A 72,089-nucleotide genomic window follows, 5' to 3' on the forward strand; every position below is an offset into this window, starting at 1 on the left:
CCTGGAAAAGTAATTGATTTTTATTAATAAGTATTATTCCGATGGATGATCAAACTCGATTGATAATGAGCATCCGTCGGGATGTAAATTTTGACTTAGCCAAAATTTCATCCAAAACAGAAAAATCAAATAAATTTCTGGCTACATAATAACTTGCAAAAATACCTGAAATGATTCAAGAATAATTAAGCATATCTAACTCACTTAGCAATCTTGAAAAGGTGGATTAATCAAGTGGCTTGGTAAAGATATCTGCAAGCTGCTTTTCACTTAGAACAAAATCAAGTTCCATAGTACCAATCATCACATGTTCCCTAATGAAGTGGTACTTGATGTCTATGTGCTTTGTCCTTGAATGTTGTACTGGATTTTCAGTGATGGCAATTGCACTTTTGTTATCACAGAAAATGGGAATTCTGTCCACTTGTAGACCATAGTCCAAAAATTGGTTTTTCATCCACAAAATCTGTGCACAACAACTACCAGCAGCAATATATTCAGCTTCAGCTGTAGAAGTAGAAACTGAATTTTGCTTTTTACTGAACCAGGACACAAGCTTGTTCCCTAGAAATTGACAAGTTCCTGTCGTACTTTTTCTGTCTATTTTACAACCTGCATAATCTGCATCTGAATAACCAGTTAGATCAAAACCAGAATCTCTAGGGTACCAAATGTCAAGTTTTGGTGTTCCCTTGAGATATCTGAAAATTCCCTTTATAGCTACTAAGTGAGATTCTCTAGGATCAGCCTGAAATCTAGCACAAGGATAAGTAGCAAACATTATATCTGGCCTACTAGCTGTTAAGTAGAGAAGTGAGCCAACCATGCCCCTATAGCTTGAAATATCCACAGACTTTTCAGTAGTGTTTAATTCAAGTTTAGTTGCAGTGGTCATTAACATTTCTAAAGAATAAAGTTTTATCAACAGTACCTCTTGTGAAGTGATTTTCCAAAAGAAACTTTGATAAAGTGTCATACCAGGCTCTAGGTGCTTTCTAGAGCCATTAACATATATAAAGAATAAAGTTTTATCAACAGTACCTCTCATGAAGTGATTTTCCAAAAGAAACTTTGATAAAGTGTCATACCAGGCTCTAGGTGCTTGCTTCAGTCCATAAAGTGCTTTCAATAGATAGTAGACATATTCCGGAAAATTTAGATCTTTAAAACCAGGAGGTTAACTAACATAGACTTCCTCCTCCAAATCTCTATTCAGAAAGGCACTTTTGACATCCATTTGATAGACCTTGAAATCGGTATGGGCTGCATAGGCTAAGAAAATTCTAATGGCTTCAAGTCTTGCAACATGAGCAAAAGTTTCATCAAAATCTATTCCTTCTTGTTGATAGTAGCCCTAGCAACCAATCTAGCTTTGTTTCTGACCACTATGCCATTTTCATCCATCTTGTTTCTGAATACCCTCTTGGTGTCAATTGGATTCTTTCCTTTAGGTTTGGGTACCAGCTTCCATACTTCGTTCCTTTCAACTTGGTTTAGCTCCTCCTGCATAGCTAAAATCCAATCAGGATCCAACAAAACTTCTTCTACCTTCTTTGGTTCTTCCTTAGAAAGGAAGTTGCTATATAGACATTCTTCTTGAGTTGCTTTCCTTGTTTGAACTCTAGAAGATACATCACCAATGGAACTCAAAAGGGTGATCTCTAGTCCATTTTCTTTGTTGAGGTAGATTAGCTCTAGATGAAGAGGCCTCATTGTTGTCTTGATGTGTGACTGAGTTTTGATTATGAGAAACTCCCCCTGAGTTTGTGAATCTTTGATTTGATAAAGGGGTACTTTATGTAGGTGATCTGTTCTGACTCTCAGCTTCTCTCATTGTTCTGACAGATGATACACTTTGTATCTCGACGGATGAAGCTGATTATCTCCCGACGGATAAGGCAGATTGTCTTCCGACGGATGAAGCATTTTGTAACTCGACAGATGTTGAATTATATGCTTCATTAGTTGTAGATTTTTCTGCATTATCATTAGTCACTGTTTCTTGATCACTTTCATCATCACTTTCATCACTAACCATCTCCACATTGTCAAATTGAGGATCTCATGGTAATCTCCATCTTGTAGTCCTTCAATCTTTTTATCATCAAACACAATATGTAATGATTCCATAACAATGTTGGTTCTTATTAGATTGTAGACTCTATATGCTTTTCCCACAGCATATCCAACAAAAATTCCTTCATCTGCTTTAACATCAAACTTTCCATGTTGATCAGTTTGATTCCTTAAGATGTAACATTTGCAGCCAAAAACATGAAGAAAATTTAGAGTTGGCTTCCTATTCTTGAATAATTGGTAGGGTGTCATGCATTTTACTTGATTAACCAAAGAGATATTTTGAGTGTAGCAGACAGTATTCACAGCTTCAGCACAAAAATATATTGGCAACTTTGATTCTTCAAGCATTATCCTTGCAGCTTCAATAAGAGATCTGTTCTTTCTTTCCACTATCCCATTTTGTTGTGGAGTTCTTGTTGTAGAAAACTCATGCATAATCCCATTCTCTTCACAAAAAGACCTCATCACATAATTCTTGAACTCAGTTCTATTGTCACTCCTGATTCTTCTTACTTTAAAGTCAGGATGATTGTTGACTTGCCTTATGTGATTGATGATGATTTTTACTAGCTTCATCTTTGGACTTTAGGAAATATGTTCAAGAGAACTTTGAGAAATCATCCACAATTACTAGGCAAAATCTTTTTCTTGAGATTGACAACACATTGACTGGTCCAAACAAATCCATGTGCAACAATTGTAAAGGTTCTTCAATTGTTGAATCAAGCTTCTTTCTGAATGATGTTTTGATCTGCCTTCCTTTCTGGAAGGCATCACACAATCCATCCTTAGTAAACTCCACTTGAGGAATACCTCTAACCAGCTCTTTCTTGACAAGTTCATTCATGGTCTTGAAGTTTAGATGTGACATCTTCTTGTGCCATAGCCAACTTTCATCTTGGCTTGCTTTACTGAGAAGATAAGTGACTAATTTAGCATTAGATGAGTTGAAATCAGCTAAGTGCACATTCCCTTTTCTCACTCCAGGGAGAATCACTTCGTTGCTCTTTTTATTTGTCACAACACATGCTTCTGAATTGAAAGTAACTGAATTGCCCTTATCACAAAGTTGGCTGATACTCAACAGATTATGCTTGAGACCATCCACTAGGACAACTTCTTCAATGATGACATTATCTTTTGAAATCAAGCCATATCCCACAGTATAACCTTTGTTGTCATCTCCAAAAGTGATACTTAGGCCAGCTCTTTCCTTGAACTCAGTGAGTAGGGTAGAATCTCCAGTTATGTGCCTTGAGCAACCACTATCCAAATACCAAAGATTCTTTCTGTTTCCCTGCACATATCAAAATCAAATCAAGTTAATTTTGGTACCCAAGTTTCCTTGGGTCCTTCCTTGTTAGCTTTCTTCTTTGGTTTCATAGGTTTGATGTCATTTGACTTGGGAATTTCTGATTCATCCTTAGTCATCTGAGTTACACCTTTGAAACCAGTCATTAAAACAGAATTATCATGCACATTGTGATTAACAGGAAAAGGCATGCTATTTGCAAACATGTTATTCCATTAAGGCATGCTAAATGGAATTTGAGGTATACTAAATGCAGCATAATAAGGATTATGTACAAATGGCATATTAGAAAATTGGGCATTCATATGATGAGCGGACATAACATTCATAGGCATTGTAGGCATGGCAATCATGTTGGGAAAAGAAGAGGGTGCAGACATAGGAGTAGGTATGGCAAGTTTGCAATTAACAGACAAATGATTAACACCACCACACTTAACACGGATTTTTCTTGGTGCATATTTATCAGGTGTGTAGTTGTTATGTTTGTTAATTCCTACTTTCCCATTTCTATTATTTTTCTTTTTAGCTTCTGTTTTAACCTCAATCTTTTCCAATCTGTCATTCAATTGCTTGATAGACAGATGACCAACATTAACTTTCTTTTCCTTCCTGACTTGACTTAATTCTCCTGGAATAAAGTTCTTAGAAACTGATCCATATTTCTCATTCAACTTAGCTAGCTTAGCTTTGCTAACTGGTTTACTCACAGCCGACGGATGTGGCTCTTTGTCACTCGACAGATAATCCTTTTGATTATCTGACGGATGATTTTCATCATCCGTCGAGTCCACATCTGTAAGCAATCCTTCAACCAAATTGGACTCAAACTTCTCTTTACTCTTCTTCCAGGCTGCATCACAAAAGGACTCAATACCTTGAACTTTAGTGATTTGACCATGGACATCTCTAGATAATATCCATGCATTAATCACATCATGTTCTCGTTCAAGCTGCTTCTTTAAAATCTCTTCTTTCTTCAAGGACTCAGTTAATTCATCCTTAGCAATCTTACACTCAATTTTCAATTTCTTAAATTCAATAAACTTAGACCCTAGCACATTATTCCTCTCACTTAAAAATAAATTATTTTCTTTGATTTTAGCTTTTTCCTTAGTGAGGGACTTAAGTGTAACACGCAGGTGATATAATTTTATGGACATGTCATTTATTGCATCATTACACCCAACTTTAGATAAATGTGCTAGGTTAGTGGTGATTACCTGATTGTTTGAAGAACTTGTTTCTGTTTCATCAGATTTGGCCATTATGGCTAGATTGACATAGCTTGTTTCTTCATCTTCATCCAATCCATCTGCAGCCCAATCATTCTCATGCGTGATGAAAGCCTTTTCCTTTTATTTAAGCAACTCAAAGTATTTATTTTTATAATCAACAGGCTAAAACTTCTTTTTGCTGGAATCAGACTTTCTACATTCACTGGAAAAATGACCAGCCAAGCCACATTTGAAACACTTGAGTTTTGACTTATCAACCATGTTTCTGTTTGGCTTAGCTGCTCCAAAATTCTTCTTGAATTTGAGATTGGCAAATCTTCTGGATAAGAATGTTAGATGTTCACCAATATCATCCATGTCATCTTGGCTCAAGTGATCTTCTTTTTCAGCTACCATCCATTTACCCTTGCTTTCACAGACCTTTGATGTAGACTCAACGGTTTCTACCTTCATCTCTTTCTCCTTCTCTAACTCAACAACCAGTGCTATGGACCCTCCTTTCTTCCTTCCTTTCTCCATCCTCTCATCTTGCTCTATTTCAAGCTCATAGGTTTTCAAGATGCCATATAGTCTCTCCAAGGTGAACTCCTTGTAATCTTGTGAATTTCTCAATATGATTGTCATTGGCTTCCACTCTTTTGGAAGAGATCTAAGGAACTTGAGGTTAGAGTCTTTTGTTTTATAGACTCTTCCATGCAATTTCAGAGCATTTAGTAGCTTTTGAAATCTACTAAAAATATCAGTGAGAGACTCACTTTCTTCACAGTGGAAATGCTCATATTACAGAATCAGTAGTTGCATCTTGTTCTCCCTTACTTGCTCAGTACAATTACAAATAATCTGAATTGTGTCCCAAACATCTTTGGCTGTTTTACAGTTAATGATGTTATCAAACATATCACCATCAACTCCATTGAACAATATATTCATGGCCTTCTTATCTTTCCTGACTTGCTCAATATCAGGGTCTGGCCATTCATGCCTAGGTTTTGGAACAGATGGCTCATTGCCAGTTGCATCTCTCATTGGTACATGAGGACCTCTCTCTCTATGCAGTCCACATAGGCCTCATCTTGGGAAAGTAGATGTAGGTGCATCTTCACCTTCCAGTGGTGATAGTTGTCTTTGTCCAGAAATGGAATCTTTACTCCAACATCCTTTTTGTTCATCTTGTTGTTTGTTGTGATCTTTATACTCTTTGTTCTTCAAGAGCTCGCTCTGATACCAATTGTTATTCCCTAACAATATAACAAGAATTACAGAAGGGGGGTTGAATGTAATTCTGGCTACTTTTTCAAATTTAAAGAAAGTTCTAACTTGATAAATATAACAGTGTTTGATTAGCAATGGTGCGGAATAAAAGAGTGATAGAAATCAAAGCACTAAGTAATAAAAATACCAGCTTTTAAAACTTTCTGATGGATTTGAAAGTAACCATCAGATATATATATATATATATCAAATGAGAACTCTGTGAAGTTTTGAATAACTCACAGCTGCTTACAAGTTTGAACAACTAAACTACAGAGAAATGCTTACAGAATACAGCTTAATTTGTTTCTCTGAAAATAGGCTTGCTTAGTTAGTTATTCTACTTGCTACAGTTGGTTTATATATCACCAAGTTTACATGACAATAAGACAAGATAATAAAACAAAATATATCTAGTCTAACTTCATGCTGCTTCACTACTCTATTCCAGCATCTTTGAATATCTTCACAATTGCATGGAAATGGAAATACTTCTTTATTCTCAAATTCCTGCTTAACAGACTGCCACATTCCTTTTGCAAACACCCAACGCATGTGACTGTGTTATCACTGTCAACGGCTATTTTAATTTGATCATCCATCAGGACTATGCTTGTCATCCGTCGGGAGCTTTGTTGATCATCCGTCGGGAGTCTTTGTGAACCATCCGTCGGGAACCTTTTATGTCACTTGAATTCATTTCATTTATACAGAATTACAAGACATCTTATATTTACAATTAGTCACCCTATTCTGTATATCCACTGGTAGTCAACATGACTCATATACTCCTACATAATCTACACAATATTGCTTGTAGAAATGTGCTACAAATCTTATTTGTTACATAAGCTACTCACTCGATGGATGTAAATTTGTCATCCGTCGGGACTATAAAGTTTATCCGTCGTGACTATAAAGTTTATCCGTCGGGACTATATTAGATCATCCTTCGAGTGCTACAAAATACACTAAGTTAAATCTACTAACGTGTTTTTTTAACTTATCATCAAGTTCACAACAAATTCCTAACATAGTGAAATAAAAGAGTGAGCTCATAAAGCTCAGTAAGCATATATCAAACATTTCAACTGAGGTTTATCTAGAACCAGAGTTTCAAATCATCAAATAAAATAAAACAACTTTAAACAAGAGATTTATCAAAAGCTTATCACGATCATCAAAAGTTCATCATAACATAATAGTTCTCACAAGATTAAATCGGAGTATTCAAGCACGATAAGTTCATCAATTCATCAAGTTCATCAAGTTGGGATCCTGGCCAGCCAAACAATTGGTTTAGCTTACTTCCAGAAAGGAAGCATCACCATCAGTTCATCAAGTATCAGTGCAAGAATACTCATTTTTTATCAGTGAATCATCTGTCAAATCAAATCAATCATCATTTAAAATCAAAACATCAACAGTGAAATAGTATAGTATATACTTACAGTGCACCGCTTAATTTATTCTCTATAAATCGCGAACTTTGAATTGATTATACTATAGATCTTTCGTCCACTTGAATCTACAGTGATGTGGTTGCTAAAACTTGATTTTACTTGTTACGAGTTTTGATTTGACTACTTGCATGCTAAAATCAGAGTTCGATAACACATTTGAATCCTCGTTTGATTATGAAGAACACTATGAATATACGTTATTTCTCTGGGTAATTATAAGATTTTATTGTTTGTTTATCATTATCTGAACAAGGTACTGTAAGTCTATTTATAGTTATGAAACGATAAGATAGGATTGCACGTACTACGAAAAGATAAGATAGGATTGCATGTACTACGAAAAGATAAGATAGGATTGCATGTACTGCGAAAAGATAAGATAGGATTGCACGTACTACGAAAAGATAAGATAGAATTGCATGTACTATGAAAAGATAAGATAGGATTTTAATCAAAATATCTCGTATATCAAAAATATATGGTTTATCAGTTTACCAAAACGAAAATAATATCGTAAAATTTGTACCGAAAACCATATGGGTAAAACCGTACTCCGGATTGAAAAAGTCAAAACACCATAAATGCTCGAAATAATCTAATTAATATAGAAATGAGTTTTCCCGAAATTTATGGGTGGTAAAAACGTAAAAATCGTTGAAGTTGAAAGATTCCCGATTATTCAAAATATTTAATATCTAATTTGAAAAATAAGTAATTAAAATCTATAAATAATTTATAGAATCATATAATGACATATAAATTGCTAGAAAAAAATATCAAAATTATCTAATACTTTATTTTAGATATATAAAAATTAAAATTCGTAAATTTTATCGCATGTAAACATCGAACACAGATATCAAGTAACACATCATTAGAATATTTATTCCATTCATTTCATATAATATTTATTTTTAAGTCGGGGATGTTACAAATTATACATGAATTATCAGTAGCATTACAAAAAAGAGACTAAAATAATGAATGTTATGGATCTTCTTATAGTGTCATAGATGCGAATACAAGAAATGAGATGCAGTGATAATGCATGGAGTTCTTTCCTGGACTAGGTTTCTTTATTTTTCTTAAAACATGAAATTGATGTTCCGAATATGAATGGGATTTATGCACCTCCAGGAAGGTGTCGAAGAAGAATGCAAACAGTTTCAAGTATGCATCACTTTATATATGAGTTATACAACAAGGTTATTGATTTGCAATTGCAAGAATTTAATAATTGATTTAATGAGGTGAATACTGAGTTGCTTATTTGTTTGTCATATTTAAATCCATCTCATTGATTTCCTACATTTGACAAAGACAAATTTGTTCACCTTGTTGGATTTTATTCTAGAGAGATTTTGTATTTTTAGTAGAAATTTATATTTATGATGTTCATTCAAAAGATGAATTATGTCATTCTGATGGGATTGATGGTCTTGCTCACAAATTGGTATATACATGATATAGTGAAACTAATCCTTTGTTTATAAACTTCTTAAAGTGACGTTGGTGTTACAAAAAAGAGTGTTATTTGTAACAAGTCTCATGAAAATGAAGTCGTGGAATCATACATGAGATTAATGGATTAATGAATGTTTGATGACGTTTATAGAATCTTGAAATATTGATGATGATGTAATTTTGGGACGGTTTCAATGTATGACTCGAAGAGGTGAATTACCCTGTTATAATTTCATTTTATCATTATGATTTTTAGTTTGGACATTTTACTTTAAATTAGCCATAATGTTATGGTTTACTAGTTGCGCCACTGTAGATGATGGTCCATGGACTTATGATAATCAAGCACGAATGGTTAAGAAATTGGACATGAGAGAGTAATTATCGGATATCAAATTATTCGAACTGTATATTTGAATTTAAATGTACTAACTAATTGAATTTAATAGAGAGTTCATTCTTAAGTCGACAGGAAACTACGTGGGGAAGTTTCTATTGTCGAATCCAAAAAAAAGAACATTTTCTCGCCATTATCTATTGGAATCTAAGCATTATCATCTGATGCATTTGAGATTATCAAACCAGATATTTTCTCTACTGCATTAGTGATTTTAAATGTTACCATGCATGAATTCGATAATCTCTTTATTCAATCTTCAATTTTTTAACAAGCTAAACGAAGTGTAAATAGTCAAACCTATATTTTTAAGATAGTAACACTTCCAAATGGCACTTATAAACGTCACGTCTCACGAACTTCATGACGAACGTATAAATATGGTAATGACCTGATGGGGTTGTTCTTGTTTCATTATAAGGTACATTTTTTAATCTAAGCAAAATTTGAAAGTTTCCAAAAAATTTTGAGAATCTTTTTGAGAAAATAAATAAAAACGTTTTTTAAATTAAAAATATCTTTTTGTTGAAATCTCGGGTCGCAACTTTGTCTGTATTTTTCTGATCATGTTGTGTCTGTATTTTTCTGATCATGCTTAATAAATCCTGTTAATGATATGTTTGTTTACTCCACGAAACATTTGTATATGTTCAGGCGTAGCTTTACAGCTGAATTATTACGGATATGAGGGTCTACTTATGTCATTCTATACACATTCTATTGCTCTAGACTACTGATCACATCTACTTATCATATCTCGACATCTCTTATCATAACAGTATTAGTTACATCATTTTATATATATTAGCTGGTAGATGAGCGTAAATCTCAATTGAGTTCTTTTCTTCATTCAGTATTAGACTTTGATTCTAGTTCATAATGTAGATATTCCATACATTTTTGAAGATTTTGGTTAGCGAAATACACATGTTTTGATTGAATATATGAATCTCAAGATGGTATCAGAGCACAATCTTCCGCATTTTTTGTGACGATCTTCATCATCTTCACAACAGCATCGATTTATAAATGATTTGTAAGTAATTTCTCTGTATTTTTGTGGATCTGATTTCTATGCATCTTCAAATACATTTCAAGTAAATTCAATCCATATATGTGTATCATCATCGATTATATAATATTCATCGTTCATGGATTCTTGATAGTAACTGATTTTATCGCTCGATCTGTTCGCAAATCTACATCACTTAGTTGATTTGTTTGCTTGTAGATTTGTTTCATCGCTTAGTTTCTTGTTGTTATTTTTTGATCTGTCTTCATCGATCTACGTACGTTCCTTAAATGTCATATGCAAACGTTGTGTTAAGAGGAATCAATATGACTCGCAATTCTACAAACACCTCATCTCCTCAAAATTTCACTCATGTTCACGGTCTCAATACTTGTATAAACTCATAATCCTATTCACAACTCATCGATAATAATGCACATCCACTCTATCTGCACAATAACGATCAACCAGGTATGCTTTTGATTTTGAAGAAACTGTTAGGATCTGAGAACTATGCTTCCTGGAAGCGTTCGATGCAGATTGACTTATCTGTTAAAAATAAGTTTGTGATCGCCAATGGTGATTTTACTGCTCCTGCTACTGATTCCCCTCTGTTTGTACATTGGAAGCGTGTAAATGATATGATCATTACCTGAATCTTAAATACTATTTTGGATGACATTAGCAATAGAATGAATTATCTAGACAGTGATTTTACAGTTTGGAGTGAGCTAAATGAACGTTTCTCTACCGTTCGAGGTCATAAGTATTATAAAACTCAGCGGCATCTCTTTAATCTTGAACAAGGCAGTGATTCGACTGAATTCTATTTTCACAAGTTAAAAGGATGTTGGGATGAGATTAAAACTTTGGAACCTACTATAAATTGTACATATGGAGCTAACAAGGAATGGGAATTGCAACTTGAGAAAATGAAGTTGATACAGTTTTTAATGGGGCTACACTCAAGTTATATTGCAGCTAGGGGACAATTGCTTATGATGAGCCCCAGGCCTACTGTCAATCATACCTTTATGTTGCTAAAACAGGAGGAAAGACAGCGTCAATTTCATAACTCTACCTCCTCACCTATTGCAATGATGGTGAATGTCTCTAAACTATAGAATGGTCTTACTGCTTATGTTCAGGATACGTTCAGTGACAGAGCTCATCCTATGCAAGAATGTGCACATTGCCATATTAAAATACACACCAATGAACGTTGTAATAAATTAGTTGGGTATCCATTTGACCATCCATACCATACAAACAATAAAGGCAAACGTCATTTTTCTAACTCAAATGTCAAGGCTGTTGTTGTCAAACCATAAGTTATGCAAGTCTCAGGGACACAGTCTGCATCACCTTATTCTTCTAATGAACAACATTTGACATCTAAAATGGATGCTTTATGGACACAGTTGAACTCAATTATGCAGTGTCTAAGTAAAGGTAGTTCAAATCCCCAAGCCCCTGAACATGAGTTTAGTCTTGCTACTCATCTAGCAGGTACTACTTTTTCACTTTTTTCTTACACGTTTTTGTCACCACATATATGGGTTCTTGACACAGGAGCTACTAATCACATGTGTTGCGATATTTTTTTTATGCATAATATTCACACTATTTTTACTCCTTTGAGTGTAAAGTTTCCAAATGGGGAAAATGCCACAATTACTTACATGAGTTTTGTTTAGCTATATCCTCTGTCCATGTTTATTCCTGAAGTGCTTTTTGTTCCAACTTTTACCTTCAATCTTTTATTTGTTGGCAAACTTTCTACACAACTGCATTCAACCATTTTTCACCTCTTCTGAATTTAATATGCAGGACCAATACCAGAAGAAGGGATAGGTTCTTGGTAATATTATCGGAGGACTCTACCAACTCCTCAACACTCCGGTGAATTCTTCTCTTACTGTGGCTCATTCTGCTTCAGATACTTCAATTTGGCACAAACGTTTGGGAAACATTCAATCCCAGATATTGTCTAAAATTTCCAATTTCAATACTCCTTGTAATGTTTCAAACAATTTTACCCCTTGTAGCATCTGTCATTTGGCAAAGCAATGTAAGCTACCATTTACTTATAATCAGTCACATGCTCAAAATTCTTTCGAGCTTATACATTGTGATGTGTGGGGTTTGTATAGAACTTCTACATATTCAGGTTGCAAGTATTTTTTAACTCTAGTAGATGGTTGTAATAGAGCTCTTTGGACCATTTTATTTCCTACAAAGGAACATGTTGTTCAATCCATAAAGAATTTTTTTGCTTATGTTCGTACTCAATTTAGTACCACTATCAAACGTATTCGTACTGATAACCGGGGGAATTTATCAATAAAGATTTGACTTCTTTTTTATCCACACAAGGGACTGTTCATTATACAACATGCCCTTACACGCCCCAGCAAAATGGGCGTGTAGAGCGTAAACTCAAAAATCTATTGAAAATGTCACGAGTTTTAATATTTCAAGCACGGTTACCCCCTTCTTTTTGGGGTGATTGCATTCTTACATCAACATACCTCATTAATCATATCCCCATTATTGTTCTTGGGTATGCTACTCCTTATGAGAAGCTTCTGAATCGAACTCCTTCCTATGAATATTTACGAGTTTTTGATTGTTTAGCTCATATGACAATACACAACTCTGATAAGTTGTCACCTAGGGCTGTAAGAGTAATTTTTCTTGGATATTCTGTCACACAAAAAGGGTTACAAATTATATGACCCACTCACACGCCAGTTTCATATTTCACAACATGTCACGTTCGTCGAAAACCAATTTACCTTTTGCTACATACTTAAAACAAACTCATACAACCTCGTTATTTGCCCAGCAATTGGCAACTTGCGGATGTTTTTACTAAAGGCATTGGGCGTTGAGAACATTGGAACTTATTACACATATTGAATATCAAACAACCTCTTTATTTAATATGAGGAGGGACTATTACGGTTGTGAGGTTCTACTTATGTCATTTTATACACATTCTATTGATCTAGACTACCGATCACATCTGCTTATCGTATCTCCACATCTCTTATAATAACAGAATTAGTTACATCACTTTGTATATATTAGCCGGTAGATGAGCAGAATTAGTTACATCACTTTGTATATATTAGCCGGTAGATAGATGAGCGTTGGTCTCAACTGAGTTCTTTTCTTCTTTCTGTAACAAAATTTGATTCTAGTTCATAGTGTAGATACTTCATACATTTTGGTTAGCGAAATACACATGTTTTGATTGAATATATGAATCTCAAGATGAATAACTAATCGAAACAAACATAATTTGCTATCTGCTATTAATTGATAGTGTAACTAACAATGATAGAGATTTACAAATTCAAACATAGCCAGAGTATATGCAGGTAAAATCATAATTACATTTCAAGTGAAGGACCTGAACCCAGAACTCTGAAGCACATCTACAAAAGAAAAAGCTCCTTCCTTTTCTATTTGTTGTGTGTTCTCAATAGCTATGTTTAGGCTAGGCATAGAAGCAGAGTAATGAGGAATTGTTCTACATCTATGGCCCAAGAAAATAGAGACATGATAAAGAAGCCAGAAGAGTCGAAAGGTAATTGAAAGGATTACTTTGAGAACAAGTAATCGATTTCAAGATGATAAACAATCAAGAAAACAGGAGGAACAACGCTTCTGTGCCTGCTCCCTGTGTTGCAAATTATCGATTAAAGCAGGCCAGAGGTTGATCATGGGAAACAATGGTGTAATACTTGTAAAAAGATATACACTTACCAAACAAAGAGACTTGACTGATAACTGACCTTACCTACTCAACTTAAACTGACTTGGATATTGCTGTATCATAATGTATAGGGTGAAGGAAAACCGTAATTGTTATCAACTTTTTTAAGGGTAATTTTTGTGGTTTTCTTTTTGACAGCTGTTTGAACTCGATTTTAACATTGGCGGCCTCTACGACAGATAAGAGCACCAGCATTAGAGGTAAGAGTTCCCACCATGGAAGAGGACTTTGCGCCCAAACTTGAGGCCCTGGCATAGCTTGCTGAAGCTCCAGCTCCTGATGGAGTAAAATAAGCTCCATTAAGCATTAGGTCTCCTTCTGATCTCCAATTCCAGTGCCTCCATCTGTGCGTATTGAGATCAACTCTCTTGGTCACCTGGACATTCAAACCAAACAGGTAAAACATTGGCACAATCTGACAATCATAATGGTCCGTATATCTTCTATGAACAGTCTATTTTTGTATTCTTTGATTTATCAACTGACCTCTTTAGCAAAGGGGTTTGATGGGGCAAGATATCTATTTCCCTGGCTGTTTATTGTAGGATCAGCACTGCCTCCAATAGCATACATTTCCCAGTGGGTATAGTCATTGTTCACCACATGAAAGTATCCATGCCTACACCTGCATATCAATAATGATTTCGAATTAGCACTGGTAAAAGATGATTTAATCGCCATCTTTCAAAGTTAAACTTGTCGAGGCCAGATTTAATCTACCTTGGCATTCTCTGAATAAGACCCTCACCAAAATGGTTGTAAGCAATTGTAACCTGCATAACCTTATCTCTTGAGTAGGTGTCGCTATGGCCTAATAGCATCACCTGTCAATAAATACTAGTTAATTACTTAGGCTCCAACGAGGTTAAAAATATTAAGATAATTATGCAAGCTTTGGTTACCTCATTATGGTGAGTGAAGTAATTGTTAGAAATAGTAATTGCAGTCGATCCCATTATAGCATCGATTAGGCCATCAGCACAGTTGGAAAGAGAATTGTGATCAACCCAAATGTGGCTTGATCCGAAAATGGAAATAGCATCACCATCGGCCATTGTCCTCCAGCCATAATGACTTGGTGAGCTTCTAACCATGGCATTGCCAGTTGGTCTACAATCATGGATGTTAAGACCATGAATAATGATATTGGTGACAAATTGGATAGTAATGCAAGCTCCATTTGCAATATGGACATCGTGTCCTCGGGCATCAATAGTTTTAAAGCTGTTCATAATTAGCTCTTGTTTTAGAGTGATCACCATGCTACGCTTAAAAACGATCCATAGAGGCTTGTCTTGGATCACAGCATGACGCAGAGTTCCTGGTCTGGGGTTTACGGGGTCATCATCATTTGGGTCTGTGACCACATAGTACTTGCCATCACGACCACCAATAGCACTGCGTCCGAAGCCAATGGCACAGTTGGCAAGGCGCTTACGGTTACGTGCCCATTTGCGATCACATCGCCAGCAATCATCAATAGGGTTTCCTGTACCACATGAGAAAAATCCTAACTTCCTCCTTTCAGTGCTATTCTTAATTGCCCTGCATATTCATAAGCTTCCGTCAGTTTAGCCATTTCATCATATAATCCAACTTAAATCTTCTTATAGTCTTAGTTAGAATGCAGGGTCATTTATTCATAAATTACAGTCAGATATGTTTTGCATAGATCAGAAGCCATTAATAAGATAGTCCTTGGATACATGGCATTCTGCAAAATAATTGTATTTATTGTTTACCTATTATTGCATGATCTTAGGTACAATCCATTTAGTAATGTTCCCATTTTTGTTCTTAAAGTACAATTGTATATCACAATTCACTTGCAGTAAAATGTATTACTTCTCTTAGTAAACTTGTCTAGAAAAGCAATAGAGAATTTATGATATAACTAGATTAATGTCAAGAACAAGATTCTAGTATTATACTAGTAATATATACTATTGATAAATCAAAATTAAATGCGTGATGTGCGGATCTGGATGTGTATTACAAGGACATGTAAGTACTAACTACAGGTAGTCTGGCAAGAAGAACATGAAACAAATTAAAGGCATGCACCTCCAGTCACCAGTAAAGTACTAGTAAACAATGCCACATCTGAAAATGCATGTGCAATCTCATGTTTAGGTTTCATGTCATTTCAAAAAAGTTGCAGAACTAAATTTGCAAATCAGTTACATGTATCAAATATATACAGTAGAACGATTCTTTTGATCGCGTTAGTATAGTTAAGATTTACTTGCATCTTACTCTCTCGAGGAAGTAGTATAACTTACTATTTCCTTCCTGATTAGTGCACTAGCATATACAATATGAAGAGTTATCAGAGTCCATTTGCAGATCAGTTACATATACCAAATGTATACTGTGATCGTGTTAAGATTTACGTACATCTTACTCTCTCGAGGAAGTAGTAAAACTTACTATGTCCTTATTAGTGCATTAGCATGTACAATATGAAGAGGTATGAGAGCCCATGGTGCTTGAATTGGCATGAAACTAGAATTTGTTTAATTGCAGAGTCCAGATCTCATTTGACCAAAAGTTGAAGCAACAAAATAAAGCCAAAGAATATGGGTTGAAAATTAAAGGAATGAAAACAGAGTAGGTGAGAAAATACTGAACAATATTAAAAATGTTACTACTATGTTCTCCAGTACGACCATGTGATCCACCTAGTTGCATCTTCTCATTTATTGAAAACACATGGACTCTCACTGAAAATTTGACTAAAACTTGAGCAACACCGTTTAAAAAATATCATGCCAGACTCTATATATATTTTGTTGCAGTGAAAAGCATTCAAATAGAGAGACTTACATGTCGACCATGGTTGCTATTGCTTCAGGATCTTCCACAGCATGCTCATGCCTACAAAATTATATTCGAAAGAACACCGAAAATGTATGTTATTTTATATGGTAATGAAATCTGTAGAACTATAAAATCTGATATCGATTAGTTATAATACGAATCCACAACTGATATCTATTTAATCGGTTGATATTTTTTGGATCCGAACATAATGAATGATCAAATAGTCTAGTATGCATTCGATCGTGGACTTGGACTGTTGCAGTTAAGAAACATGGAATTTTCCAGGCAGTAGTAAAAGCACCAGTTGGCCGGTACTGTAGTCTTAAAGGTTAAAGTTAAAGCAGGGGAAACAATATTGTAAGAGATGTTCCATAAAGACCAATCATGTGAGTTGATCCTATTGGTAACTATTAAAACACACTCTACTCGAGACAATTCCCCCAGAAAAGGAATTCAAGAGACCATTTCTAATTTACATAAAAAGCCTCTGAAAATCTTGATTACGAAGACAAAGCAGGATTATTCATGGGTATTATAGTAAATTGGCATCATAGTTTTTGTTAAAAAATAGATGAACAGTAGCATAACTAACAAGTAACGCTTCCTGACAAAAAAAAACAAGCAAAGCTAAGAGCCTGGGAAGTTTTTAACTTCAGATCCAATCTGAACGGTTGGGATAATCAGAAGAATAAAAATGAAACACATCAAACGGCCAGGAATCATGCTCATAAAATTGCGAAATGTAGGTAAGATGCAGCAGAGTAGTAGACAGTACATACTTATGAACTTCCATTGTTGTGTTGCTTAAGCTCTGCAGCTCCATCGTTTCTTCATCACTGTAGTCACAAAAAATGTACGTCAATTCGACTAATATAATCTAAATTTGACAAAAAACAGAGCTCATACGAAACATAGTTCACTTAATTCAGCTGAAATGGTAGCTTGATCAAGCTTCCAATACTTTGATAAAACAAAAACCAACTAAGAAAATGTTTTGAATGATGCCAACTAACGTAATGCATAAGATCGTATCCGGTGCACAATGCTCCCCTGACTGATATCGACATGTCTACGGTATAGACAAGTTTACGATATTTAGATGCATACCTTGATACTAGATGCTCATCATCACCTAACATCCCAGCCTTGGCATAGGAAAGCAGCAGAAGCATGCAAAAAACGTAGAGCAATCTCAATGAGAGCACCATTGTTGTGTGCTTATGAGGAGTTGAGAGCTTAAGCTTTTTCTCTCTAGAAAATAATCTAGCTTTTTTTCTGTAAAATGGAGCGAATAGAGTCGAATAAAAGGATGAATGAAGTGGTTCTTTTATAGGAGAGACTGAGAGGCGAGTAAAATAGAGGGAGAAAATTTGCGCCTAATTTTGAGCGATTTAAGTGTTGTACTAATAAATTATTAGGAATTTAAAAATAGAGACAGGTAAATATGACTTAACTACTTTAACTTCGAACCTAATTAACTGTTGTTAACCAATTTTGCTTCTTCTGTTTTAGCTTTCACACGTGCCAATTCCGTCGGTCACTCACGTGTGGCATAATCAAGTTTCACTCCTCTCTAATTAATCACTAGCTTTAGAAAATGCCACTGCTGTTACTGAAAAATAAACACTAATATACTGTGTAAGAAAAACTAGATTGACAAATTTTATCGGAAAAATGGGAATTAAATAGAATGAAAAATTGAACAGAAGTGAAGCCGAATTGTCTCTCGAAGTATAATAACATGATTAACATCCACTCCTTAACAGCGAACGAGAGGAATAAAATTTCGTTAACTTATGTTTTGACAAGTTAAAATTTGATAGTTGATAAGTTGAGAGTAATGTTACATATTTCAAAAAAATATATAATTTTTTTTAAAAATTTTCATTTCTGAGGCTCACATTAATGCACGAGTTGTTCATTCACTAATAACAAAACAATTAATAACACTATGACAAACAGTTTTGAACTCTACCCTTAAAATAATTATGTTTTCATATCTGATGAGTCGTTTACTTCAAGACGTAATATCGAATTATAATCATAATTCGGTTTAAAATGATATGATAATCTGGTATCATATATGTTATCATCTGTTTGGTTTAGTGCTGAAATGAATATTTTAATTAAAATATTTGAAGTCAAAAATTTTGATTTTATTATTATTTTAATATATTTTTGGTTTATAGAATTATTTTAGTATTAAATATTTACATTTAATTGCTTATATAAATTAAAATAATAAAAATAAAATTGATATGCATATCCCAATCCGCAAATATGGGGTTAGAATGGCTGAAACCCTATACCTGTTTTCAGAATTTGATGAAGCAAATGACCCCTAAATTATTCATAGTTTTAAATTAGAATTTTGTCAAAAAAATAAATTTATACGACAACTGAAACTTGATGAAATTGTAAATACAAGCGGGGTTGTGAATTGGCGCCGCGTGTTGATGCGGGTATGGCAATGACAACTATTTAAATGTTCGGTTTTTTTCAATTAAGTCAGCAAGCAATCTATTTTATCCGAAAGGACGTTTAGAGTATATTACATGAGCGGCAAATTAACAGAGTCATTTGTAAAAAAGATTCGGGATCAGCTTGTTCAAGTGAACCCGAATCGGTTTGTTTGTTTAAACGAGCTGATCGTAGACATGAAAAAGACCTCGGATAGTTAAATGAGTCGAGCCGAGTTTTTTTATGTTCGGCTAGTACTCGGTTCGTTTAGTTGGGATTTAGCTCGAATTCGGCTCGAATTCGGTAACTGGGCTCGGCTCGGCTCGGATAAAGTTTACATATATAACAAATAATAAATATTTACTAAACACTTGTATAATTTATCTAATTAAAATTTAAGACATATTTGGGGGAAATGGTAAAGCCATCTCCCGCCTATAAATATTATATTAGAGCATTTCCAAGGGGAGTAACTATAATCATTAGCTAAAATCATATAAAATATATATTATCTAAAATTTGTTGAACCTGTCAGAAATTTTACTTTAATGGTATTAGTTATAATGATTAGGTATATTTGAAAAAATAATTTTGATTTGTTAATTTTAAATTTCAACACTAATATTTTTAATGGCTACCTTTTGATAAAAAAAAAAGGATTGTGAAAGAAATATTAATAAAATATTGATTATTTTTTATTTAATACAAATGAAAATAAATTATACAATTCATAAAAACATATTTAAAGATATATTATTGTAATATTTAAACATGTGAAAAAATTAGTTATTAAACATTGCTTATATATATCAAAACATTTGTTAACTCTTTTATTATATTAGTTTATTAGTAAATTTTATATAAATAATATAAATTTGGTTAACACTAAAAGAAAACTTATATTTTTTCCTGTAAAATATTTTAATATGTACACTTAACATTACATTATATAATTATATATATAATTATATATATACTATAAATATCAAATTATAAATATTTATATATATGTACACTTGTTAGGGTTAAAGCGGGAGAGTGCATCATAATTAAGTTTTGGAGGGACTTAACGTGAATTTGATATAGATGATGACCTTTCATTCAATATATCTAGCGTGCTGATTTCTCGCTATCTAAGTCTCTGCGTTGGAGTAGTCCTTTTTTTACATATTAGATATAATTTCAAAAATTTCATTGACACCTAGATATTATAACTAGCAGGTGCATCCACTTGGAGATGCTCTTACTGGTGTTAATCTTAGGTGTAGAAATCTTATATACTATATTCCTATTCCTACACCCGTATTTTATTTTATTTTGATTTTTCAAATTTTTTAAATTCTTATAAAATAGTATTTATAATATCATATTCAAATCATTTTTATTAATATATATAATATTTATATTTAAATCATTTTTATTAATATTTATATAAACAATAGTGTATTTTTATAAAATTTACTTGGAACTGTATATTGTTTTGTTATAATTGTGTAACTTTCTCGAATTGATTGAAATCTCTTCTTAGAAAATGAATTTCGATTATTCAATTTTACAAACTTGTCAAAAAAATCATAAAATTATCGATATTTTTCTCAAAATAAAAAATACAAATGTGAAATTTGAATATACTACATCGTCAAGTTAGTCACCTGCCAGAGGGAATATGTTACAAAATAAATGTATAGTGTGAGTGTACGTATATAATTATAAGATAAGACTAGTATTCGATCTCCATATACTTGTAAAATTGTAACATTAAACTGTAGGGTTGGTTAATTAAAAAATTTATGCGAATTATTAGTGGATAACTCGATCATGTTCGAACTCGGCTCGAGTTCGGCTCGGCTCGGTTGTTCGTGGACAAACTCGTGTTCGGCTCAGACTCGACTCGGCTCGACTCGGTCCGTTTAAAAAAAATTAAAACTCGGCTCAGTTCGGACATAACTCGGCTCGGCTCTGTTCGTTTGCAGCTACATGATCAAACAAATAGCTTGTTAACTTTACATAAATACATATACATTTATAGAAAAAAATCAAATTATTCTTCTTTTAACATTAATTTCGAATTAACTAGAAAAATGGGGGAAACCCATGATTTTTAAAAATTTGGTGTTTAAAATAATCTAATCTTTCATAATTCCATTTTTACTTATAGTAATATGTCTATCTCAAAATTTGATCTAATAAGAACATCTCTCGTAATTTCATTTTTATTATAATAAAATGTCATATCAAAATTTAATCAAATAAGAACAAATTTCAGACTTCAAAATAACATGAAAATGAATATTTGTTAATAAATAAATCAGATTTTCTAGGCTAAAGGTTAATAAATTAGGTGGAAAAATTTGATTTGTTCTTCTCATTAAGTAGAACATTGATAAATAAATGTTCAATAGATGAATAATTTTGTTAAATTAATACTTTTTTCGTATCCAGCATAATAGATACAAAGTATTTTTAAAACCGATAAAATGAATAATCTCGATTAATAAATAAAATATTTTGACCCTAATGTTATCATTTATTGAGGTTTAATTGTAATAATAATGATCCATTCAGCAAAAAATTCCCCATTACAATGAGCCAAATCATCAAAAGAGTCAAATCATCAAAAATACACAAAAAATTAGTAATTATTGTGTATCCAACAAACAAACCCTAAATAAATTCACCAAAATAATAATTTTTTTGTAATTGCGGCTTTAAATTTTATACTATCCTGGGTCAGACAGTTGCTAGACAAAGTATGTGTTAGAATATGCTTTGAATCTATTTTTTGGAAGTTATCTGTTTTTCGCCTATTTTACGGCCTTTTCTGTAACCGCCTAGAGAGTACTATATAAACACTTTAGGACATAGCCTAAACATGTATTTTATAACCTGTATCAGCATAACCTAAACGCATGTTATAATCTGTATTCTTGAAGTTCAGTAAAATTTTATCTTCTGCCTATTTGTGTCATTTCTTTACGTTTATTATAAATTTTCTTGTTTCCATTATAACAAACTGGTATAATTCTAGGATTTGAATTTCGGTTCGGGGATAACGATGTCTAGGATATTTGGTGGTATTAACGTGAAAGTCGACAAATTTGGGGAAATAGTTTTAGTCTATGAAAAATCAAGATGCGCGCCTTGTTAAAACAACAGGGGCTCTGGGAGTCGTTGAAAACGAAATCTGCTGCTTCTTGAAGTGCTGAGCTGGCCAGTCTCGAGAAAAAGGCATACTCAACAATTTTGTTGTGCCTTGCAGATGATATTATTACTGAAATCGCGAAGGAGAATACCGCTTCTGGTTTGTGGTTGAAGTTTTAAAATTTCTACATGACAAAGTCTTTAACAAATAAGTTGTTATTATATAAACGTCTGTTTTGTCTACAAATATAGGAAGGTTTGCCTCTTCGAGATCACTTAGATCAATTAAACACAATTTTATTAGAATTGTGTAATATTGATGTTAAAGTTGAAAATGAGGATGTTGTTTTATTTCTGTTAGTTTTTTTTACCATTATCATATGAGAATTTTATGCAATTGTTTATTTTTGGTAAAGATACAATTTCTCTAGAGGAGTTTAGAGCTTCTCTTCATTATAGAGAGTTGCGCCATAAGGCGACTGGTACAGGTATAGATAATCAGGTTGTTGGGTTGATACCCAGTGGAAGTAATAAGTCAGGGAAGTATAAATTCAAGAAACCAGCTCCTAAGGGTTCGAAATCTAATTATGTTTGCAATTACTGTAAAGATAAGGGGCACGGGAAATCTGATTGTCCCACGAAAAAGAAGCAACGGGATAAATTAGCGAGTACTGCTGCAGGTACTGCTTTTGTAGCTGGTAATAATTTTGAATAAGATATTGTCTAGTTTCTACTAATCACACGTGTCACTCTGATGTGTGGATTCTTGATTTTGGAGCGCCTTACCAGATATGTCCACGCAGGGAGTGGTTCACAACATACGATGGAAAATTTTCTGTGGCTAACGTTTTGTTTGTGAGACAGTTGGAATAGGCTCAGTTAAACTTTGGACACATGATAATAATTTCTGCACGTTGAATGATGATAGACATGTCCCACTGATGACGAAGAATCTGATATCTCTGAGTATGTTAAACAATAAGGGTTTCAATTTTAAAGGTGAAGGTGAAGTTTTACATATCTGCAACGATTCTGATATGATTCTGAAAGGTGTTAAACATGATACCTTGTATTTTCTTCAAGGTTCTACGTTAACAAGTTCTGTTGTTGTTGCGTCCTCTGATATTGAAAAGGAAAATATGACCAGGTTATGGCATATGAGGCTCGGTCACATGAGTGAAAGGGGGGATGCAAATTCTTAAATTTTATAAATATTGTGTTTTTGAAAATCTACATCGCAACAAGTTTTCTAAAGCAACACACAAAACAAAAGGCACACTTGATTACATCCACTCTGATTGTTGGGGTTCTTCCTAGGTGGAGTTTTTGAAGGGGTCACATATATTTTGTGTTAATGGTTGATGATTTATCAAGAATGATTTGGGTGTTCATCATAAAACATAAAAGTGAAGCCTTTAAGATTTTCAAGCAATGAAAGAAGCTAGTAGAGAATCAAACAGAGAAAAAAATTAAGAGGTTGTGAACTGATAATGGCCTATAATTTTGCTCGTCTGAGTTTAATGAATTCTGTAAGATTGAGGAGATTTCTAGGCATCATACATTCAGGGATACACCACAACAGAATGGTGTAGCAGAACGTGTGATCCGGGAAAAGTGCATTGCCAAGCTGTGAAGAGGATTTTTCGGTACTTAAAAGGTACGTCTCATGTTGGTCTCATTTATGGAGGTGATACAAAGTGTTTGGTGGCAGGGTTTTCAGACTCCGATTATGCTGAAGATGTTGACAGTAGAAGATCTATGAGTGGTTATGCTTTCACTCTGGGTGGTTATGTTGTCAGTTGGAAGCTACTTTGCAACCTACGATGACTTTGTCTACTACAGAAGCAGAGTACATGGCATTGACAGAAGTCACAAAAGAAGGAATCTGGTTGAAAGGCCTGGTTAGTGATTTGGGTCTAGATCATGATTAAGCTACAGTGTATTGTGACAGTCTCAATGCAATCTGTTTAGCCAGAGCTCAAGTCCATCATGAGTGGACTAAGCACATGGATGTAAGATATCATTCTCTGAGAAGTGGGAAGAGAATCAAGTGTACTGCTGATAACCCAACTGATATGCTTACCAAGTCGGTTCCACATAGCAGGTTTCAACATTGTTTGAACTTGCTAAATGTTCGGAGTTGTTGATTGCCCTTTTAGGATAATATCAGAGGCATAAGAGTTTTTTTCTGTGACATTATTATGGTGCATCTATGTTTTGTGTGTGAGGATTCTAGTCAAGATGGAGATTTGTTAGAGTTTTGAATTTGTTTTTAGAGTTTATATGTTTTGAACCTATTTTTTAAATTTTTTCGTAACTGTCTAAAGAGTACTATATAAACTGTATAGGGTATAAACTAAACATGTATTGTATAATTTATATCAGCATAATATAAATGTATGTTGTAATCTGTATTTCTCAATATCAATAAAACTTTTTTTTTCTACGTATTTATATTCGTTTCTTGCTTCGGACCTTCGGTTATAACATGATGAATTTAAGAGATGAGATGAAAGCAGGAAACACATAACTACAGTGGCGGTGGTTAGAATCAGGAAAAGATGAATCACACCACCGACACCAGAAATAACTCAACCTGCACTGCACCCTATTTATTACATTCCATCTATTAAATGACCCCAACATATCATACACTGTCTTTCTTCCATCTCTCAATCTATCTGTATATAACTCTCAAATCTGCAAAGAGTATAATATGGTTTTTGCGTTATTTAATGACAAGCATGTCATCTACTGCAAGATCGGGTTAGGGAGGAGACTGGGTTTGTACCATTTTTAATACTTAACCGACAGGAAGATATTTTTTTTTAATAAGTTTAATAATGTTGGATTAGAATTTAGAAGTAAAAATGGATTTGGTTTGTATGGCAATGTAACATTAATAATAAGAGGGTATGAAAGATGAGTATGGGGTTTTAGTTTGTGAGTTTGCAGTTTCCAACAGTCCCAACCCACGGGCACTGCATGTAGCTAATATTTTATGTCCCCCCGGCCCCTCCCTCCTTAGAAGATAGTAGTAATATATATAGCATGTATAAGTGTATACTCTAGTCCTGTTTACATTTTGTCATTTTACATAGTTACTTCAAATTGAGTTTTATACAGTCACAGATGCAGTTTGATACACTCGTTGTGTTGCTAATTTCAAACTACTTTTAATGGTGGTCTATGTGATGCTACTGCTAGCCTCTCCTCATGCGGTTCTGGGTCTGGGTCTGGGCTAGTCTCAGCAACTAGTATTTAATTTCCCTATAACTTGTAGTATCTTTAAAGTAATTGCGTAATATCAGTCCTAAAGTTAAAGTCAAAGTCGTAGTTATTGAGACTCTAAATTAAAAAAACCGGCATCTACTTTATTACTATTTTATTATTTATTTATAGAGTTAACACATTTAAAAAATTAGGATTATAAATAGTTATTCTAATAAATTTCAAGGAGTAAGAATCTTGTTTCCTATAATAACGACGGATAATTCTTTCATAATTCTTATGTTATCTCATCGAGAAGGTTGTTATTCAATAAAGACGGATAAACTGTAACGTAATTTTAAATTATTTCATCATGGTTTGTAAAAACAACTAAAATTGATATATTGAAGTCAAAATGCTCACTTTGTACTTCAAGCTTTCAACCCAAAGTGACTGAAGTTGATGTTTACCCCGCCAGAAGTCAAGTTATTGTAACTTATTTAAATGGAGAAGTTGAAATTCTATTTGACAAAAAACTTTGATCATAATATTGAAATTTAACTATAAACTCACTGACTAACTTGTCAACGGCATGGAAATAAAAAGGACTTCCTCAATCTGCGGCAGACCTTAAATTTATACAGCTTCACCATCACAGTCTAATATTCGAGATGAGGAAGCAAGTTGCGTCACCAATTAGATCTTGTATCATTTGTTTTCTGAATAGGTTGGCTTATTGCCTTATAAGGAATATATATTCTAACAATTCTCGGTGAGTTAAGTCGAATCTAGAAATCTGGACTAACACAAAATAAGTCCTAAGTCTTTGGATCATCTCCAACCAAATAATATATTTAGATAAAAATCATTAATATATACTCCCTCTGTCCCCCTCAATTCTTTACATTGAGAGACGGAGGTTCAGCACGCACTTTAATGCTCTTATTAAATGTAGTTGCATTATTTTTTTTTATTTTTTTTCTTCTGAATAAAAATATAATGTTCAAACTTTTATACAATAAAAGAAAATTTTAAAAATAAAGTACGGAAGTATATTTTATAGTTGTCTTAAAATACGTGTCAAGCATGTGAAAAAAACTGTAAAGAAATGAGGGGGACCGAGGTAGTACTATAAATAAAAAATATAGAAATTATGTAAAAAAATCCATCTTCAATGGTACATTCCCCTTATTTATAAATATAGTCAACTTGTTGATGTTGGATATATTTGTTGAACACTAGAGACTTGTAAGAAATCTGCAAAAAAAAATATTATTACCATATTAAAGTAATATATTTTATATATAACAATATAAAATTTTAATAACATACTATTTTTAAAATATAGCTAACCAATACAGTGAATACTATCAAAGTACAATACCTTACATATTCAACAAACTGTACATATTATTCTACAGCTCCAATTTAGCCCACCAATTATAGTTAACACTATTGAAGATGCTCTTACTACTCGAGAATCTGATTATAAAAAAAAATTGAATTTATATTGATTTCGAAATTTAAACATTATTTGACACTTGTATTTGATTTTTTTTTTCTGATAACTTGTACTTGACTAGGGCACTATATTAACCACCAAGAATTAAACTACTACTACTATGTATTGTGGGTTTAATAATGAGTTGAAAGACTTAATGCAAAATGTTAATTGTCATTTAACCATTTGAAGAAATCAAATACAATGTCAGCTCCTTGAATCATTGTCACTGCACACGTACATAAGATACACTATAATAATTTATAAGAAGAATAAGACCCTAATTACCAAGGCAATTAAGTATGGGGCAAACACATATGTTTCCATTGCTAGTTGAAGTTGATGCCCATAATATGTTCATAGTTGAGATTGACCAACATAAGTGGCCACTTGTACTAAGATTAGTACATTGCATTTTAATTACTAGTGTTTTTTTCCCAAAGACCGGTCAAATTCAACAATGAAATGGTCTCAACTTGCACTAAGGTAAGGACACATTTGTCTAAACCTAACATGACATGGACAAAACAAAAGTCATTTGATCATTTGCCCATTAATCATTAGCCACATTACAATTAGGCTACATTTTGTGGAATTGTAAATTTCTATTTCTTGATTTTACATCATTGTTATTTGAATTAGAATTCAACAATAAAAAGGACCAATCTAAATAACGAGTTTCAGCAAATTCGGTAAAAAAAAATAAATAAATAAATATTGGATTGTTCTTGTTTAAAGGACAGATCGAATTTTGTAGGTAATAGGGAATATCATGTTATTAATAGAGTGAGAATGGGATTCGAGAGAGTTGATTGGCCAATTTCCTCCTTTCCGATTAATTGTGGAGTATGTAATATTTGGGACGGAGTGTCCTGGAGCATATGTCAATTACTTGTGCATTTATGTACTTAACACATTTATTGCACTAATTTTAACTACATCCTTAATATTAAATACTCATGGGTTTAAAATTTGAAAAACCTTAATTTTATTAGATTTTTCTTTTATGTCTACAACAATTTACATTTGATATTAGAATATTCTACAAACTGTGAATGCGGAGAGATATGTGCCATAACTGTTCTTAAAAAAACAGTTTTGTGAATAACATTTCTCATTTTATAACTAATGCACTCTCCTATTAGAGTATCTCAATTTCGTATAACAGTGTTGTGGAGGTTGATAAACGGAACAAGGATAATAAATGGAACAAGGATCAAGGATGGTATTTGAGGACGGAGGAAGGTTATGTATGGCGGTGGCTGAGTTTGTATGTTAACTCTTTAAGAAAAAATAGGGTTTGTTACTATTTATCAAGTATCCACTCATGTCTCATAGAAAAAATAGGCTTGATTTCTATAAATACGTATCCTATTTATAGAAATCAAGCCTCACGTAATTCTTGGATAACAAGTCACGTGGGTTAGGGTTAGGATTCTCCAATCCGTGCAGCTCAAGCCCATGATAAAGTCATGCCTTTAGTCAATTAGTCGCGTAAATCTCAAATTAGTCAGGCCAATTAGTCAGGCCTTCACGTAAATCCCGTTCAGCCAATTAGTCAGGCCTTCAAATTAAGCATGTCAAAGATTTGAATTATAAGTAAATATTTTATTAATAAAAAATGTTAAAAGTTATTTATTTACTCTTAAAATAGAAAAAAGAAGGAATATTGTCTTCTCTTAAAATTTTGAAGGGATATTAAGAGCTTGTTGGATCTCGATTTTCTCCTCTTTATATTTTATTTTTTTTTTTTAATTTATTTACTCAAAAATTATTTGAAGGTCCTATTTTAGATGCTATTGCCCCGATTTTGTAACTATTTGCATAAATGACGGACACTAATTGAAATTAAGTTTTGCCATGGAAAGAAAAAAGTTAGGCTTCATACGTGAATGTATAGTAATTAAATTTGCTACAAAAAAAAAAAAAGAATACAATCTTCAACTCTTCATCCCTAAATAATAAAGGAGGGTCCATGATGAGGCATGTGAGGAAGAATCTGACTACTGTCATCTCTGGCTTCATGAACCCTAATTAACTTCACATGGGGCACCTAATGTACCAAGTTTAATTTAAATCTTATTAATGCTCATTTATGCCCATGACTATCCATCCGCAGCCTACATCCCACTTTTTTCTATTAGTGTTGCTCCTAATCTTTGTTTAAAGATTAGACAACTGAAATTTTTACCATCTCCCGCCTACAATTTGATTAAGATGTTAAATATTTCAAGTATTTAGGTAATTACTGTATGATGTTTATGATATAAAGACATAAATGCACTTCTTAATCAGTAACGATTAGTGAGGTAAATAATTTCATGGTAATATTTTAGAAAAATTTGTGTACAAAAATTTATAATCACGTCTACCGTGCGCGCCTCACATCCCCGGATACGATTATGTGAATATATCGAAGTAAGCATTAGACCTGACAACAATCTTGTGTCGTTTATAAACATTCCGTGTAGTTTCGTATACCAAACCTTAAACTCGTACGTGACCCGATTTTGCATTCGTATACCAATTTGATGACACTAACCCCCACTTTAATACACTAAAATAGATTATATACGAAAAAAATTTATTGTTAAAAAATACAATTGATAATTAAATGATGAAGTGCTAACTCACATAGTTAAGGAACAATAAATATATTTCAGTATTTACAATTATATATATGTTGTTAGAATAGGTAAAATTCACATTTGATATTTGGTATATATATATGTGTATATTATTGGATGTAAACAAAATGTACAAAACACAAGAAATAGCAAACTGTCAGTTTTGATACTACTGAGAATAAGGTTTATAAATTGAAGAGTTAAGAACTCACTGAATACCAGCAAACTAGTTAAAAGAAAATGTGCTACTAAAGAACCAGGAACTAACGCCTGATTTATCTCCACGACTATCCTAACATAAATAAGACTCCTAGACTTATTCAAACTGTATATAGACTCTGCAACAGCTGACTTATTCAACTCAGACCAAATAAGCAAATGACTAACGTTTAGATTAATATATATTCCAACAAATTCCCCCTTAATCTAAACGTGATTGAGATCCCTAACACCCAACAGCTTTCGGATCTTTTCGAACTTGACCACAAACAACGCTTTTGTCAATACATCTGCTTTGTGCTGTTCAGTACACACATGCTTAATGATGATCAACCATTTTTTAACACACTCCTGAATAAAATGATATCTAACATCTATATGCTTGCTGCGCCCATTAAAAACCGGGTTCCTTGCCAGATCAATTGCTGATCGATTGTCAATATAAATGACTACTGGGCCAACCTCAACATCTTAAATCTGACATAGCAATCTTTGCAGCCAAATTCCTTGACACGCCGCAGCAGTGGCCGTCATAAATTCAGCTTCAAATGATGAGAGTGCCACACATCTTTGCTTCTGGGAGACCCAAGTGATTAAGCTTTCATCTAGATAAAATGCCAACCCCCTGTACTCTTCCTATCATTGATATCTCCTGCTAAGTCACTGTCGGAAAAACCAGACATCATATGATTTCCTCGGCCTTTTGTATACATTAAACCATAATTTAGTGTACCTTTTACATAACGGAGAATTCTTTTCACAACATTCTGATGCAATACAGTGGGTCTGTCCATGAATCGGCTCACTATCCCGACAGCATACGCAATATCTGGTCTTGTATGTACCAGATATCGTAAACCTCCAACCATACTTTTAAACTCGGTAGCATTTACTGGCTTTCCATTCTCGTCTTTATGCATTTATATCTTTGGCTCCATTGGGAATTTTACTGCATTACAATCTGACATACCCGCATTATCCAGAACTTTCTTGGCGTACGTCATTTGCTTTAGCTCGATAAAACCGTTACCCTGCTCAACTTCTATGCTAAGATAATAGGACAGTTTTCCTAAGTCCGACATTTCAAACACTTTACTCATTTGAAGTTTGAACTTAGCTATGTTAGATACACTTGTTCCTGTGATAATTAAATCATCAACATACACTCCTATCAACAACGATTCTTCTCCTTCTCTTTTCGTGTACACAGCATGTTCAAACGGGCATTTCACGAATCCAAGTTTCTCTAGACACTTGTTCAGCTGAGTGTACCAAGCTCGTGGAGCTTGTCGCAATCCATACAAAGCCTTGAATAATTTATAAACTTTTTCCTCCTGTCCTTCTTTCACAAAACCCTCTGGTTGATTCACGTACACTTCTTCATATAATTTGCCATTCATAAAGGCTGACTTGACATCTAAATGATGAACTTCCCATTCACTTTTTGCGGCAAGTGCCAACAAAAGTCGTACGGTTTCCAGCCTTGTGACAGGAGCAAAAATCTCTTCGTAATCTATGCATGCTTTTGCACATACCTCTTCGCAACCAATCGTGCCTTGTGCTTTATTATTCCACCATTTGTGTCCCTTTTAACCTTGTATACCCATTTCAAGTCTATAGCTTTGTGTCCCTCAGGTAAATTAGTTAACTCCCATGTATTATTTCGTTCGATTGCCTCAATCTCACACTCCATAGCTACTTTCCAGACTCCTTCTTTATTCGCCTGTTTGAAGTTGGCAGGTTCATCAACACCAGCCAACATCAGTAACTCATCAGCTATCTCCATTTCTTCTGTTTCGTTGTAGATATCGCCGAGGAGTCTGAAATTCTTCGGAGGTTCACTGCCATCATATGTATCATCCAGACCAGATTTTTGCTGTCGGCGCTTGGTTCTCCTGAACTTGAACTCTGCGATCTCTGCGTTAACATGTCCTGGGACTGAGGAGTTTACAGTTGATGCGATAGTGGCGTCAAGGAAAGCCTATGATGTGATTGTGATATGGAATCACTGCTCTGGACACTGTTAGTCGAGTCAAACTCTGAACTATTGTCAACAAATTGTGAACTATTGTCAACATTATCTATCTGCTCAATTTGCATACCGGCCACTACAAAACTCGACCCAACTCGAGTGTCACTTGTTTCTGTGTCTATTCTCGTTTCTGATTATGTCCACTTCCAACTCTTCATTTCTTCAAAAATCACATCTCTGTTAATGTGAATTGTCCCCGTGTCTGGATCAAGCAATCGATAAGCTTTTGTTCCCGCTTCTCTACCAAGATGCACAACACACTTACTTCTATTATCCAACTTCTTCAAATAAGTACCAGGGACCTTCATATACGCAATGCAACCGAAGACTTTCAGGTAGTCGACCTGTGGTTTTTCACCCGACCAGGCTTCATAAGGAGTTGTCCCTGATAAAGAGTGTGTGGGCAGCCTATTTAACAAGTATACAGCATGCCTAATGGCTTCACCCCACATGTGTGATGGCATATCTCGTTCATTTAACAAGCTTCTATCCATTGCCACTACAGTCTTGTTGTGTCGCTTCATAACCCCATTTTATTGTGGGGTATATAGCGCAATAAAGTGTCTCTTAATGCCCGTGTCTTCACAGTACTTCAAGAATTCTCCTGAACAAAACTCACCCCCTCGATCAGTCCTTAATACTTTGATCTCCTGTTTAGATTCTTTCTCAACCAGGACTTTAAACTTATTAAAACAAGTAAATGCCTCATCTTTTGTCTTCACATACAAACCTACATGGCCCGACTAAAATCATCGATAAACAACAAGAAATACATGTTTCCCGCTGGAGTTGGTGGTGAAATAGGGCCGCAGATGTCCCCGTGTATTAATTCCAGTCATTCTTTAGCAGTAAAATCTGTTGCAGATGGAAATGGACGCCTAGTTTGCTTTGACATCACACACCCATTGCAGACACTGTTCGGATGAATCAGATCAGGGAGTCCACGTACCATTTTATATTTCGACATCAGTAGCATGGCTGGAAAGTTGACATGACCTAACCGTGAATGCCATATCCAGGAAGTTTCTTCTGTTTTCGCCAATAGACACATATCCCTATCTTGCTTAACAATTACCTTGTACAATCTGTTCGTGGATCTTCTGACTTTCATTAGCAATATTTTATTCTCATCATACACCCACAAAAACTCGCCTTTCATAATTATATCATTTCCATTTTCTGATAGTTGACCTAATGAAATTATATTGTTTCACAAGTTAGGGATAAAATATACCTCCCTGAGAATGCACTCCTTGCCATCACTTGTAGTAAATTGTACTGATCCCCTCCCTTGTATCTTTACAGTGGAGCCATCACCAAACTTTACTTGTCCATTGACACCTTTGTCCAATTCCTTGAACTTTCCACGCTGCTCCGTCATGTGATTGGATGCTCCATTATCAAGGTACCAGATATTTGAGTCCACATTGCTGTCATTCACCGTGTTGTTCAACCTGGGTGTCACACTTTTCTCATTCAGCAAAACCAATCCTTCTCTGACATCTTTACATTTTGCTAACAGTAGAGTAGGTTCATCGCCATTAATCTGAGCTAAGTTCACCTCATTTTTAGCTTTTTTTTCCCGTTTCGGCTTACGACATTCAGCGGCAAAATGCTCATAAGCGCTACAGTTGAAGCATCTAACTTTTGATCTGTCTCTCACACCTCGGACCACCTCTCTACCACTGCGTGTTCCATCCTTGCTTGTCCTTGTTAGCCACTCCTCCCGTGTCAAGAGCAGTTGTCCATCACTATTCTCCCTCTTCATCCATTCTTCTTCTGTCAAAAGAAGTTCTTGTCCACCATTATTATCACTTTGCCCACGAAGTCTTTCTTCATGTACTTTAAGAGATCCAACGGTTTCCTCAACAAAAATTTCCTCTAAGTTGCCAAATTGTTCGTTGGCAGATGTTATCTATAGGAACTTTGTGGATACATCTTGAAGGAGCTTCTTGACCACGTAGGCTTCTTCAATTTTTTCTCCTAAAACTCGGATATTTGTTACCAAGCCATTCAATCTTAAACAAAAATCATCTAGTTGCTCCGTTTCTTTCATAGATAAAGACTCGAACTCAGCCTTAAGGGTTTGAGCCTTTGCTTTCTTCACTTTGTCTGCACCCAGATGCACTGTCTTAATCGCCTCTCATGCCTCCTTAGACATTTTCTTCTCAGCGATTGACAACAGCAAGTCCTCAGGGACTCCTTGATAAATTATAGCCAGTGCTCGCTTATCCATTTTTTCTTCAATAGCAGTAGCCTTGGGGTCTTTGGATTATATGGCCTCCCATACTCCATGAGCTTGCATAAAGACTCACATAAAGACTCCATCCGACGCACCCATCTAGGGATTAACATGCGGAATGTAAAGTCGAATGAGCAATACAGCTTCCCGTGACTATTTGGGAAGTGCCCAGGGAGGCCACACATGAAAGGAATATGTCCTAAGTCCAATCATTTATGAGGATTTAGGAATAACTTTTATGTAATCTGTTTTGATTTCATTGATATTAATAAAAGACTTGTTTTGTTTTTATTACGGGCTTTATCTATTTAAGTGTTTAAATAAGATATACCATAGTTTAGAGTAAAGCCTTTTATGGATTATGATGAGATCATAATAGTGAGACCTAAAAAATGATAACTCTAAACTTAAATAGTTCCTGGTCATAGGATTACTAACTGGTAATTAATAATCCGCAAAGATCGGTACATACTATGCTTGCTTCATTATGAAGGATGTCTGTTCTCATAGACATTTGTGTGGTGATACTATAGCTAGTATGTAGGTGCTTATTATAGAATAAGTTCACTGAACATGACTCGCACAGCTGAACAACTGATGGAGTTCACTCACGTGTCAGCAGTTGTTCACATAGTGATAGTTGTACAAGTATCCTTAGATTTGAGGTCATCATAGTCATCTTGTGTACACTGAACTATGCTTTGGTTTAGTTCTTAGTCTCCAGGGACAATTATTAGGGCTCTACTGGGTATAGGAATTTATACACGAAGATAGTGTATGATCAATAAAGGATCTACCCCTTCCAGTGAAGGAAGCGAATGTTCAAGGCTGATCCACTTATGCTAGTTCAGGAATCTCTGGCCAGAGTGAATGAAATTAGAAAGGAGTTTCTAATTTGCATAGAACTACGCATAGTAAATGGTAAGCAAGTGATTGAATTAGATAGGCTTGACACGAGATCCATGCCTTGTATTTAATCGGGACATTGTAGGGTAGAAGGAGTTTATTGTACGGTAACTATTCACTGAATAGGTTCTTGGTATTCTAAGCAGTGAATTCATATTATCCGGATAGTCGCGATATGCTGAGAAGTATCCCTCACGATGTAGAATAAATGTGATTAATTAATTAATCATATTTAACAAATTAGAGAATTTATATAAATAATGATAAAATAGTTTTATTATTATTTATTTCTACTACCGGCTTAATATTGAACCTACAGGGTCACACCATAAAAAGAGAATAATTTAATGGTGGAGGAATTAATTAATAATGACTAATAATTATTTATTTGTGAAATAAATAATTAATTGGCAAATTTAATAATTGATTAAATGAGATTTAATTGATTATAAATTAATTAAGAAAAGTTCTTAATATTATTAATTAAAGGATTTAATTTTTGGAAATTAAATCAAGTGAGAGAATTATTTCTAAAGTGTTTAGAAAAATGATTAATAATTAAAAGGTGTTTTAATTATTAATGAGAATAATAAATGGGATAATAATAATAATATTTATGGAAAAATTTCAGCTGAAAATTTAGCCTATAAATACACTATTATAGACCCTATTTTTATTTGAACCCCAAAAACCCAAAAAGTTTGGAAAACCCAATTCTCTCCACCTCCTTCCTCCTCCTTAACATCGTTTTCTTGGTGGATACCGGTGGAGTGCTTCACACTTGAGGAGCAACTGCTAAAGATCTCTGATCGTTGTCTCCGAATTATTTTAAAGGTTAGATCCGATCCCTCGAATTTTTATTCATGATCTGTATGCTTTTATTTGGATTTTATATGTGTAAAAGTGTTTTGCCATGCCTCCGCTGCGATTAAAATCCAACACTAAGAACCAGGAACTAACGCCTGATTTATCTCCACGACTATCCTAACAGAACTAAGACTCCTAGGCTTATTCAAACTGTATACAGACTCTGCAACAACTGACTTATTCAACTCAGACCAAATAAGCAAATGACTAACGTTTAGATTAATAAATATTCCAACAAATTCCCCCTTAATTTAAACGTGATTGAGATCCCTAACACCCAACAGTTTTCGCATCTTTTCGAACTTGACCACAGACAACGCTTTTGTCAATACATCTGCTTTCTACTGTTCAGTACACACATGTTTAATGATGATCAACCCTTTTTCAATACACTCCTGAATAAAATGATATCTAACGTCTATATGCTTGCTGCGCCCATGAAAAACCAGGTTCCTTGCCAGATCAATTGCTTATCGATTGTCAATATAAATGACTACTGGGCCAACCTCAACATCTGAAATCTGACATAGCAATCTTTGCAGCCAAATTCCTTGACACACCGCAGCAGTGACCGCCATAAATTCAGCTTCACATGATGAGAGTGCCATACATCTTTGCTTCTGGGAGACCCAAGTGATTAAGCTTTCATCTAGATAAAATGACATCCCCCTGTACTCTTCCTATCATTGATATTTCCTACTAAGTCACTCTCGGAAAAACTAGACAGTATATGATTTCCTCGGCCTTTTATATACACTAAACCATAATTTAGTGTACCTTTTACTTAACGAAGAATTCTTTTCACAGCATTCTGATGCAATACAATGGGTCTGTTCATGAATCGGCTCACTATCCCGACAGCATACGCAATATCTCGTCTTGTATGTACCAGATATCGTAAACCTCCAACCATATTTTTAAACTGGGTAGAATTTACTGGCTTTCCATTCTCGTCTTTATGCATTTATATCTTTGGCTCCATTGGGAATTTTACTGCATTACAATCTGACATACCCGCATTATCCAGAACTTTCTTGGCGTACGCCATTTGCTTTAGCTCGATAAAACCGTTACCCTGCTCAACTTCTATGCCAAGATAATATGACAACTTTCCTAAGTCCGACATTTCAAATTCTTTACTCATTTGAAGTTTGAACTTAGCTATGTTGGATACACTTGTTCCTGTGATAATTAAATCATCAACATACACTCCTATCAACAACGATTCTTCTCCTTCTCTTTTCGTGTACACAGCATGTTCAAACGGGCATTTCACGAATTCAAGTTTCTCTAGACACTTGTTCAGCTAAGTGTACCAAGCTCGTGGAGCTTGTCGCAATCCATACAAAGCCTTGAATAATTTATAAAAAATTTCCTCATGTCCTTCTTTCACAAAACCCTCTGGTTGATTCACGTACACTTCTTCATATAATTTGCCATTCAGAAAGGCTGACTTGACATCTAAATGATGAACTTCCCATTCACTTTTTGCTGCAAGTGCCAACAAAAGTCATACGGTTTCCAGCCTTGTGACAGGAGCAAAAACCTCTTCGTAATATATGCCATGCTTTTGCACATACCTCTTCACAACCAATCGTGCCTTGTGCTCTATTATTCCACCATTTGTGTCCCTTTTAACCTTGTATACCCATTTCAAGTCTATAGCTTTGTGTCCCTCAGGTAAATTAGTTAACTCCCATGTATTATTTCGTTCGATTGCCTCAATCTCACACTCCATAACTTCTTTCCAGACTCCTTCTTTACTCGCCTGTTTGAAGTTGGCAGGTTCATCAACACCAGCCAACATCAGTAACTCATCAGCTATCTCCACTTCTTCTGTTTCGTTGTAGATATCGCTGAGGAGTCTGAAATTCTTCGGAGGTTCACTGCCATCATATATATCATCCAGACCAGATTTTTTGCTGTCGGCACTTGGTTCTCCTGAACTTGAACTCTGCGGTCTCTGTGTTAACATGTCCTGAGACTGAGGAGTTTGCAGTTGATGCGATAGTGGCGTCAAGGAATGCCTATGATGTGATTGTGATATGGAATCACTGCTCTGGCCACTGTTAGTCGAGTCAAACTCTGAACTATTGTCAACAAACTGTGAACTATTGTCAATATTCTCTATCTGCTCAATTTACATACCGGCCACTACAAAACTCGACCCAACTCGAGTGTCACTTTTTTCTGTGTCTATTCTCGTTTCTGATTATGTCCACTTCCAACTCTTCATTTCTTCAAAAATCACATCTCTGTTAATGTGAATTGTCAAGCAATCGATAAGCTTTTGTTCCCGCTTCTCTACCAAGATGCACAACATACTTACTTCTATTATCAAACTTCTTCAAATAAGTACCAGGGACCTTCATATACGCAATGCAACCGAAGACTTTCAGGTAGTCGACCTGTGGTTTTTCACCCGACCAGGATTCATAAGTAGTTGCCCCAGATAAAGAGCGTGTGGGCAGCCTATTTAACAAGTATACAGCATGCCTAATGGCTTCACCCCACATGTGTGATGGCATATCCCGTTCCTTTAACAAGCTTCTACCCATTTCCACTACAGTCTTGTTGCGTCACTCCACGACCCCATTTTATTGTGGGGTATATGGCGCAGTAAAGTGTCTCTTAATGCCCGTGTCTTCACAGTACTTCAAGAATTCTCCTAAACAAAACTCACCCCCTCAGTCCATAATACTTTGATCTCCTGTTTAGATTCTTTCTCAACCAGGACTTTAAACTTCTTAAAACAAGTAAATGCCTCATCTATTGTATTTAACATATAAACCCACATATCCCGACTAAAATCATCGACAAACAATAAGAAATACCTGTTTTTCGCTGGAGTTGGTGGTGAAATAGGGCCGCAGATGTCCTCGTGTATTAATTCCAGTCGTTCTTTAGCAGTAAAATATGTTGCAGATGGAAATGGACGCCTAGTTTGCTTTGACATCACACACCCATTGCAGACACTGTTCGGATGAATCAGATCAGGAAGTCCACGTACCATTTTATATTTCGACATCAGTAGCATGGCTGGAAAGTTAACATGACCTAACCGTGAATGTCATAGCCAGAAAGTTTCTTCTGCTTTCGCCAGTACACACATATCCCTATCTTGCTTAACAAAGACCTTGTACAATCTGTTCGTGGATCTTCTGACTTTCATTAGCAATATTTTATTCTCATCATACACCCACAAAAACTCGCCTTTCATAATTATATCATTTCCATTTTCTGATAGTTGGCCTAATGAAATTATATTGTTGCACAAGTTAGGGATAAAATATACCTCCCTGAGAATGCACTCATTGCCATCACTGGTAGTAAATTGTACTAATCCCCTCCCTTGTATCTTTACAGTGGAACCATCACTAAACTTTACTTGTCCATTGACACCTTCGTCCAATTCCTTGAACTTTCCACGCTGCCCCGTCATGTGATTGGATGCTCCATTATCAAGGTACCAGATATTTGAGTCCATATTGTTGTCATTCACCGTGTTGTTCAACCTGGATGTCACACTTTTCTCATTCAGCAAAACCAATCCTTCTCCGACATCTTTACATTTTGCTAACAGTAGAGTAGGTTCATCACCATTAATCTGAGCTAAGTTCACCTCATTTTTAGCTTCTTTTTCCCGTTTGGGCTTACGACATTCAGCGGCAAAATGCCCATAAGCGCTACAGTTGAAGCATCTAACTTTTAATATGTCTCTCACACCTCAGACCACCTCTCTACCAATGCGTGTTCCATCCTTTCTTGTCCTTTTTAGCCACTCCTCCCGTGTCAAGAGCAGTTGTCCATCACTATTCTCCCTCTTCATCCATTCTTCTTCTGTCAAAAGAAGTTGTTGTCCACCACTATTATCGCTTTGCCCACGAAGTATTTCTTCATGTGCTTTAAGAGATCCAACGGTTCCCTCAACAGACATTTCCTCTAAGTTTCCAAATTGTTCAATGGCAGATGTTATTAATAGGAACTTTGTGGGTACAGCTCGAAGGAGCTTCTTGATCACGTAGGCTTCTTCAATTTTTTCTCCACAAACTCGGATATTTGTTACCAAGCCATTCAATCTCAAACAGAAATCATCCAGTTGCTCTGTTTCTTTCATAGATAAAGACTCGAACTCAGCCTTAAGGGTTTGAGCCTTTGTTTTCTTCACTTTGTCTGCACCCAGATGCACTGTCTTAATCGCCTCCCATGCCTCCTTAAATGTTTTCTTCTCAGCGATTGACAGCAGCAAGTCCTCAGGGACTCTCTGATAAATTATAGCCAGTGCTCGCATATCCATTTTTTCTTCAACAGTAGTAGCCTTGGGGTCTTTGGGTTACATGGCCTCCCATACTCCATGAGCTTGCATAAAGACTCGCATTTTCAGAGCCCAGATAATATAGTTCGTTTTTGTTAACATTGGATAACTGAGGCCAAACGAAGTCTCTCTGTTCTTACTAGATTCTGCCATGATTTGTGGTTGAAGGTTTATTTCGAGCCTTGCTCTGATACCAGATATTGGATGTAAACAAAATGTACAAAACACAAGAAATAGCAAACTGTCAGTTTTGATATTACTGGAATAAGGTTTACAAATTGAAGAGTTAAGAACTCACTGAATACCAGCAAACTAGTTAAAAGAAAATGTGCTAACTAAGAACCAGGAACTAACGCCTGATTTATCTCCACGACTATCCTAACAGAACTCAGACTCCTAGACTTATTCAAACTGTATACAGACTCTGCAACAGCTGACTTATTCAACTCAGACCAAATAAGCAAATGACTAACGTTTAGATTAATAAATATTCCAACATATATCATATATTTTTAAAATTTTAATTATTTATTTATTCCGTGTACTTTCGTTCCGTGTCGTGTACCTATATTGAAAACCCAAACCCGACAGAAATAATATTCGTGTTTTTTCGTGTTCGTGTACCAACTTTTCAAATCCAAACACTATTTATTCGTGTTATTTCATACCGTGTTAACGTGTCGTATACCAGTATTGTCAGGTCTAGATCGTATAATCACATAGATATTAAATATTTATTTGGCAATCAAATTTTATATTTTTCTATTTCGCCACGCTCACTAAGAGCATCTCCAAGAGACTCTTAACCCACTCTTTAAAAATAATATTTAAAAATAGATCATAACAAAGATAATATAGGTTCATCTCCAACAATAATTTTTAAACTCACTCTTTATATATTATTTTATAATTAAAAATACATTAAAGTTATAAAAGGACAAAATAAGAGGGAGGGAGAAAGAAAGTGAAAAGATTATTTTAATATAAAATGTAAGTTAAGAGTTTGGTAGAGACTCTTATAATTGAGTAAAGAGAATAGGCTCTTAAATTTTTAAAAAGCCTTTAAGAGTCTCTTGAAGTTCAAATTTTAGCATCCCTCTCTATTTTTAAACTTAAGAACCCATGTAAAGAGTTTTTTGGAGATGGTATGAAACTATTATCCGCCAAGCTGCAGAGAATGGGCCTCTAGCCAATGAAAACTATCAGCCTAAAGTTGGCCATTGAGTTCATAAATTTTATTTGGAATGGGCTTTGGTTTTCTCTTGTACCACCTGAACTGAAGCTTTCAGAGTCCGTTTAGTGTTAAACCTACACATCAGCCAGCTTTTCTTGTTTCTTTAAGATCCTTTGTTTCTCCTTCATAGTTAGATACTACTCCCAGACTCATTGAATTGTTAACCTTGTGCAAATTCTGTGTAGCAAACTAATCTTTAGTATCTTCAAGTACTACTTAATAAAAAGTTAGATTTTAAATCGTGTTTGGTGCACAAGTCTCCCGACCTTAATGTAAAGGTCATACCAATGCACAACAAGTGAACTGATAAACAAAAGGATGAGGCTAATTCATTAAAGCCAGTGGAGAAGAACAGAACATAACATAGCCTTTTATTACCAAAATAACTAATACTCTTGAAAGCACAAATGGTAATGAAAAAAGTAAGACAAAAGGATTACTTTTTTGCATTGCACTGCTACATAATGGAACTCAATCTACTCATAACTGTAATCAAAATCTCCATCTTTTAACTCACAGTCACAGATGAAGAGACAAATCAATCTTTTGATCTTTACCAACACTATCATTATTCCCATTAACACTAACATTATTATTTTGGTATGAACTTTCTTTAGTAAATCCATTTCTTTGCCAGTTCAAGAAGCTTTGTTGATTATCTTCCTCATATTCATATGGGCTGTTGTTCATGTAATTCCCACCATAATACACCAGATTCTCGAATCTTGGGGCCCCTCCATTCGAACCGAACCGATCCAGAAATGGTGAGCCTGGTAATGCACAAAGATTAGCTGCATGGGCACTTAAGTAAAGAGAAGGATTGAGAAGCCCAAACTGATGATGATTTGGAGTGAAAAACAATGGTGGGGTTTGAAAAGTTGAATTATAATTGCACATAGAAGAAGCTCTTTTCGCCTTCTTTGCTGCAATTCTTTCTTTCTTGTGAGCATTTTGATGGCCTCCCAAAGCTTGTGAGCTATGAAATTTTCTTGAACAGAATAAACATGAAAATGATCTTGCTTCTGTGGAATCTTCTGCATTGTTTGGTGATTGATACACGATATTTTCAGCATCCATGTCTATCTGTAACAACAAGTGTGAACAAGAAATTCTATCAAAATTGTAATTTTGATTATGATATCATAACATGCAACATATATTTATAAAGAAATTTGACCTTAAAGAAGATGAGTTGAAGTAGTATTTAGTTTGTCTAGGCAAGAGTGACAGAAAATATATATAAAAGAAACAAGCAAAGTACTTGTAAAGAGGTTTGAAGTTTGGCTTTTGAAGCTGATGATGATGTAAACTATAAAGAGGGTATTTAAAAGAGTTTTTGTGTTGGAAAATGTGAAGCCAAGTGTGGTGGGGGGTGAGTATATATTAAAGGTAATGTGATGGTAATGGCAGTTGAAATGCAAGAGGATGTATGGGCTTGGGAACAGAGGATATAAGAAAGAGAAAAAAGAAGTATCCTCACAGGCTCACACTATGAAATATGCTTAGTATGCTATGCATGGTGTGAGCCTGCGAGGCAAAGAGATTTATTGGTGGGGGAGAGAGATATGCATAGTGAAACAGGCAGAGAGATTTATTGGTGGGAGAGAGATGCATGAATTGGGAAATGGAATCTGTCAATCTTTCTGACAGTTTATCTGGTTTCATGGGCACTCACTTGGGTTTTCATTTTGCAGGCATTTTTTATGGTATGTTTCAGTTGTTTTGTTTAGTCCATCAGCTATGGTTTGAGATGTTTTGGTCACTAATAGTACAGTACAATACTTCTTTTCTACGTGTTTCACAAAATCTGAACAAATTTATACTCCATGCCCATCATCACTGATACTATATGGAAGCCACGTTCAGGGGTGGTAACATTTCACACTATTCAAATATGCAGCATCAGTTCGAGATTGAATGTTTTGATTAGTCCTGATAAAATTGGGGTTGAATTCGACATTAACCTAACACATGAACAATCAAGGTTCGATTCTAGACAATCTAGTCAATCTCACATCCATGCAAAATTTGTGGGATCAAAACTTTCAAAATCACTCAGATATTGAGTTTAATCGATTTTTTTTCTTTTGACCCATTAAAATTTTGAGCCAAGTTTGATCAACACAAAATTTGAAATAAAGTTTATATACCCAAAAAAATGCGAAGCAAAGCTGACCTATGAGGCCAGGACCTATTTTTGCAACCCCTACCCTGCTAGTCAAATTTATCAATCATTTCTACAGAACCCTAACATCAGTGTTTCTTGGTTAGTAAGAACAGACTAGCAGAGTTATCAGAACAACTGAACAAGATTATTAATGAAATCAATAAAAACATATACTCCATCTTCTCAAGTCACCACCACTTTAATTAGTCTAGCAGCTACTATGTTTTAAACATTATAAACAAGATGCTCTCTCTATTTTTTTTCTTCAAAAACACTGTAGATAGATGTATTATTTGGGTGGCAATCTCTTCTGGCATGGGCAATGAACAGTCCCCCACTTGGTCAGTGCAGTATTAATAGTAGTAGTATACTAGTAGTTATAGTGGTGGCCTTCTCATTTTAGCAATGTCATAGCATTCCTTTCTTTCTTATCACATGATCCCCATCCATGCACATGATCACTCTGCTCCCCTCCCTTTCCTTGCATTTATAAATTACATATCAAATGTTGAATCTCAAGTGACAGAAGTTACCCTTACTATGTTACCCACTGTTTCTATTTTGTTAATTCATGTTGAGACTAGGGATTGGGGAACATAATGGTTGTTTTGTTGATACTATGTTGGGCTCGAGAGGACTGAATCCTTCCGGAAGCAGATTGAAGTACGGGAATAATCTCCAAATAAACAGCCTTTTTTTTCAATTTTCTTCGATTAATACATATTAATCTACAGATTACTAGTTAACTACAAATTCAAGAGCTTGATCTACAAAAACCCATAAACAAAATATGAAAATTAGTATAATTTTGGTCTTACAAAATAGTGAAAGGGCCTGCTCAATCTTAATTATATCCTCGCTGCAACACTATAGAGCAATCTGACAACTCTATGCCCAAGCCATGCAACTTGTCAGTTCTTCCTTTCATAGTCTTTCCATGTTCTGCAAATTCAGGACTCTCCGCTGCAAAACCCAGTAACCATGTTCTGCAAATTCATGACAATCTCCGTTGCTTAAAAAAGATCTACTTTTCCCAAAAAAAAATAATAGAGTAAAACATCTTACTAAACCTATACCTCAACAGAAACTTTTTCTTTATCAGAATTAAGAACCAATATATAGGCTTTCGAAAAATTTGTGACTGACTACCAGTGTGATTCTTTTAATATTCAACATGCAGTTCCATAAATACAAAACATCAAGACAAGTATTTATTGATATATAGGATTGGAGCAGAGATAACAAGAAGCCATTTAAGGCCTGTGGATACTTTTAAGTTTAATTATCTGGAAAGATTCTTTCTTGACATATTCCATATTTAAAATAAATCAAACAAGTCTATATGTACGTAATTACAGAGAGAACCTCTTGTAAAGCTTATCATCTCCTCGACTAAAATGCAAATTATCAAAGCATGTTTCTCACAATCCACAATACGGTCAGTTTGCTTTGTAGGTTGAAATTTTAGCTTGAAATGAATAGTCTCTATTTAAATTTTAAATATAATTTAATTCCTTAACATTAAAATATGCAAGTGTACTAGTTGCTACATGCTGTTCATTTTAGGCTGCTTGATACCAGTGAAATTCATCTCTCTCTCTCTCCCTCCCTCCCTCTCTCTCTCTCTCTCTCCACTTTTGTTGTTTTTGCACCATCAGAAACAATTTAAAATCAACTACAGTATTTCTATAGCTTAATTATGTTTTAGATACAGAAACTTAACGAGCATGCATTTATTTCTCATCATCGATTTTAATCAAATAGATTACTTTGTGCTTGAGATGCTATGATCCAACAGACATCACAATTGCACACAATTATAAATTAAACCAGTATAAGAAACAGAGCCAGCTAAGCCAAAATTTCTGTAGAAATTTAACTTCTATTGCATAACTGAAGAATTATACCATACATATTATACAGAAAAAGATTCACGTTAAATAATTACATAATTTCATCAGGAGAAAAAATAGAACCCACCTCTTACACATCTTTATACAACAACTGGAACTTTGGTATCCGCTCTGGGGGAAGTGGGCAATTTACTATAAGCTTTCCTTTCATAGCTCCTCTAAATATTTCCTGCAAGGAGGAAGGGTATCTCATATTAATGCATTATAAAGTTCATATGCAACACTCTCTTTTCATCTATAAAATCTGAAGCATGGTTAGAATTGTATAGCTAACACGGCGACTTGCATTATTCTGTGATGACCCAACCATGAAGGCAAAACAAAACACGGCCTAGGTTCAATATGTCAATATTTTTAATCTCTCCGTGCTATATTAGAAATAGCTAGAACATAATAGGGTGTTTTGTTATGAAACCCATTGCAAGCAATTTAAGGTCTACGGTGTACCCTTTAAAACACTGACCAGAGATATATTATATGAAATATATATAAAATGATAACTTAGAAAACTATAACATGAAGTTACTGGTATATTATAAATTCCTCTTATTATGTATGTGTAAGGAGCAGGAAGAAGTTGTAAAGGTAGCCTTCTACAAACTAGAGGTTTAGTTTTATATCTCTATGTCCAAACATGAATGCATGCAACCAAAAAATAAGGTAATATCAAATATAAAAGTTACAGCATCCAACAAAACGAAGGCTTATTGCATCTAAAATATCAGCAGTGAACCTAACCTCAACAACATCCACAAAATCCTGCTTACTCTGAAATGCACCAACCCACTTAGTATGATCTGCACTCCTGAATAAGAAACATATGTAATCACAAAGGTGTCAGAAACTTAATGTTTCATAAAATTACAAAGAATAAACAACAGAAGATTTATGCAGGAAATGAGTTTAAAGTGGGTAAGACACAAGGATAGAACTGTCTACAGTTAGGAGCCCTGTGTATATATTTTCAATTTCCAGCATGAGTTTTCACAAAATACTAACTGACCAACTGACTAGCTCAATTACGGAATAATCACTAACTAAACATTAATCTATACGTTAACAAAACCAAAAACTTTAAGTGAATAATACCACACTTATACAAAGTATTTATCCACCAGAGTTTAATACTTTGAAAGGGAACGCGGTACGCAATTTGACAAATTCCTGAGGCCATAATTTGCTTTAACCAAAGATGAGACTAAAACAAGTAAAAGAAAGAGATGTTACCAACACATAGCTCAAGGACAACTCCGCAAATATCAATTTGAAGTAACCCAATATGAGGCTTATATTTTAAGTTAAAGATAGAATTGTTTGGAGTAATGTTTCATAAACCTCTGTGATCCCAGTAACAAGACAAATGCTAAGCGACTATACCCAAGCTTAGCAATTTAGCTCTTTCAAACTTTTTACCTCTCACATGTAATTTCTCTTAGATTTTTGTACTTGCGAGAAGAAAAAGGAGAAGAAAAAGAGACTAGTGTCACTGGTAAACCAAAAGAAAAGTACTGAACTGAATAGGATTTGACTTTTGAGATGAACTGAAATTATGTATCTAGTTTGTACATTTAGTAGTCAGCCCCACATTCCTAGAATAATTAGGCCATAACTAGCCGAAGTTTATTGACTTCTATTTATGTATGGAAAACATTATTTCTAGCCAAGTAGGTCATGTTTCCGAATTACAACCAAATAAATTTTCACAACTTCAGTGGGAAGATTATACAACGGGAGATTGCCCCTGCAAGTGGCTAGAGGGCTTACTACAAGAAGTAGATAACAGACATGTACTGAAAATCCTGATTTAAGGTCTTGGAATTCGGATAAAAATGACCCGAACCTGAAGGAGCTTTACTGATAAATGAGTCAAAACTTAATATATATTTCACCACTTTTACTAAAAATAATATAGTAATAGTAGATAATATTTTGATTATATTATCAGAGTCAGAAAGAACCTCATAAAAGTTGATTAGTGAGCCTAGAACTACAAGCGGCCTAGTAAGCATCCAACAACCAAGTTTTATTAAAGATGATAGAAGCTTAAATGAACAGAATCTAACATTTGTGTTTTGATTAAAAATGAAGTAGTTAACGTCAGATTATACTATGATCATCTCCTTGCAGTTAAAAAGTCCTTTCTATAATGTTTTCTTACACGGAAAAAACAATGGTATATAGCCAAGTAAACAACACTGAGTCTAATTATTTACAGACTACAACTGAAAAGCATCTTAATCATACAAGTAAACAAAAAGTGAAAATCCAGTATCGCTGTAAGAGCAATTTTATTACCGATAAAGCTAAAAGAATAGAATATTAAAAATATCTGTGTCTTTGCAGATACACACATTGATACGCACATATTTAATAATCAACATCAGAAAAATGACAAAGAAATTCTGGCAAATAGTTACAAATTCATTGAAAAATAAAAGAAGAGTACCCTGAATCCATCTTCATGTGATGAGCATTAAAAAAGAAAACAGTCGAGGGGATAAAGGTAATGTCAAAGTACTTGACATAAACTTGGACGTCTTCGGAATCAACATCGACTAGAGCTATACTTGCAAACTTGGACACATCCCTCTCAGACTTAGAAAGCTGTTCCATACCAAAAAACGATAAATAAACAAAAGCTCAGACAACCTTCTAATTATAACAATTAACAAAATAATGTAAAATCAAAAGAAATATGAGAAATATAAAGAGTTGAAGTTAATAATCAAAAATTATATTTTAACAAATTATGACAGTAGACGCTAAGCAAAAAATTCAATATCAGTAGATTGTAATAACTAATTCGAAATGTTATAAAATACTGCATCAATCAAACTGTTTGAGGGCGCTGTTTTTAATTAAGCTCCTACAACACACGCACATACAATGCGTATATAAATTAAGAATAAAAATTCCCATATACTAATTTCTCGTGAGAGCAACTAAACTCGAAACTGAAAATGTAAAAAAATTAACATTACATTGATTGGAGCAAACTATAACAGTTCCATTATCCTTTTTCTATCGGATCGAATGTGTTGTTTGTAATTAAGCTCATAGACATAATGTGTTATATAACAAGACACGTTGTTACCTATTCTTATTATATACCATACGTGTACCTTAATTTCTAGTGAGGCAATCGTAAAAATTAGCATATTGAGAAATTATAACAGCAACTATTAACCAAATTGTTTCATTGTTTAAAAAACAAGTTGTTTCTAATTAAGCTCATTGAAAACAGTTGTGCCTGGTATTAAAACATTTGGAACTGATATATGATTTATGGACGGGGAGGGGGGGCGAGAGAGGGAGAGGGAGAGGGAGAGGGGGAGAGAGAGAGAGAGTACTAACGACGTCGTCGAGAAGGAGAGAGACGGAATCACTGGAAGTTCCGAAACGAAGAACAAGAACTTTATCGATTGTGTCTCGTATTACAGTGTCAATCTCTTCTTTCTTCTTCAGCGTTCTTAATAAATAGCTCATCTCTCTCTCGCTCTATATCTCTCTCGATCTCGATCACCACCGCAGCGATTTGGAATTGCGGTTCTTCTATTTACTTTCCGTTTCGTTAATGAGGGCTTTTAATTTTTAATTTTTTTGGCTTTTTATAATTTTCCATTTTTGAAAATATATAAATTATAAACTTGTTATTTATTTTTATAAATATTCATTTTCCATTTCAAAGTCATTGACTTTATTTTTCAAGAAACTAATTTATTAAACTGCCCTCCGTAACGGCCTTTTAAAATAATATTTCATCTTTTTTTCTTTTTTATATTTCTTATATGATCTTGGTCATTCAAAATTATGAATAATAAATAAATACAATAAATTAAAAAATTTAAAAAAGTCGTTGTTTTGTTAATAATTTTTATACCGCTCTCTCATTATTCAAAAAAATTGTCATAAAATTATATTATGCATTAGTCATTAATCGATGTAATATTTTTTCTCTTTATTAATTTAAAATTTTGAAAAAATTACAAAAATAGATTGAAACGATATGAGAGTCACTGCCTCATCGCTCTTGTCTTTTCATTTGCGTAAGTAGATAGTAATATGATAATATAAGGATTTTAAAATATTTTGAGAAAGTATATTTATAAATATTTGTCTATATAGTTTTTTATTCCAATGAGCCGTTTTCTCATTATTCAAAAACATTATCATAAAACTATATTATGCATTAGTCATTAATGGATGTAATATTTTTTCTTTTTATTAATTTAAAATTTTGAGAAAATTACAAAAATAGTTGAAACAACACGATAGTCACCCCCTTCATTACACGATAGTCACCCCCTTCATTGTCCTTGTCTTCTCATTTGCGTAAGAAGCTGAACTTGAGGAGAATGTCACATAACAAGTCTACCAATGACTGCAATTAAAATTAACCTAACCAATGACTGCAATTAAAATTAACCTAACAAAGTAGTATGACACTGAATTCACATTAAAATGGAACTTGAAGAGAATGTGACATTACAAGTCATTTTAATGTGACATTACAAGTCTAAAAATGACTCAAGGAATTAGCCCAAAGAAGAAAATTAATTTCTGATTGAAACTGAAATTTGTGCAGAATATTAGAAGAGACTGGAGAGCAGTAGTGCAGGACCAGACTAAGAAGTTAGAGAATATATAGTTCATGTCTACAATGAAGAATATCACAAGATTATGTTAGAGTATGACCATATTCGTTGATCCATCTCATGTCCAGTCTTCTCAGGACTGGAGATGCATCTCTAACTGTATCACTTCATACATTCACGCCTATATCACTGTCAATAATCAGTATCGTTGTCATACTGTCCTAGCCTAGCAAATTTCGACACTACAAGTGCAGTTACCCGGAGACAGTTCCAGAAAGCCCATGTCTAGTTGTAGAACACCTCAACCTCCTCATTATATGCTTGGCCACGTGTTATGCTGACTCAAGCATCTGAAACAAGAAAGAAGACGTCCGTCATGTTCATCTGAACCCTTTTCTCTTGTACCAGATGCTCTTTCCCATTTTTTATTGCAGTCTCCAACATCACCATAATCTCCCCTCTCTAATGATCAAGGTGGTGCCATGCTTGTTCTCGAATTGGGTTAGTATCAGAAGGCTGCGCTGAAAGGTGAATTCTCCTAAACTGTCTACTCACTACTCAGTTCCTCCTAAATAACAGAGGATGAGAATGTTTCATGAGAGCAACTCCGAGACTTGAAAGTATGATACTTTCTGGCCTCTTAAACAACTTCCCAGCCATGAACATCTGTACAGCATAAATTAAAGCTCAAGCTTCCACAGAGTTTCCACCTTCTAGATTTCCTCCTTGCATACACTAAGAAGCCTACGAGCAGCTTAGCATCTACTCACAACTGAACTTCAGAGTTTCTGCAGATGCTATATCATTACTTTAAACTAGATTCTGAGCATAATCATACTCACATATCATGGAAAATGCACAAAAAAAGAATAGCATCGGGGGGCTGATCTATGCAACTGGGGAATGAAGCTTTATCCCATTCCTTGTTGACAGCATCACTATGCAACAGGGGAATGAAGCTTTATTCCGTTCCTTGTTGACAACATCACTATTTGCATCATTTGTTAAGCTTCTTTTTCAATTAGCCATCTACGTTGAATGAGCTGATGTGGTATGCTGCTTAAATACTGAAATAATCAGGACTAGTCCAGCAACAGCAGTTCTAACTATCCAATCTAAACCAGAAACTTGAGCAGATAATATAGCAAAACAGCACAAAAATCATCCATCAGTGCTACCATACAGGAGACCTACCAGCTACCACACTGGAAGGTAGAGGTCAAAAAGATAAACTCCTAACCAGATAGTTCTAACAACGTCCAACAGAAAACCTACAAAAATACAAACTAACCCACTCTAAATTGGAATTTGGAGGACAGTTCATGACTGAACAAGGTGCAGTCTAGATATATTTACCTTATAATTCACCATAGTATTTCAAGAACTCAGTCAATTACCTTAATACTAAATTGTACATATTCGGTGAACTGAAGGAAAAAATTCATTCTGTGTGCATGCTTAAACTTATACGGAGTATAACTTATTACACCAGTTAGAACTTAGAAGTCTCTCAAGATCCAAAGTCCATCATAGGACTTCATTGTGAAGTGAAAAGAGCATACAACCAAAGTTATAGAATTATAATTGGCTTAGATCGGTACCTCTATCCATTATAGATCACTCAAAGGGAAACGACACGCAGAACAGGAATTTTGAAAATCTTTTTAAAAGAGCAATGGTTGATACAAGACACATACAAATATGTCAAATGTGTAAATAGTCAGGAAAAATAATTAATTTTCCAGTATAAGAATCACATACATGTTATCTATTAGAAAAAATCCCAGACTCACCAAGAGGAAGCATTTAGAATTAGAATAATTGTCAACTACGAGCTTCGGTATTTTGGTGAGACGATCAGGGCACGCACATAACAAAAAACTGATCCTTATGCAAGTCACTCTATCTTCTACCTTACTCGTTGCAAAATTACCTTCAAAATCAATCCTCTTCACCAAAATCAGGCCCAACCGACTGTTCAAAATCAGCATCCATTATCACCCCATCCATTATATGCAAAACAATTTTCCCCCTCATCACATCCATCCGTTCACACCGAACTCTATTAACCATCAACATCCCCTTCTTATCCTTCGAAACAAACAACCCAAATCCCGACAACGAATCATAACACATCTCTTTCTCAACACCCACAGACCCCGAAAAAATCATCCTAGGCACAACCGAAAACCCCAAAATCCTACTAAGTATGGCATAACTATCATTAAATTTCTCCCCAAGAACCAAACTATCACTCAAATTCAACCTCAAATCTCTCTCAAAAGCTTTTTGGGACGGCATAAAAATCGTAAAAGCTAAATCTTGAGGCAACATTTCAAGCATCAGTTCACCAAATTTCCCAATCGCATAGTCATTTTGTACTAGTAAAACATGATAATTAAACTTTCTGGGCATATTTAAATTCACAGTTACATCAGGGAGCCTAAGAAATGAGATAATTATTACAGATAAACAAGAAACTGTAATTAACACACCAATATAAGCTATTACATTTCTTGAAAATGAACTTCTCTTCATAATAACTGTAAAATAATATAATTCAATATGGGATTGACAGAATTTAATACGGAGATTGAGACAGGACAGTTAGATACATACAATCATGCAATATATGTGTGTCTGAAGTACTCACAGTTTCAACGAGGAAGATTGATGACTAACACGTTGACTATCTTGCGAACTGCTCTTCATGCGTGTACTTTTATATCTCTTGCAATTTTCTTGGTTTTTCTTTTTATCTTTTCTATATAATTGAATTAATTTTACTAGAGAATGTTTACAGCTGGCATTTTCAAATCTTTTTCGATTGTGATTTTTAATTAATTATAATATTATTTTATTATATTTACTATTTATATATTATAATTTTATAATAGTTATTATAAATCCCTTATCCATGACATAGAGATATTATCAGCAATTGAGCAAAATTTAATTCTGTATCCGAATTCGATTTAACTAAATATCCGATTAACTGGACTGAAAACCATATTATTTGAATCCAAATAACTAGTTAATTAGTATTTCTTCTTACTCCATGTTGCAGGATTATTGCCCCCAACAAAGAATAATGGTTTCGAGATGAAAAATGTTAGAGTTCTATAGATGAAAAATGTTAGAGTTCTAAAAATATTTCTCAAAATGGTTCCCGAATGATAAGTTATCAATGTGCTATTGAATGTATTCTCATAAATGAAATGAGTCTCTCGTGTATTAATATGAACTAGCGTAATAACTCGTGGAGACACAAATCATTTTCTAGAATTTTTTTATGCATGCAATTATAATGTTTTTAGTTATATTCTTATTTGTAAATGTTGTATAATGTCTAACGTATTTATCTGTATATCATTTTCATACAAGACATTATTAATTACACAACGTTTCCAATATAGCTTATTAAGAAAAATATATGTATTCTTGTTTGTGTTGTATAATTGTATTTAATGAATGAATATAAACAGGGGAGTCAGTGTACGTTTAAAATGAAACAAATAAACTTAACATGTAGAATGTCGTTGGTATGTTTACAAAGAAAAAGTTAAAAACTAACATATATGTTGAATAGACCAAAAATTTTGAATTTAATTTAAATAAACTATATAACTGGTATATATTATTACTGAGTCCTCTACTAATTTACAATTAATTTACTCAATTTAAAAAGATAAAAAATGAATAACTGAATTCAGAACTACTTGCAATCATAATATAAAATTTACACTACTGTTAATATAAAAGTCGATTTTAACGAAAAATGTTAGTTTTTGAAATTTAACGTATGTATGTTTGGAAAAATGTTAGTTTTTTTATATTACTCTTAACAAAATAAGATTAAGTTATATGTGTCTATGTTAGCATGTGAATTATTGTATGTTACATTTCTGAGAAAATTACGATGATTTTCATTATTTATATGCTAAATATTTGATTTATGTACATGTATAATAATTATTAATATCTAGTGAGACAATTGATTACTTAAATAACATGTATTTATAATTATTCAAAAATTGAAATTATGTAATAAATAAATTGCAATGATTTATATATGGTATTCACATTATCACTGACAAACAATCCATATCTGTTTTTTATGCGACCGAGTATCAATCATGTAACATAAAAATAAATTATATATTGTAAGACTTATTATTGATGTTCATGATTTTTTTCAAGAATTTGAAGGAAAAATTATAATTATATTCTTATATAAACTATTTTTAAGTTTCTTTCATTACAACTCTAATATTTCTTCATATAATAATTTGATAATATTGTATACTATTTTCCTAAAATTAAATATTTTTCAATTCGATAAAGTTTTATAAATATTAGTTGAACTGGTTAATTCCTTCAAATTATTGAACAATATATATATTTTTTAAATAATATAAAATGTATTGAATCAAATGCTACAATATAGTATAGATATAACTTTTATTTGAATAATTCAAAATATTAAAATAATTCAAAATATTTGTACAATATTATATTGATCAATAAATATTGTTTATCTAAAATAATTCTTTTTAAAATGCTAGTTTTTTTAAAGTGAAAAATGAAAAATAAATCGATTTAATATATCATCGTAGTTTTAATAAATCTCGTGAGATCTCATATCAAATTTCAAATATTTATAAAATCGGGACAAGTCCCAAAGCATTATTGCGCTATCAGTGAAGTTCGTAATTTTAATACAAATAATCAATTGACTTAATCCTATAAATACCTCAAACACATTAATTTATATTAATATAAGATATCAAAAAATTTCACATTATTGGTAAGATATTCTCGTCAGACTTGTAATTTAAATTTACTAAACGTAGAACGTGACAATGTTTTTCGGCTAGTCATGTAGTCAAATTTCGAGTATTTTTTGTTTTTGAATAATGGGCCAAATTCTGATTTCAAATTCAAAATAACCTAAAATTCATTGACTCATTATAATTCGAACTTATCTAAATATTTAATACCAATCTAGAATATTTATATATAGGCGATTTTATTTTCAATATTTTCTTTAAAAATTATACATATACATTTTAATTACTTTTTATAATAAAAAATGTTAAAAATATATGAGATATATTTTCAAACTAAAAAATAATAATAAATAAAATAATAATCCATTTATGTATTATGCCTAACTTTATATCTGCAATTCAGTTCTTTAAAATTAATTGTACAAATATTTAAGTAACTATCATTTTTTTGCGGAATTCAAGTAGTTATCTTTAAAGTTAAATAAAATATTCCTTTAGCACACTTACATATTATGTGTATTATAAAAAGCACATGTGGTAATATGGTGTGGTGGTACGAGGTTGCATAGAAGAATGACACAGCTCGAGTTCGATTCCTACAAAGCACAACTTTTATATAAATATTAAAAACAGGGGTAGTTTAGTCTTTTCAATGAGACTTTTTAATCACACAATATTATCCACTTGTTGTGCTATTATATACTTGATACGAGGTTGCATAGAAGAATGACGTAACCCGAGTTCGATTCCCACAAAACACAACTTTTATATAAATATTAAAAATAGGGGTAGTTTAGTCTTTTCAATGAGACTTTTTAATCTCACAATATTATCCCCTTGTTGTGCTATTATATATAGAAGAGATTACACGAATTAAAAGATGACATGTGTAATTTTAGAAATGTTTTTAATTTTTTTTGAAACTAGCTTATAGCATGTGCTTTGCACACGGGTATTTCAAAAATTATTTAATAAAATAAATAAATAAATTTACAATTAAAATTGAATAATATAATTGTGAAAGATTAAGTTATCTATATAATAAGTCTATTGCATCTACATATTATGATAAATTTATTTAAGAACTACTTTCGTTACATAAGTTATTTTTATGTTATATATTTTATGAGATTATTTCTATAAATAGATCTGTCAAAATTTAAAGTTTACTTCAAATTTGTATTAAAAACTTACCATAAGTAACACAATTCATATTTATAATTGTATTGCAAAGTTTCTATAATTAAAATTGGTCATAATAAATATATGGATCTTTTATAAACCTAATATGGATACCAAACATAAAAATGGATAGTCCATCGGGTCAAATTAAAATTAAAAATTATATTCGAAGCAAAATATGGATACCAAACCTTTGAAAAGGGTTATCCAGCAATTTTATATATAGATATGTAGTATTTCTCTTTCGAGATTTATAATACTAAATGGGTCAATAGTTTTTAAGTCCTTGAAGCATTCTCAATTCCTTACATCGAGTAGTGATTCTGGTTCTCAAAATGGTTTTGTAGGTCCATAGACACCAAATACCATTAATGGTTGTTTGTTTGACATCTGAAATCATGTATGTGTTTTAATCATTTCAACCACATGCCTGATGTTTGGTTCTGAAAAAATGAATTTGATACTCGTTCCTTAAACCCCCAAGTTATGGGTTTTTTCATACCCAAATAGGGGGTGAGTATGAGGGAGTAATATGGGTATCAACTTTATAACTACTATTTCAATTTATATCTAAGTAATTAAATGTAATTTTTTAACACTAAAATAAATCTATGAACCAAAAATATATTAAAATAATAATAAAATTAATATTTAGAATTAAAATAAATTTATTGACTTAAAATATTTTAAATTAAAAATATTGATTACATCACTCAACCAAACACATAATATGAGATATGATACATGATTCACATACCACTCTAACCCGATTATTGATTTCAGCGCGATACCACGTTTTGAACCAAACGACCCCTTAAAGTGTTACTGAATTTCTTCTCAATGTTGTTGTGTTTAGTAGCAATCCCAAATATGTTACCAATTGTTTTAGTAGCATAAATGTAGGTTCGCATATTTTTTCTCAAGGATCAATCACTAGATTAATATGAATTTCATGCTTAGATGTCGTAACAAATTGACACTTTGTTTTAATGAACTCAATACTTGAATGAAGTATGGCTGTAAATCGAGCTGTAATTTGGGCTGAGCGAGTCGAGTTTCGAATTGGGTACAAATTGAGCCGAAGTTAAACGAGTCGGGTGAGCCGGCTCGATAAACCTAATCGAGCCAATATTTTCTGCCAAACTCAACTCGATTATTTTACGAGTCTAGTCGGGTCGAGCCAGCTCGCGACTTATATCGAACCGGACTTTAACGAATCGAGCCAGGTTACTCGTTTAAATTCAAATTAAAACACATCCCAAATTAAACAATTTAAACCCAACCCCAGACGGTATATTATTATACTTACACTCTTAAACGTACACACAGATTAAAAATTTAAAAATGAATATTATCAAAACATAATTTGAATTTATCAAACAGACAAACACCGATTATAATCTAATCTACTCGTTGGTCGTTGTCTCTAGGGTTTAGACTCACGAGTCACGATCGAGTTTCAATTCAAATCCATTCTATAATCTAGTTCTATTATTATCAAAGAGGTAACTCCTAGAAGTGAATACCTAGGAAACACGTCTCTAAACTGAAGGGCATCATGCAACATATAGTAAGTGTAATTCCATCCGATGGAAACATCCAAAATCAACTTTTTTTTATTTCAGTTGCAATAATTTTACTATTTCAGTAAATTTAATAAGACGGCCTAAGCACTAACATACTTTACCCTGTTCCTGACTCTACCAACAATCGGATTAATAGGCTTAAGTCCATCTTGAACATAAAGATTTAAAATGTGTGCGCAACATCGCACATGAAATAACTTGCCGTCAACAGTTAATGGTATTCAATTTCTAAGGCTAAAGGAATCTTTGAAGTTCCTAATAGCTACATTATTAGCCTTAACATTATCAACAATTACTGTACCAATTTTATCTTCAATTCCCCATTCGAGTAGACATTTATACAATGAACCAGCAATGATATATCCAAAATGGGGTGGGGGGGGGGGACATTACAAAAGTTAAGAACCCTTGAATTTAACTTCCAATCTATGTCTATCCAGTGGGCAGTGATTACCATATAATCAAGCTTTTGATTGAAAGAAGTTCACATGTTAGTAGTTATATTAATCTTATGGGCGGATTTAAAATTCTCCTTCAATATTTTTTTCTAATTTTATATGTAGTGTTACAATCACCTTTTAGTGTTAGTTATTTTTTGGTATAAAGGGGCTACTGTCCACATAATTTCATTAAACATTTAACTTTCGACATACGTAAAAGGTAACTCATTAATCATAATATAATGAGATACTTTTTCTCCGATCAACGCATGATCATATTTAAAAGAAACAAGATTTACCTCATCAGTGGAACCTCCTGGCTGAAATTAAAGTTGTGTTTGTAGAGTGCCACCAGTTTCCTTTAAATATTTTTTCAATTGTCTGTTCATCGCAGAAGTTGAAGAACTCTCACTTTTAAAAACTTTTTTCCACATAACTTACATCTTGAACCTTCTTTAGCATCATCCTTAAACTCTACCATATAATTCCAAACATTGGAAGTTTTTTTCCTCCCTTTTTTCTGGTAAGGCTTGTCACTCCTAGGCTGCTCAGAAATCTCATTTCAATTATTTTTTATGTTCCTTGGGAAGTTGTAACTGTGTCTTTATCACTGACATGAAGGTTTTTAGATAATAATGACAGTTTTTCTTGTTCACAATCATCCTCAGACAGATATTCGTCCGTACAACTTCGAATTATCATATAATTTTCATCAATGTAAGGTGCAGTAGGTGGAAAAATCTCGTCATTCTGAATTTTCCTCTTCTTTCTATTTTTTAATTCGTCCATAATACCCCTGCATCATATTATCAGGGATAAGATAGGTAAATATTAAAATTCAAAATCATGTATGATTCTATACGAATAAAACATTCCACTAGTATGTATTCATTACGACAAATAACTATCTATAACTCTAGGTCACAGATTCACAGAGATAATTATATGTACTCATGTGAAACCTCTGCATCATATTAACAGTTAAACATATGTACGAAACCATGTTTAACACTATGTTTGGTTACAACTTACAAAATATTCTTAATCCCCCATAAAAATCACAACACCTTTCTTAATCACTTATCACTCTACTCGTCTTCTTCGCAATTCAAACACTATATGAAAAAAATCACACCCTCTATAACTACTAACAAACAACTTATACGCATACCCAAAAATCACATAACCAGATAAAGTTTTATTTTTTATCATCTGACTTAAAACCTCGAAAGCCGGGTCAAAAAACCATTATATTATTACAGAAATTAACAACTAAAAAAGCAAAAGAATCTAACAACATCAGCTCACTAATTTAATTTCTTGATAGTACTGATGAGTGATGAAGAATATATTTCATTAAAAGGAATACATTTAGTGAGTATGTCCCAAATGACAAAGATTGGGAAAAAGTTAAACACGTTTGCTCATTGTTACACATATTTGAAGGTGCCACTAAAATAGTATCAGGCAGTCGATACCCAACGGCGAACTTATTTCTTTCGAAACTCAAAAGAGTGAAATAATTGATAGATAAAAAAGTGGGTGACTCAAATTTGTACATGACGAATATTGACTAATGCAATGAAGAAAAAATTTGATAAATATTGGGGGAGAGTAACTTAATGATGTCTATAGGGTCTGTGATAGATCCGAGGTTTAAATTAAAACTTCTAAATTATTCTTTTTGTGTTATTTATCCGTTGGAAGGTCAAAGTGAACAAAAATTAGCACACTTGAATGTTGTCTTACATGATTTATATCAAGAGTATGTTGCTGAAGATTATAAAATGAAAGGGATGACATAAGATTCAAGTCAGATTTCCTCCCCTGATAAATATCATTGTTCTGATCATAAAGAAATTCCAGCTGGTATGAGTGAGTACGAGGCTTTTATTCGTGAAAGTGGGGCTGCTCTTGAATCGGTGAAATCTGAACTAGATGAGTACTTATCTGAGGAAATTTTTATTCTTAATGAGTCTTCAACAAAAAAAATTGATGTTTTGTCCTGGTGGAAAGGAAATATTGTTAAGTATCCTATATTATCATGAATGGGTCGTGATATACTAGTTGTTCCTCTTAGTATGGTTGCATTACAGGCTACTTTCAGTGCTAGAAGTCGAGTAATCGAACCACATCGATCATGTCTAAAACTGAAATCGTAGAGATATTGCTATGTGAAGCTGATTGGGCACGTGAAATTTACAGATTAAAGAAATCATGTCAGGTACATAACTAGCTCAATCTCTCTGAATTCAATACTTACATTTTTACATAATTTTGACTTGTCACTTGCAATATAAAAGACTAATCTATCTTTTCATTGTTTTTTAGAAAAAAGATTTAAAACCAGTGGATATAACTTTACCAATCTAAGTTTTATTCCATCTACAGGGTATATATATGATAACCTTATAACTATGATTGTTAATTAAACAGTAAAATCAATAACATCTTATATCATCAGTTTATTAATAGTTAGATTTCGATTTTATATCCATCTAAAAATTACATTTTTCTGCAGATTGCTACTTGCTTGCTCCACCCATTTTGATATAATCTTATGGAGTACACATGCTGGATATTGAATGCAAAGGTTGGATGACTTTGTTTTGTTTTGATATTAGCACATTAGAATACTGACTTTCCTTCTAGACTGCTAGTACTAGTTTAGTCTATTGAATTGAATTTGTCATCATATTAAAAATTTATAATGTATTTTGGTTTGCCCTTGGTTGATGGTACTAATCTAGTAAAAAATTAACATGTAGTACTAGTAGACATGTAATGAAGACACGCAGTGTAATTAAGATATAAATGCAATCTTTAATATTGTAGTATGTAATATATGCTAAAAATTTCGTGTTTTTTAAACGAGTTCAAGTCGAGTCAAACTATTGAGTTCGAGTCGAGTTATAATCGAGTCTCGATTATACTTGACTCGACTCGTATATATAAACGGGCAAAAAAATTGGTTCGAGCTCGACTCGTATACATTATCGAGCTGAGTCGGGTCACCATAAACGACTTCGACCTCGAGCTGCTCGCGAGCAGCTCGGCCCAAATTATAGCCCTAGCTGTAAACGAATCGAGCTGTTTGTTAAGCTCTTCCGGTTCGTTCGAGTTCTCGTTCGAGTTCCATAAGCTTATCGAACTCGAGTTCGATTTGAGTTCGGTCCGTTCGTTAAGCTCGAGTTCGGTTCGAAAAAAAGTATATTTATAATATTATATATCTAAATAATATAATTATTAGTAATTATATATATATATAAATTATATTTTATAATTATTTTAATTAAATATTTTATTGGTGAAAAAATATTTAATTAATAGTTTGATATAATTTTCACTTAAAATAATATTTAAAATTATTTTTTAAAAAAATACATATAATTTTCACAAATAGTTCGTGTTCGTTCGTGTTCGGTTCGGTTCGATTTGTTCCCGAACAGTTCGTGTTCGGTTTGAATATTAACAAACTCGAGTTCGAACACGAAATTTTTTCCAATAACATTACCGAACAATGTTCGGTTCGTTAAGATTTTGTCCGAGTTCATTAAAAGTTCGTCCGAGTTCATTTTGTTTACATTTCTAGAATGAAGTAAGTGATTCTACTTTCTATTGCACAAAATATGACCCTTCTTTTATATTTGTAATCTTAATTCATGCCAAGTTATAAATAAATATGTTTAGTGGCATTTATGACACTTTATAATGCTCTATTAAGTTTTGAATTGATGCGTTTATACTCAAGTTGTTAAGTGTTTTAACGTGTTTTCTAGTGTTTTTGTATTTCAGGCAATATCTAGGTAATCGGGTGAATTAGCATTGTTTTGGTGCTAATTTGGTGTCAAGGTGGTGTTGGAATAAAAGCTCGTGGAAAGCCGACTCGAAGCAGCAAAGAAAATCAAAAATCTGAAGTTTTTCTACAGGTACGGCTCGCCCGCGCTGGTCAAGCGCACGGCCGCGCCAGGATGTCAGAAAGGCAGCGTGCCCGCGCCGGTGCGAATTCAAAGAATCCTGATTCTATTATAATTACAATTGAAGGACTTCTGGATTGCATGGGGTTGTTATATATATTCAAATAAAGGACGTTTTTAATAGAGAGATGTACCAGAGCGCAAGGAGAGCCGTAAGAAGACCGTTTTAGCATGGATTCAACGAATATGAAGAAGATCTTGTTTTTACTTGTGAATCTTTGTTCTTAGTTGTAACTTGGATGCTAGTTTTCTTATTTATGAACCTTACTCTTGTTTCGTACTTGGCTTTGTTATTTAAGTATAAAGACTACGTTTGTTATACCAAGCTTTCATCGGAATCCGCGTTGATGATGGGTCTGATTATGGGCTAATTGTTATCGTGGGGTTCTAACGGATTTATTTATGGATTTTTTTAGTTAATTTGTTTCGATGCCTTAGTGTGTGGTGATTGTATGATAACCTAGTATTGGTTGTGTGTATTCGTCTTATGAGCGTCGCGACTTATAAGATAACGTGTTAATCTTTAATGAAGTGACAGTGAATTTAAGGATTTAGAACTTTCCATGCTAGCATAGGTTCATGTATTTGTTATGCATGATTCGTAGGTAATTTTAATCATCTTACTTGCCCTGTGTAATCATGATAAATAACTTGTGCTTAAACCGTTATGTTGTCAAATTCTATAGATATACAGGGTCTTAATATAATTGGTGTCTATTCAGCTTCTATCTCTTTTGTGAATGTCTGATAGTATATTATCCGTGCAACGAAAGTTGGCGTTTAGCAGTTCCGTGTTATCTGATTAGTGTCATCACCATTACATGCTAGAGTTAAGAACAATAAGGCTATCGAATGAAGTATTTAATAAAGTTAGACTCTCATGTTAGTCATATAAATTAATACAATCAATCTTATTCTCTTAGTTATAATTGTTAGTTTAATTCTTAGTTATAAACAACCTCAATTTGTTATCGTCTTAGCATTGAATATTAAACATACATTGTTGCTTAAGTGCATAAATTAATTAGTTAACCAAAGCCAGTCTATGTGGGAACGAATCTGATTTATATCTTATACTACTTGCGAACTCGTATACTTGCGTGTAATTTAGCGCATGTTTAGAGACTAACAAGTTTTTGGCGCCGCTGCCGGGGACTGCAGTGTTAATTTTTAGTTTATGTATTTTCCATCAGTGGTCGTTAAAGTTCATTGACTCGGACATTGTTACTTATCGGTTTCCTTGTCTTATTTCAGTTACTCTAGCGAGGGTGTATGCATACGCGTTTGCGTATTCATACGAGAACTCTGGATAAAGCCAAGGAAGAAGTTGTGGTGGTTCGAAAGGAAGTTTTCGAAGAAAAAAAGAAGGTAGAAGAAGAAGAGAAAGTCGAAGAACCAGTTTTAGTAGAGATGGGTGATCAAGCGGAAAATCCTAAAGCTTTGATGGACAATTCTCAGCCTAAGATCAATGACATTCGGTCAAGCATCATCAGGCCAGCCATCAGGGCTAACACTTTTGAGATCAAGTCAAGCACGATTCAGATGATACAGAACCCAGTTCAGTTTGGGGGTTCTCCTACTGAAGACCCCAACATGCACATCAGGGATTTCATCGAGATCTGCGACACGTTCAAGTTTAATGATGTGACTGAAGATGCTATCAAGCTGCAATTCTTCCCATTCTCTCTGAGGGACAAAGCTAAGTGCTGGTTACATTCTCTACCAGCAGGGTCTATCACCACTTGGGAAGATCTTGCTCAAAAGTTTCTCACTAAATTCCTCCCTATGGCGAAGACTGCTGCAATCAGGAATGCTCTTACTCAGTTTGCTCAGCAAACTGGAGAATCTATGTGTGAAGCTTGGGATCGATATAAGGAGATGCTAAGGAAGTGCCCACACCATGGCATGCCTGATTGGATGATTATTAACTGTTTCTACAATGGATTGGGTGCTAAAACTATACCCATGTTCGATGCAGCATCAGGAGGAGCCTTGTGGGCTAAGATCTACGATGAAGCTTATGAATTAATTGAACTGATGGCTGCTAATGAATACCAGAATCCTTCCCAAAGACTGACTCAGGGAAAAGTAGTAGGAATTATGGAGTTGGATGCAGCAACTGCTATAGCTTCCCAACTTAAGGCTTTGACGATGAAGGTGGACACTTAGGCTAATCATGGGGTTAATCAAATTACCAGTGTTTGTGAGCTTTGTACTGGTGCCCATGAGACTGATTAGTGTGCAATTTCTTGTGAATCAGCTCAGTTCGTGAGCAACTTTCAGCGTTCGCAGCAACATGTGCCAACCACCTATCATCCCAACAACCACAGTCATCCTAATTTCAGTTGGAGCAACGCTCAGAATGCGATTCACCAGCCTTATCAGCAGTATCCAGCTAAGCAGTATAACCCTCCTGGTTTTCAACAACCGCAATATGCACCAAGACAGCAACTCCAACTGTAACAAGTTAATGAAAAATTTGAACTAGAGGAGTTGAAGCTTATGTGCAAGAGTCAAGTTATTTCTATCAAGACCTTGGAAAATCAAATTGGGAAAATTGCTAATGCCTTTTTAAATCATCAGCCTGGTACACTACCTAGTGACACTGAAGTGCCAGGAAGGAAGGAAGCTAAGGAGAAGGTAAAGGCAATCACTTTGAGGTCTGGAAAGGTTGCAAATCCCGAACAAACTCAAGCGTTGACTGAAGAAGCTAGGGCTGAGAAAGAAGTAGAGCAACAAGAAATAGAAATGGAACCAAGGAAGACTACTGTTGAGCACACTCCTCCTGAGGGTAATACATGGGAGAAACAGATCTATCCTCCACCACCTTTTCCTAAGCGGCTACGGAAGAAAAAGTTGGACAAACAATTTGAGAAGTTTCTGGAGGTGTTCAAGAAACTTCATATCAACATACCTTTCGCTGAGGCTCTTGAGCAGATGCCTAGTTATGCAAAGTTTATGAAAGGTATTCTCTCTCGGAAAGTGAAGCTAGATGATTTAGAGACAGTCGCTCTCACGGAGGAATGCAGTGCTGTGCTGCAACAGAAGTTGCCTCCGAAGATTAAAGATCCAGGAAGCTTCACTATTCCGTGTACTATTGGAAAAGTGTCTTTTGACAGATGCTTATGTGACTTGAGAGATAGCATCAATCTGATTCCTTTGTCAAACTTCAAGCAGTTGGACTTACCTGATCCAAAACAAACTTATATGACTTTGCAATTGACCGACCGTTCTATTACATATCCGCGAGGTATTGTGGAGGATGTCTTGGTCAAGATTGATAAACTCATCTTCCCTGCTGATTTCGTCATTCTTGATTTCGAGGTGGATAAGAAGATTCCATAATCTTGGGAAGACCTTTCTTGGCGACTGGCCGAACTTTGATAGATGTGCAGAAGAGTGAGCTCAAAATGCGAGTGCTGGATCAGGATGTAACTTTTAATATGTTCAATGATATGAAATTTCCTACGAAAAATGAGGAGTGCTTAAAGGTGGAGTTGGTCGATTCTGTGGGTACTTCAAAACTTGATCAATTGCTAAGGTCTGATGTCTTAGAAAAAGCCTTATTGGGAAATTCAGATAGTGAAGATGACGAAGGTGAAGAACAATTACAATATTTGAATGCTTCTCCCTGGAAGAGGAAAATTAAAATGCCTTTTGAATATCTTGGAATTGAGGAATTGAACAGAGCTCCTAAACGCCTCAAGCCATCTATTGAGGAATCTCCCACTCTTGAGCTTAAGCCTTTACATGAGCATTTGAGGTATGTGTTTTTAGGTGATGCATCTACTTTTCCTGTTATTATTGCATCTGATCTTTCAAGTATTGACGAGGAAAAGCTCCTGAGGCTTCTAAGAGAGTTCAAATCGGTAATTGGTTGGACTATAGTAGATATCAAGGGAATCATCCCTTCTTATTGCATGCATAAAATTCTGCTAGAGGAAGGTAGCAAGCCTATGGTTGAGCAGCAAAGAAGACTTAATCCGATCATGAAGGAAGTAGTGAAGAAAGAAATTCTTAAGTGGCTAGATGCAGGGATCATCTATCCTATTTCAGACAGTTCATGGGTAAGCCCGGTTCAATGTGTGCCGAAGAAAGGTGGAATTACTCTGGTAACAAATGAGAAGAATGAGCTTATTCCTACAAGAACAGTCACGGGGCATGGACTATAGGAAGCTGAACAAGGCCATTAGGAAGGATCACTTCCCTTTGCCCTTCATTGACCAGATGCTTGATAGATTGGCTAGTCATGAGTATTACTGTCTTCTTGATGGCTATTCGGGTTACAATTAGAGTTGTATAGCTCCAGAGGATCAGGAGAAGACTACCTTCACTTGTCCATTTGGTACTTTCGCCTTCAGGCGAGTTTCTTTTGGTCTGTGTGGTGCACCAGCCATATTTCAAAGATGTATGATGGCCATTTTTTCTGATATGATTGGCCAGAATGTGGAGGTGTTCATGGACGACTTCTCTGTATTTGGCGATTCTTTTGATGAGTGCTTGCAAAGTCTTGGACACGTTCTCAAGAGGTGTGTTGATACCAATTTGGTTCTCAATTGGGAGAAATGTCACTTTATGGTGTGACAGGGCATTAGTCTTGGGCACAAGGTTTCTAGTAATGGTCTTGAGGTGGACAAAGCCAAGGTGGGGGTCATTGAAAATCTTCCTCCTCCTATTTCTATTAAGGGAATTCGCAGTTTTCTTGGTCATGCGGGTTTCTATAGGCGTTTCATCAAAGCCATTATGCAGTTTGCTAGAGAAAGATGTCCCTTTCAAGTTTGATGACTAGTGCCTTGCGCTTTCAAGTTTGATGGCGAGTGCCTTGCAGCTTTTGAAATATTGAAGAAGAGTTTAATCATGGCACCTGTCATAACTGTACCTGATTGTAATGAACCTTTTGAGATGATGTGTGATGCAAGTGACTATGCAGTTGGAGCAGTTCTTGGGCAGAGGAAGAACAACATATTTCATGTGGCCTACTATGCTAGCAAGACCGTAAATAGTGCTCAACTGAATTATACTACTACGGAGAAAGAACTTTTGGCTATTGTCTATGGTTTTGAGAAATTTTGATCTTATCTACTTGGGATTAAGGTGACAGTTCTCACTGATCATGCTGCAATTCGTTATCTCGTCTCAAAGAAGGACTCGAAGCCTAGATTGATTAGATGGGTTCTTTTTATTCAAGAATTTGAACTAGAGATCAAGGACAGAAAGGGGACTGAAAATCAAGTCGCTGATCATCTCTCGCGTTTAGAGAACCCTAATGCTACTTCATTGGATAAGACATTGATAAATGAGTCTTTTCCTGACGAGCAACTATTTGGAGTACAAGAAGAAGAACAATGGTTTGCAGACATTGTGAACTACCTTGTGAGTAATATCATGCCTCCCGACTTATCTTATGCTCAAAGGAAGAAGTTTCTACATGAAGTGAAGTGGTATATGTGGGATGAGCCGTTTTTTTTTTGACAATGAGCTGACCAAATCATCAGGAGATGTATTCCTTACATCGAAACGGGGGGGGGGGGGATCTTGTGATATTGCCACTCAACAGCTTATGGAGGACATTATGGTGGAGAAAAGACAGCAGCTCGTATTCTGCAAGCAGGTTTCTTTTGGCCAACCTTGTTTAAAAATGCCCATCAGTTCGTTTTAAAATGTGATCGATGTCAACATGTGGGTAATATGTCTAAGAGGGATGAGATGACTCTAAATGTGCTTTTTGAAGTTGAGGTCTTCGATGTTTGGGAAATTGACTTCATGGGGCCATTTTTCTCATCTTGTAACAATCAGTACATCTTGTTGGCGTTTGATTATGTGTCAAAATGGGTTGAAGTTAAGGCGTTGCCTACGAACGATGCGAAAGTGTTGCTTAATTTTCTTCATAAGCAGATATTCACAAGATTTGGAACTCCAAGAGTCATAATCAGTGATGAGGGGTCGCATTTCTGTAACCGCAAGTTCATTACTATGATGCAAAGGTATAATGTGAATCATGGCATTGTTACGGCTTATCATCCTCAAACGAATGGTCAAGCTGAGGTGTCTAACAGAGAGATCAAGCGCATTTTAGAGAAAGTTGTGTGTCCATCGAGGAAGGATTGGCCTTTGAAGCTTGATGAAGTTGTTTGGGCATATCGAACAGCATACAAGACTCCGCTAGGGATATCACCGTATCAGTTGGTTTATGGTAAGGGGTGTCATTTGCCAGTGGAGCTGGAGCATAAAGCGTATTGGGCTTTGAATAAATTGAATCTGGATTTGGATGCAGCTGGAAAGAAGAGGATGCTTCAATTGAATGAGCTCGACAAATTTTGACTTCAAGCTTATGAGAACAACAAAATGTATAAGGAGAAAGTCAAGAGATGGCACGACTGAGGTCTAATGCTCAAGTCATTTGTGCTAGGGCAACAAGTTCTTTTGTTCAACTCTCATCTCCGTCTTTTTCTTTGAAAGTTGAAGTCAAGATGGTCAGGGCCGTTTATTATCAAAACTGTGTTTCCACATGGAGTAGTGGAAATTTTTGAGAATGATCTGGGTCAAACATTCAAGGTAAATGGTCAGCGGTTGAAGCATTATTATGGTGATAGGCAAACCGCGAGGTGGTTAGTGCCGTTTTATTTTTAGTTTGATCTCGAGTTCTACGTCAAGCTAATGACGTAAAGAAAGCGCTTCTTGGGAGGCAACCTAAGTTTGTTGTCCATTAGTAGGTAGAGGAAGCAAGAAGAAAAGAGAAAATCTGAAAAAAAATCAAGAAACGAAAAAAATTCAGGGCTGACTACAGAAGCCTGGCGCAGCCGCGCTATCCTAGCGTGCGGCCGCGCTGAAAACACAGAAACACGGCGCGCCCGCGCTGTTCCAGCGCACGGCTGCGCCAGTTTGGCAGAAGTAGCGCGCGCTCGCGCTGTCCTAGCGCGCGGCCACGCCGAGGTCCCAACTCAGAAAAAAATAAATGGCAGTTTTAAGGGGGAAATCGGGATTTTTGCTACAAAATCAATTCCCGACCAAATTTTACTCCCCCACATCCTAAATTTCCCTCTCAAAATCAAACCCATTACTCCAATTATTCCCATAATCAAATCCCACTTCTATTCCAAATATAATTTTCTTTTCACCACCTATATATACATACACCTCATACACAAACTTCCTCACCACTTCACAAATTCTCAAACATAAATTCTCTCTCAAACACAACTCTTATTCTCTCTACTCAATTTCAATGGCACCCAAGAGACAAAGAACACAAGTAAGCAGCAACACCACCGATTCTTCAAGTATGGGTGGTGTAAGGACGAGGTTCCCTACTCCCGAGGCTGAAGCGGAGTATACGAGGCTTCTCTCAAAGCCGATCATCAAGGAGCGAGGTTTTCTGCCATCAGGGAAGGATGGTAAGCTATTGGAGATGATTCTGGAGATGGGCTGGGTTTCTATTTACGAGGCACCCGCTGCTGTGCCCATAAGTGTTATTCACGAATTATATGCGAACGCGAAGGCGGAGAAGAATGGCTTCACGGTAGTTCGAGGGAGGACTATGGAGTACAGTGTAGAGGCTATCAGGACAGTGATTGAGTAGCCCGCGAGGAAGGTCGGGCAAGACACGTGGAATGATAAGACTCCAGAGGACTTTGATCTAGATCTTATTGTTGTTACGCAGTGCCAGCCCGACACTCATTGGAAGATTAAGAGGGGTACGACCGAGTAATCTACGTTCTCAGCTTCCAGCATAAACAGGTTTGCCCGTGCATAGAACGCGTTTATTTGTGCTAACATCATGCCATCTTCGCATGTGCATGAGATCACTCTGGAGCGTGCACGACTGTTATGGGGCATTCTTCAGGGCGATTATATAGATTTGGGGATGGTGATTTATCAGGGTATCCTGAAGTTCTTGAGGGGAAGTACCATGGGGTCTATTCCGTATGCGTCCATTATGACGAAGCTGTGCATGGCAGTTGGTGTTCATTGGCCCGTACATGAGCAGTTACAAATCCTGAGTGCTCCTATTGACAACATTACTTTGTCTACGATGCAAGAATAGGATGGAGGCAAGCCCGATCTGAAGGGGCTTGGTTATACTTTTGACCACCTACATGGTGGGAGGCCAGCTGCTGGGGCTACTCAGGCGAGCAGGACTGCATGGAGATCTCAGCTAGGAGATGAGGCAGGGCCTTCGCAGCAGGCACATGAGGAGGAGGAAGGAGCTGATATGAGAGCTGGATGAGCATGACGTAGTACATGCGTCTGGCTAGGAGGATGGATGCGATGCATGACATCCACAGCAGGTTTGCACGTGATCTCACACAGGCACTGGGGACAGCTTTTCGAGCCATCGGTGTTGACATCTAGTGGCCATTTTTTGATGAGGATTCCGTGTATCCACCTCCGGACACACCTGACATTCCACCCGTTGAGGGTGAAGAGCCTGATTCTGATTAGGTATGCCTGAATTCCTTACTATTACCTTCATTGAAGACAGTGAATATTTTAAGTTTGGGGGTAGTAGTTTAAGGAATATATTTTGTGTGAGTCGCATATAGTTTGCATATTCATGATAGTTTAGTTCATATAGTGCATATTTTTCCATGTAGTTTTTATTTATTTATTTATTTTATTTTTTTGGTAGTGTTTATGATAGTTTGTTCATATAGTTCATGTATGTGCATTATAACATGATCCCTTAGATGATTTTTCCGATTAATTTATGATATTGATGCTAGTGTAGTGATGTTAAGTCTTATCGAATTAATTTGCATGATAGAGACACTTGTATTTCACTAAGTCTTATAGGTTGCTTAAGTGCTAGATCATGGTCATGGTTTATTTATTTGTCGAGGTTTAATCGCTTGTTTATATTTAAAATTTAGGATATTCTCTTAATAATAAAATAACATGGATTTTTAGAAATTGGAGAAAAATTGGATTTCATTGCTAGTTGTTGTGGCTAGGTGTCAAATGGCTAGTAGCCGACTCATATTTATATGAGTAGTCTAGGGTTGAGCGAGATGGAGCGAAACACACTCGGTCAGAAATTTGGAAAAAAGAAAAGAAAAAAGAAAAAAAAGAAAAAAAGAAAAGGAATAAATATTATGTATAATTGATCACGAGTGGGCTCTTTAGTACTCGAGTTATGAAGTTCTTAGGGGACTTGGTGCCTAGTGACAAAATGCTTTTATAGTCAGGGATCTGCTAACCTAACGCTCGCTATAGGGGTACTATTGTATAAGTCTTTTGTGGACCTCACTCATTGCACGATCAAATAAACATATGTGTGTTGTTTTGTTTGAATAAAAGCATGAATCCATATAAAACTCCAATATAAGAATTGAAGTGTTATATGTTATTTTGAGTCTAGCTTTTTATTTTATTTATAACCTTGCGATTGTCTTCTTGAGTAGTGAGTCATGATTATTGATCTAGTTGCGATAATATATCTGTAAGCATTTGCACACACGCACGTCTCTAGTTTGTAAATTGATTTGTATGTTTTGATTGATCTTTATGCTAGTAACTGCATTTGTTGAGAAGTTGCTCGTTGAATGATTTAGTTATTCTATTGGGATTGTTGCATTCATATTCGTTACATTCATGCATTTTTGTTTCTTTTTCTTTGAGTCTGTTTATGCTTGAGGACAAACATCGATTCAAGTTTAGGGGTATGTTGAGTGGCATTTATGATACTTTATAATGCTCTATTAAGCTTTGAATTGATACGTTTGTACTCAAGTTGTTAAGTGTTTAACGTATTTTCTAGTGTTTTTGCAGTTCAGACATTATCTAGGTAATAAGGTGAATTAGCATTGTTTTGGTGCTAATTTGGTGTCAAGGTGGTGTTGGAATAAAAGCTCGTGGAAAGCCG

General features: G+C 34.6%; 6 protein-coding genes and 1 non-coding gene across 7 annotated transcripts; 1 reads left to right on the top strand and 6 right to left on the bottom strand.

The window, feature by feature from the left end:
* The first annotated feature begins 10,908 nt into the window (after nt 1-10,908).
* LOC141691028 (uncharacterized) lies at nt 10,909-11,340 on the top strand. The gene has a single exon (XM_074495776.1). The coding sequence runs from the start codon at nt 10,909-10,911 to the stop codon at nt 11,338-11,340; it is 432 nt and encodes a 143-aa protein (XP_074351877.1).
* Nucleotides 11,341-13,504: 2,164 nt separating this feature from the next.
* Nucleotides 13,505-18,155, bottom strand: LOC141692990 (putative pectate lyase 20). Its single transcript, XM_074497969.1, has 7 exons — nt 17,931-18,155; nt 17,603-17,659; nt 16,827-16,877; nt 14,903-15,545; nt 14,721-14,824; nt 14,487-14,625; nt 13,505-14,376 (listed from the first exon to the last, which is right to left on the bottom strand). Exons 1-7 carry the CDS (start codon nt 18,029-18,031, stop codon nt 14,155-14,157), a joined length of 1,317 nt encoding a protein of 438 aa, XP_074354070.1. The 5' UTR covers nt 18,032-18,155; the 3' UTR covers nt 13,505-14,154.
* Nucleotides 18,156-30,901: 12,746 nt separating this feature from the next.
* Nucleotides 30,902-38,003, bottom strand: LOC141691029 (uncharacterized). Its single transcript, XM_074495777.1, has 6 exons — nt 37,545-38,003; nt 37,043-37,334; nt 33,248-33,894; nt 32,187-32,531; nt 31,517-31,962; nt 30,902-31,463 (listed from the first exon to the last, which is right to left on the bottom strand). The coding sequence occupies exons 1-6, from the start codon at nt 38,001-38,003 to the stop codon at nt 30,902-30,904; spliced, it is 2,751 nt and encodes a 916-aa protein (XP_074351878.1).
* Nucleotides 38,004-42,096: 4,093 nt separating this feature from the next.
* LOC141691030 (uncharacterized) lies at nt 42,097-42,654 on the bottom strand. Its single transcript, XM_074495778.1, has one exon. The coding sequence runs from the start codon at nt 42,652-42,654 to the stop codon at nt 42,097-42,099; it is 558 nt and encodes a 185-aa protein (XP_074351879.1).
* Nucleotides 42,655-44,408: 1,754 nt separating this feature from the next.
* On the bottom strand, nt 44,409-49,233 carry LOC141689134 (uncharacterized). Its single transcript, XM_074493321.1, has 5 exons — nt 49,012-49,233; nt 48,104-48,261; nt 46,396-46,462; nt 45,725-45,826; nt 44,409-44,730 (listed from the first exon to the last, which is right to left on the bottom strand). Exons 1-4 carry the CDS (start codon nt 49,141-49,143, stop codon nt 45,728-45,730), a joined length of 456 nt encoding a protein of 151 aa, XP_074349422.1. The 5' UTR covers nt 49,144-49,233; the 3' UTR covers nt 44,409-44,730; nt 45,725-45,727.
* A 959-nt stretch (nt 49,234-50,192) lies between these two features.
* Nucleotides 50,193-52,979, bottom strand: LOC141693089 (uncharacterized). The gene is made up of 2 exons (XM_074498094.1): nt 52,046-52,979; nt 50,193-51,308 (listed from the first exon to the last, which is right to left on the bottom strand). Exon 1 carries the CDS (start codon nt 52,788-52,790, stop codon nt 52,194-52,196), a length of 597 nt encoding a protein of 198 aa, XP_074354195.1. The 5' UTR covers nt 52,791-52,979; the 3' UTR covers nt 50,193-51,308; nt 52,046-52,193.
* Nucleotides 52,980-64,027: 11,048 nt separating this feature from the next.
* LOC141694110 (small nucleolar RNA R71) lies at nt 64,028-64,134 on the bottom strand. The gene has a single exon (XR_012563439.1). It is a non-coding gene; the product is annotated as a small nucleolar RNA R71 (small nucleolar RNA).
* Between the last annotated feature and the right edge of the window lie 7,955 nt (nt 64,135-72,089).

The sequence above is a fragment of the Apium graveolens genome, chromosome 10 (assembly GCF_009905375.1).
Source record: "Apium graveolens cultivar Ventura chromosome 10, ASM990537v1, whole genome shotgun sequence".
Classification (NCBI taxonomy): domain Eukaryota; kingdom Viridiplantae; phylum Streptophyta; class Magnoliopsida; order Apiales; family Apiaceae; genus Apium; species Apium graveolens.

Coding starts and splice junctions, on each gene's coding strand:
- LOC141691030 (XM_074495778.1), bottom strand. CDS start 42,654: ATGGATGCTGAAAATATCGTGTATCAATCACCAAACAATGCAGAAGAT.
- LOC141692990 (XM_074497969.1), bottom strand. CDS start 18,031: ATGGTGCTCTCATTGAGATTGCTCTACGTTTTTTGCATGCTTCTGCTG. Junction 14,825..14,902: donor ACTTCACTCACCATAATGAG/GTAACCAAAGCT, acceptor ATTTATTGACAG/GTGATGCTATTAGGCCATAG. Junction 14,626..14,720: donor CTTATTCAGAGAATGCCAAG/GTAGATTAAATC, acceptor ATTGATATGCAG/GTGTAGGCATGGATACTTTC.
- LOC141689134 (XM_074493321.1), bottom strand. CDS start 49,143: ATGAGCTATTTATTAAGAACGCTGAAGAAGAAAGAAGAGATTGACACT. Junction 46,463..48,103: donor CACATGAAGATGGATTCAGG/GTACTCTTCTTT, acceptor TTTCTTATTCAG/GAGTGCAGATCATACTAAGT. Junction 45,827..46,395: donor ATTTTGTGGATGTTGTTGAG/GTTAGGTTCACT, acceptor TCCTCCTTGCAG/GAAATATTTAGAGGAGCTAT.
- LOC141691029 (XM_074495777.1), bottom strand. CDS start 38,003: ATGTTAACACAGAGACCGCAGAGTTCAAGTTCAGGAGAACCAAGTGCC. Junction 33,895..37,042: donor GAAAGTTCTGGATAATGCGG/GTATGTCAGATT, acceptor TTGGCAACTTAG/AGGAAATTTTTGTTGAGGAA. Junction 32,532..33,247: donor AGGAGTGCATTCTCAGGGAG/GTATATTTTATC, acceptor GGGGTTATGAAG/CGACACAACAAGACTGTAGT.
- LOC141691028 (XM_074495776.1), top strand. CDS start 10,909: ATGAATTATCTAGACAGTGATTTTACAGTTTGGAGTGAGCTAAATGAA.
- LOC141693089 (XM_074498094.1), bottom strand. CDS start 52,790: ATGAAGAGAAGTTCATTTTCAAGAAATGTAATAGCTTATATTGGTGTG.